Source organism: Misgurnus anguillicaudatus, chromosome 2 (assembly GCF_027580225.2).
Source record: "Misgurnus anguillicaudatus chromosome 2, ASM2758022v2, whole genome shotgun sequence".
NCBI lineage: Eukaryota > Metazoa > Chordata > Actinopteri > Cypriniformes > Cobitidae > Misgurnus > Misgurnus anguillicaudatus.
This window is the reverse complement of record NC_073338.2, coordinates 49,734,881-49,800,385: the sequence shown is the minus strand read 5'-3', so window position 1 is coordinate 49,800,385 and position 65,505 is coordinate 49,734,881. Positions and strand designations below refer to the sequence as shown.

Below are 65,505 nucleotides of genomic sequence, written 5' to 3'. Positions count from 1 at the left end.
TATATTTGGATGCAAGATGGGGAAAACGACCGTCTTTGAACCTTTAACTGTATGACATACGATGAAGAGCCACGATCACAGAAATCGCAACGATTGTTTCACGATGGCAATCTTTAGTCTGGGACAGCTAATAATCGTGCAGTGTATCCCGGGCTTTAGTGAACATAAACGGCTGTATGTTTATCAACATATTGAAGCATTGAAAATTCAACATTTTCAACAATGTGTCCACCCCGCCCCTGGAAAATTTTCATTTTTGGTTTTCTTTTTTTTTCTTTTTTTTTGCTTTAACCCCTGTATTCAACGCAATGAAATGTTAAAGTCCTTTCTCAGTTACCTGCCTGTTTGTGTGATAAACTGTACTTGTGGATGTGGTTTTTGATATTACGTTTTTATATGTTACGACATTTTGTCTGTGCAACAAAACTTAAAACCTCTGTAGCACCAGTGCTAAAATTGACAGCGTTTTGCATGTACATTGATTTTATAGGAGGATTCCACCTGTACAGCAGAGAGAGCAATATGCCCTTGGAATAGTGACTTTGTTTCCGTCATTGAAAGACCCATTTTCTAAGAAGGGATATGTGAGTTGATTATTTGTATTTTTTATGAATGATAAAAAAAATTACCCCATATCTTATTTGGCTTCAAGTAGGGCTGGGCTATTTTTTATTAATTTGAATTGACGTTTTTATGCAATTTTATTTAAATCGGGATATCGATTTTAAATGGACATTCTTTACAGTCAAAGTGAAACAGTGATGACATTCTGATTACACAGCAGGGTTTTCCTTCATTGAAAATTAAATGTCAGCCACCCAGGCAAAATTTTGGAACTTCAATACCAAGTAGGCTATATTATTTTATGCGCTTTTGTTCTGTGTACGCTGTGGGATAAGTAATGGAGATTGTCGTTATCCTTTTGTGTGCATTCCCACTCTCCCTCTTTTTTAAGCGATCTGTCCCTAAGCTCTATTCGTCAAAAAGTAGGGATGTTAACAATTAATTGATTCAAGATCATGCACTTAATGTGTGCCACAATTCTCAATATAATATTGAACCGTTCTGTACGCGCATGTGAATTGCGGTTTTTCGGTTTATCCATCCAAATCTGTCAGTTTTATATTTGTTGACAAAATTATTTATTAAAAAATGAAACAAATCATAGGAGAATGTTATGAATGGTTAAAAGAGAAATAATAGTTGAGTTTCGTTTAACGTGTTACTTAACAAGGCCTAATTTCGGCATAGATATTTAAAAAGTTATTTGAATTTATTTTATATTTATACTATGTTGATAACACTCTTTAGTGCACTTGAATTAGAACTTCAGTTTTTTTAACCAGATGAACTTCAGTTTTTTTAACCACCTTGTGAAAAGAATGTTAGTGGAATGAGAAAGTTACTGCAGTATTGTTGTAGTTATGCATTAAGTTAACTAGTAAAAAAAATAGAAAATCAGCGCTGTAAATCGGTCAAATGTTCTGAAAAAAATCTAGATTTTAAAATCGACATGAAATAAAAGTAACAAGTGTCTTATTTACCCCGTGGTGATGTATATTCGAGTGAAACCAGAGAACTGGTTGGATCTGATTGGATGATTTGAAGTTGGGTCGTGTTGCTAATTGCTGCGATCTTCTCCCGGACCCCGCCCACTTGCCATACCATATGACCGGAAGTAAAGAGAGATCATTTTGAGGAGGGGAGGAGATTTGCGTTTTTGATTAAAGATTATGAGGGCATATGAATTTTTCATAAAATAATGAAGCTCACAGATCATTTGTAAAAAATACCGCAATATTCCAAAACAAATTAAAGTTTTTCATTTTTATTTCATTGAGACTTAAATTTTTTGCCATATCTCCCAGCCCTATCTTTATGACATTCTACGTATATATGCATTCTTTTCCTTAGCCAAACATGGTCAGAGTTATATAAAATAATATACTTACTGAAGTCACATTATTATTTACTTTGCAGTCTCCCGCTAACTTATACTTTAACCAAAATAAAACCTGAAACATTCACTCATTTCACCTACTCTGATTTTTGACAATCTTATTTTTATACATATAGGAGCACTTCTATGATGCTGCAAGTGGGAGTGGATATCTTGCTTGGCGTCTAAAGACTGTCCTTAGAAACACTCGTCGCACTGAAAAAACTGCGCCTACATCTCTACAAGGTGGTCCAAAGGTCAAGAGAGCTATTAGCTTAGAACAACAACTTGATGGCGATGCTGCTTTGGAGGCCATTTCGCTTCTCGCTCATACAGGAGTTGAATCAACTATTTTTGAGAAGATGAGACAGACATTTCGTCATCGCCAGGAACTTGTTCAAAATGCAGATACAGCAACAGATGTTTTAAAAACCTTCCCAAGGTTTTTAGATACCAAAGGATTGGTAAGTAAATTTAAATTGAGTAACTGTTGCTTTAATGCAGGGGTATCTAAAGTATGTCCCGGAGGGCCGGTGTCCTGCAGAGTTTAGGTCCAACTTGACTTGACAAACCTGTCTAGAAGTTTGTAGTCTGCCTAGTGACACCTTAATTAAGTGCTTCAGGTTTGTTGTTTAGGGTTGAAGCTAAACTTTGCTGGACATTGGCCTTCCAGGACCGACTTTGGACATCCCTGCTTTAATGCATGGGTGTCTAATTCTAATGACTATTCTTTAAGGTGAATCAAGATTTTGAACTTCTCTTCAATTTGGACACATCTTCAAAGTTAATGGAAAAGTGGGACAGAACCTTAAAGCCAAAAATTATCCAGGAAGCGAAAAACTTGACTCAGACCCCTGCTGTTCAGCGTTTTCTTCTGTCAGCTGAGAAATCCTCAGAAAAAGCCAATTCAGGTGTGCTAAAATGGTTTATTTTAAATAAGTTAAAATTATTGTCATAATCATTTCACATAATATGGATTATAGGTTTTTTACTTTTTCTTTTACCACAGCCTGGGACAGTGATTTGTCTACGCTGCTGCTGCTTGTTCACCTTCTTCCACCATCTGCTGGGCGGAAGATGGCTGCAAAAATAAGTGCCACCAATGCAGCTGACAAACTTGTTCTGTTTCATAAGGTATTAAACATATTTTTTCTTATGTACCTTTTAGGGATGCACCGATAGGATTTTTTGGGCCGATTTAAACAGACAATTCTGGCCGATACCTATATCAAACACTTGTATACAATACTATACAGTTGTTCTATTAGCTAGTTTATTTCTGCATCAAATTATTTTTACTGAACATGGATTTGATCTAATTAACATTCAACTGACCAACATAGTAAGAGAGGCACAAATTAAGCTAAAACAAATATAATAAGACAACATGACAACCTTCAAAGGTGGTTTTTGCTATTCAGCATTTATTTTATTAACAACATTAACTCATTTTTTACATATAATGGATTTCTTTATGCGTATAAATTATAAACAAACGGTATCTGCCTTTATCGTGCTATTTCCGATATTACTATGGATTCAAATTCATCAAAAATCGGCCGATACATCGGTGCATCACTGGTACCTTCTTATGTCTCTTTCTATTATTCTACTCTATTGTACTATATTTTTAAATGTAACAATAATTTAAATGTGAGTCGAGGAAGTTATCTGTGCCACCCTGGTGGATAAATTAGTGTCTTTTATATTGAAACAATAGTGAGATACACTACCAGTTTTGATGGGTAACACTTTATTTCGATAGTCCACTTTAGACATTTTACTAATTATAAGTAACTTTGCAACTACTAATCAACTACAAATCTTTAGAGTATTAGTAAATGGTCTGCGTAATATCTGTTAACACTTTATTGTGATGATCCCTCAACAGACATTCAACTGTCTATAAGTATCTTTGCAGGTGCATGTCAACTTATTTCACTAACCCTAACCTCTTCCCTAATCCTTACAGTCTACTTATATTCTAATGACAGTTAGTTCACATATAGTTGCAAATGAGTAAAAGTTAGTTGCCATCTAGTTGCGAAGTTATTTGTAGCTGGTAATCTTTTTTTCCAACCCCAATTTGCAATAATTAGTTTTATTATTTTTTTAATAGAGTAGTGGTTCTCAACTCTAGTCCTCGGGGCCCCCCTCCCACAATGTTTTAGATTTCTTTTTATCAGTTTTCTATTATCATTACAAGGTCAACTCATTACCTTGCAAATTTTGCTTAAGACTGTTTGTTTTTTCCTTTGTAGTCATGTTGCAGCATTGATGAGCATCTAGGGAAAGTTCAAAGTCACCAACCATGTCTTCTAGCTGTGGGGAGGAGTCAAGATGAGATTGACAACTACTACATTGCTCTGGATAGTAAACTTATACCATGTCAAACAGCTAGTTCTCTGGGTGCTTTGGATGAGCTCTTCAAAGTGCACTATGTTTTTAACATTTCCTATGACAATGCTCTCGACAACTTCTACACATTTCTGCAGACCACTGTCTACAACATAGATGTTGGGAAAACAAAAGAGTCTCCACGAGTGAAAGAGCTGCGAGCCAAATTCCTGAATAACACCTAAACTGAAATTTAAAAGAGAATGCTGCAGTGTTTTAGATGTGAAGAATTGCATACAGATACTCATTCACTGATTTCACATTTAAGGTTTCAACATGGATTCTATCCCACCTCTAAGTGTAGACTTGTTTGTGCTCAACACGGTTGCCGAAAGCAGTTTTCAACGTACTCTGGTTTTAGGAAACATCTGGACAATATTCATGTTCCTCGTTCAGTTTTTGCAAACTTTCCTCATGCTGATTGTTTAAGTCAGTCAGATGCAGTTCAGACTGGACCATCAGATGAAGAATCTCTTCCAGAAGCTATTTGTTTTGAAAGTAGGCCAGTTCCTTCTAAAAAGGATGTGAAGGACATGTGTGTCTCAATTGTTGCAAAACTACAGGGAAGTGGTGCTTCTAATACATCAGTTTCATCAATTATATGTGACCTGGAAGAGTTTACCACAGAGTTACAATCATTAATTAAAGCTGCAAGCAGCGATGGAAGGGCCCTCGCACGGATGTGCACCGCCACCCTATGGCATTAGTTAAGCAGTGAACCAGGGGGATATGAATTAAAGTGGGTAAATATAGGTTGATATTCAAAGGACAAAAAATGTGCCACACCGCCTGTGTGCAGCAGGTGGCGCTATAACTGTACCTAATTATTGTTATATTGACGTGTTCAGGCCGGGACCCTTATCAAACGTGTGAAGTCTGGAGCAGATCGGATAATGTATGCCTGAATTACAATAGCTTCCTGTTTCATGTCAAAACATCACACTTTGCCAGGCCGCCACGGACACGCCCTTCAACGAAAAGTCAAGATCTTCGCAATTTATCACGGCAAAGGGCTTAACATCAGTCTGACCAAATATGATGATGATTTGATTAAATCTCTAAGAGCAGTAAATCACAGCGTAAAACATGGCATTTCCTGCTACCTCTAGGTGGCGCTATGACTGAAGCTGAATATTGGCATAAAATGTGTTCAGGTCGAGACTCTTATCAAACATGTGAAGCGTGGGGCAGATTGGACATTGTATGCCTGAGTTATAACAACTTCCTGTTTCATCGCGAAAATGCCTAACTTTGTCAGGCCGCCACGGACACACCCTCCAACGAAAAGTCAAGATCTCCGCAATTTAACATCGCAAAGGCCTTTAGATGAGATTGACCAAATATGATGATGATCGGATTAAATCTCTAGGAGGAGTTCGTTAAAGTACGACGCTTGGAAATGTAAAAAAATGACAGAGAAAATTCAAAATGGCTGACTTCCTGTGGGGTTTAGAGCTTAGTTCCAAGAGACTTTTTTGTAGGTCTTGGGGTGATAGATGATCCTACCAAAATTCGTATCTGTACGTTTTTCGTAGCGGGGGGGGCTGTTCTCTTGAAATTTTGCAGGTGGCGCTATCGAGCCATTTCTACACGCCCACTTCTGACGCCTATACCACATGTAAATTTTCACCACTTCTGACGCGTGTGCAAAATTTCATGAGTTTTTGAGCATGTTTAGGCCTTCAAAAATGCGATTCATTTCGGAAAATAATAATAATAATAATAATTAAAGCTGCAAGCAGCGATGGAAGGGCCCTCGCACGCATGTGCACCGCTACCCTATGGCATTAGTAAAGCAGTAAACCAGGGGGGTATAAATTAAAGTGGGTAAATACAGGTGGATATTCAAAGGGAAACTGATGTGCCACACCGCCTGTGTTACACAGGTGGCGCTATGATGGTACCTGATTATTGTTAAATTGACGTGTTCAGGCCGGGACCCTTATCAAACGTGTGAAGTCTGGAGCAGATCGGATAATGTATGCCTGAATTACAACAGCTTCCTGTTTCATGTCAAAACATCACACTTTGCCAGGCCGCCACGGACATGCCCTTCAAAGAAAAGTCAAGATCTTCGCAATTTATCACGGCAAAGGGCTTAACATCAGTCTGACCAAATATGATGATGATTTGATTAAATCTCTAAGAGCAGTAAATCACAGCGTAAAACATGGCATTTCCTGCTACCTCTAGGTGGCGCTATGACTGAAGCTGAATATTGGCATTAAAATGTGTTCAGGTGGAGACTCTCATCAAACATGTTAAGCGTGGGTCATATTGAAAATTGTATGCCTGAGTTATAAAAACTTCCTGTTTCATCGCGAAAATGCCTAACTTTGTCAGGCCGCCACGGACACACCCTCCAACGAAAAGTCAAGATCTCCGCAATTTAACATCGCAAAGAACGTTAGATGAGACTGACCAAATATGATGATGATCGGATTAAATCTCTGGGAGGAGTTCGTTAAAGTACGACGCTTGGAAATGTAAAAAAATGACAGAGAAAATTCAAAATGGCTGACTTCCTGTGGGGTTTAGAGCTTAGTTCCAAGAGACTTTTTTGTAGGTCTTGGGGTGATAGATGATCCTACCAAAATTCGTATCTGTACGTTTTTCGTAGCGGGGGGGCTGTTCTCTTGAAATTTTGCAGGTGGCGCTATCGAGCCATTTCTACACGCCCACTTCTGACGCCTATACCACATGTAAATTTTCACCACTTCTGGCGCGTGTGCAAAATTTCATGAGTTTTTGAGCATGTTTAGGCCTTCAAAAATGCGATTCATTTCGGAAAATAATAATAATAATAATAATAATAAACGAAGCAAAAACAATAGGGCTTTGCACCCACGGTGCAGGCCATTCTGGCCTGCTCCTCGGTGCTCGGGCCCTAATAATAATAATAATTAAAGCTGCAAGCAGCGATGGAAGGGCCCTCGCACGCATGTGCACGGCTACCCTATGGCATTAGTAAAGCAGTAAACCAGGGGGGTATAAATTAAAGTGGGTAAATACAGGTGGATATTCAAAGGGAAACTGATGTGCCACACCGCCTGTGTGCAGCAGGTGGCGCTATGATGGTACCTGATTGGTTATATTGACGTGTTCAGGCCGGGACCCTTATCAAACGTGTGAAGTCTGGAGCAGATCGGATAATGTATGCCTGAATTACAACAGCTTCCTGTTTCATGCCAAAACATCACACTTTGCCAGGCCGCCACGGACACGCCCTTCAACGAAAAGTCAAGATCTTCGCAATTTATCATGGCAAAGGGCTTAACATCAGTCTGACCAAATATGATGATGATTTTATTAAATCTCTAAGAGCAGTAAATCACAGCGTAAAACATGGCATTTCCTGCTACCTCTAGGTGGCGCTATGACTGAAGCTGAATATTGGCATTAAAATGTGTTCAGGTCGAGACTCTTATCAAACATGTAAAGCGTGGGGCAGATTGAACATTGTATGCCTGAGTTATAACAACTTCCTGTTTCATCGCGAAAATGCCTAACTTTGTCAGGCCGCCACGGACACACCCTCCAACGAAAAGTCAAGATCTCCGCAATTTAACATCGCAAAGAACTTTAGATGAGAGTGAGCAAATATGATGATGATCGGATTAAATCTCTAGGAGGAGTTCGTTAAAGTACGACGCTTGGAAATGTAAAAAAATGACAGAGAAAATTCAAAATGGCTGACTTCCTTTGGGGTTTAGAGCTTAGTTCCAAGAGACTTTTTTGTAGGTCTTGGGGTGATAGATGATCCTACCAAAATTCGTATCTGTACGTTTTTCGTAGCGGGGGGGCTGTTCTCTTGAAATTTTGCAGGTGGCGCTATCGAGTCATTTCTACACGCCCACTTCTGACGCCTATACCACATGTAAATTTTCACCACTTCTGACGCGTGTGCAAAATTTCATGAGTTTTTGAGCATGTTTAGGCCTTCAAAAATGCGATTCATTTCGGAAAATAATAATAATAATAATAATAAACAAAGCAAAAACAATAGGGCTTTGCACCCACGGTGCAGGCCATTCTGGCCTGCTCCTCGGTGCTCGGGCCCTAATAATAATAAACGAAGCAAAAACAATAGGGTCCTCACACTAGTGTGCTCGGGCCCTAATGAAGCAAAATTGTGTTACAGAAGACTCCTCTGAAATGTCAGCACAGTGTTTTGAAAATCCATTTACCAGTTTTAATTCTGATGCTAAACGAGCAAAGTTCTTCAGTGAAAGGTGGGGAATTGTTGAACCGTTGGAAATAGTTCTTGGTGTTCGGTATGACAGTAGACGAAACAAAAGAACTGGGACCTATGACCAGGTACCAGTTAAAGAGACTTTTGTTTACATCCCTATTTTGGATACCTTGAAGTTTATGTTTCGTAACACAGACATTTGTAAGCATTTTGAAACGGAGTTTCAAACCACTCCTGATGTATATAAAGATTTTAGTGATGGCAGTTACTGCAAGGGCCATCCATTGTTTTCACAACACAATTCTTTGAAAATCCAATTATATTATGATGATTTTGAGACAAGCAATCCACTGGGGTCAAAGCATGGAATTCACAAGATAGGTTGTTTATATTTTGTCCTCAGAAATCTTCCACCAAAGTTCAACTCTGCTGTTCTAAACATACACTTAGTTTCTCTCTTTCACTCCCAAGATGTTAAAAAGTATGGATTTGATGCAATTTTAGCACCTTTGATCAATGATGTTAAGATACTTGAAGTTGAGGGGATTGATTTGCCCATTTCATCTGAAAAGGTTTACGGTTCAATTTGTCAGATTTCTGGAGATAATTTGGGTATGAATGCTATTCTTGGTTTTACAGAGTCTTTTAACAGTAATTACTTTTGTCGCTTATGTTTAACCGAGAACTCTGATGCCCAACATGTTTACAGTGAGGATGACCCAAGGTTGTTGTTTCGTGATGAAGTCAGCTTTCAAATGCACTGCAGGGATATTCAGTCAGATCCACAGTTGAACTCAGTATATGGAGTTAAAAGGAACTGCTCTTTGAACACTTTACACTATTTCCACGTGTGTAGCAATTACTCTTTTGATATAATGCACGATATATTGGAGGGTGTTGCTCAGTATGAGATGAAACTTTTATTTGGATACCTGACTGAAAACTTGATCTCAAAAAATGATCTCCTTTTGAGGATTTATTCGTTTGACTTTGGATACACCGAGCGCAAAAATCGACCAACAAATGTCAATTTGGAACATGGTGGAAATTCTATTGGATTGAATTCAATTCAGACATTGTGTTTGGTGAGAAACACACCATTAATTTTTGGTGACCTTGTGCCTCCCGGAAATCCAAACTGGAACTTGTTGCTCATTTTACTGCAAATTATAAACATTGTCTTTTCACCTGTTGTTACCTATGGCATGACTGTTTTTTTGAAGCATTTGATCTCTGAGCATCATCAACTTTTTAAATCTGTGTACCCTCACAAAAAATTGATACCCAAGCATCATTTTATGGTGCATTATCCTTCATGCATAAGGAAAATAGGACCTCTGTTGCACTTCTGGAGTATGAGGTTTGAGGCCAAGCACAAACTTTTCAAGAATATGCTGAAAAGTTTTAAGAACATCACAAAGTCCCTTGCACGGAAACATCAAATGGCAATAGGAAGTCACTGGGAAACACTGAGTTTGCAGCGAAAAGAGTTTGGACCAATGAACTTTTTCTCTCTTAATGACTGTGATAATGGTGAAGATTTAGCCAGAGCTTTACAAGTCACAGTGCAGGCTGACATTTACTCTACCCGTTGGGTAAAACTTGATGGCACTGAATATAGACCTGGTCTGGTTATATGCACTAATATAAAAAATGAACTTCCATTTTTTAGTAAAATAACAAACATTCTTGTGTTGGGTGAAAAAGTGTATTTTTTGGTTGACAAACTTGTTACAGAGTTGTTCAGTGAGCATTATAATGCATTCAGAGTGGTTGATGGTAATGAATTTGATGCAGTTGTTCCAGTTGATGATCTTAAGCATTACAAACCCTATGATCTTCAAAGTGCATATGGACCAAATGTGAATGTTGTGCCTTTACAGAGTTTTGTAATGTTAGATGATTGAACAAATTTGAGTGTAAATAGTGCATATTTTGTTCATGTTATTAATTATACTGTTTTTATAGGCAGTGTTGACACTACTGTAAGACTAAAAAATATTGTTCCATTTGATGTTGATTTCTTGAAACCATTGAGTACATATGTACATTTGGTCCCGTTTTTAGGCAGTGTAAGTTTTAAACCATTGTAAGACTAGAACACCTTGTTCTACTTGATGCATGTCTGTTTTACTGTTTTATAGGCAGTGTATGTTTTGACAATGTATTTGCCTTTTTAATGTTTAAACTAAATTAAATGAGTTTTCAATTACAACTTTTATCTGAACTATTTGTTTGTTAGATTGAAATTAAGCTAATTTAAATCTAGGGTAGTGTTGTTTTACTCTCTAAATTTTTTTAGATATTTGATTAACTCCCATAAGAATGAAATATTGAACTCACAGTCGGTGTTAATTCATTAACACTTTTAAAAGTGTTAATATTACTATGGCCAGTGTGGATTATATATACACCAAAAAAGTGTTAAAATGACTCTCATAGAGTTAAATTAACACTGGTGATTTTTTTTTGCTGCGCCTAAAAATACTTATACTAACAATAATAATAACACTTGCAATATCATTACTACTGCTACACTGTCCCAATAAGTTGATAGTAGGGGAGAACTGGGCCGAAAGTAACAAAGCGATTTTCTCCGAGCCCTGATAACATTTGCATCCCAAACTATGACAGCATCTTTAGCGCAAAACCCTTGACAGACCTGACAATTATCGCGTTATTTACTCACCGTTTTCTGCGTGTAGATCCAGAAAGGTGTTTTAACCATAATATGTAAATTACTAAAACGGTCATTTTTTTCTTATAACGTATTGTGTTTTTCGTTTCATGTGTTACAATACTGATGATTCTACAGATGATTCTCTAACACATCCTGAAGTTTGAAGTAAAACAAGTTTAAATGTGAAGAGATCCTGTCAGGATGAAAGTAACACTTGTTACTTTTGTCCCGCTAATATTGTTGTATATGTTGAGAATTTATATTATTCTAATTTGATTTAATTTCATTTTTTTATATTGTTCAAACTGTTGAAAAAATGTTTTATTCTCAACAATTTAAGTTTGTACTGTCGGTTGCTTTGGAAACTGAATAAAACTGAAATTTAAAGTGAAAATGTAAAAAATGTTTAATTATTTTTTACAAATATTGATAAATTACAAAATATGTTTGCAGTTACATATTAACAAGCGCATAGTCAGGTATATTTACTAAGAACAAGTGTAACACAAAAATCTATCTTGTTTTGTTGTGTTACTTTTGATTCACCTGTGTGTTACTTTCGTCCCTGCTGTCAGGGTCAAAATGTTACAATGCGCTCCATATGTTCATAGTGAAATTATACTGAAGTCATTTTACATTTGTTCAAAATTCCACCTGGTGTTGAAAGAACACACTTGTGAGTTATTGACCACAGCAAAATATATCTCTTTCTTAAACATTATCTTTTAAAATCAAGTTTTTATAAAAAATGGTACTTTCGCCTCTGCTCTCTCCCCTACTCAAAACATTTGTAGAAACTAATTATGTAATAATTTTTGAGGTAAGTAAGATTTTTTTATCTTTAATCTCTGTCTGTAAAACCAGCTCATGTCTTTTTAAACATTATAGGAGATTATGTTTGTTTTAATGCATTTATTTAAAAATGTGTATAATCAATTATCTGTAGTTTAAACTTCTATTTATTTTTCTTTTCTAAATGTGAATTGTTTGTGTAAATAGTGTAAACTCACCACTAGAGGACAAACACTCACACTGACTTGGATGTTGAATCAGTTTAGTGACAAACATCAGAGAGATTTAATCTGTTATTCTCTTATTTCACCACAAAATTCACTCATATTTATGCATTTATGACAGAGCATTTTCACAAAGATTTGGCTACTCGAGACTGTGACTTTCTGTATGAGACTGACATCTAGTGGACTTGTTTATTATATGACTGACACACCTGTTTGCACACGTTTCATAAACACAACCAGGAAATACTTTGAGTTCAGAGAAAAAGTGAAACTGTTGAGCTGTTGTGTGTTTAGTTTTATTGTTTGTAAGTAAATACGGTGAAATGGCAGAAGCGAGTATTTCAGTGATTCAGGATCAGTTCATCTGTTCAATCTGTCTGGATTTACTGAAGGATCCAGTGACCATTCCCTGTGGACACAGTTACTGTATGAGCTGTATTACAAACTGCTGGAATCAAGATGATCAGAAGAGAAACTACAGCTGCCCTCAATGCAGACAGACCTTCAATACAAGACCTGATTTAAATAAAAATGTGGTGTTTGCTCAGATGGTGGAGATGCTGAAGAAGACAAAACTACAGACTGATCGATCTGCTCTCAGTTATGCTGAAGCTGGAGATGTGAAGTGTGACGTCTGTACTGAGAGAAAACACAAAGCTGTCAAGTCCTGTCTGGTGTGTCTGAACTCTTACTGTCAAACTCACTTTGAACAACATGAGAATTTATTCAAAGGCAAGAGACACAACGTGATAGACGCCACTGAACGACTTCAGCAGATGATCTGCCCTCAACATGAGAAACTTTTAGAGATTTACTGTAAAACTGATCAGCTCTGTATATGTTATCTGTGTATGGTGGATGAACACAATGAACATAAAACTGTATCAGCTGCAGCAGAGAGGACTGAGAAACAGGTGAGAGATGTGATAAATGTTTCATTATAATGACATCAAAGCTACATTACTAAACATCTTTATATCTTAATGTAACACATACATCACATTCCTTTGATTTATAAAGTTAAGGACATTGTGAATATGTCATTTTGGGCCTGCTGTATCGCCCAGGGTTTAACTTACATTTTATCTATTTAATTATTATTTCCACATCTAACAGAAAGAAGTGCAGGAGACGCAGAGAAAATATCATCAGAGAATCCAGGAGAGTCAGAAGAAGCTTCAGGAGCTGAGAGATGCTGTGGAGACTCATAAGGTGAGTTTTGATCAGAAGAACAACTGCTGTCTGCTGTTTCAGATCTGTTTCAGACTCAGTTAAGACTCTCATCCAATCAGTCAGTGAGGAGTTCAGTGCTGGATGACTTTCACTGAAGTTCACTGTGTGTAACAGACTGTGTGATGTACCAGTAAGAGCTGAATGAATGCTGCTGATTCTAATGCTCCTCGCTCTGTGTGTCCTAACAGCGCTCTGCACAGACAGCAGTGGACGACACTGAGAGGATCTTTACTCAACTGATCACATCCATTGAGAGAAGACGATCTGAGGTGACACAGCTGATCAGAGATCAGGAAAAGATTGCAGTGAGTGAAGCTGTAGGACTCTTGAAGCGACTGGAGCAGGAGATTGATGATCTGAGGAGGAGAGACACTGAGCTGGAGCAGCTTTCACACACAGATGATCACATCCATTTCCTCCAGGTAACAGAGATCAGTGATCTTTAGGAAGTGAAGAGCATATTTTACTCAGATGATATTTTCTATGAAATGTTTCAGTGTCATGAGTTTATGTTTGTGTTTGTGTAGAGTTTTCAGTCTCTCTCTGTTCCTCCTGGATCTACAGACTCACTCAGTATCATTGTCAGTCCTGTCGTCTCTTTTGATGATGTAGTAAAATCTGTGTCTCATTTAAAAGAGAAACTAAAGGATTTCTGCAGAGAAGAGATAGAGAAGATATATGATAAAGGTAAAACACATATTTTTCCTCAAACAAAGCACACATCATGTAATATTATATTTAGTAGAAATCGAGAGAATATCACTCACTGATTCTGAATGAATATTTTTTCAACACAGTTACTCCTGAGCCTGAGACCAGGGAGCAGTTCCTAAAATGTGAGTCTCAATAAACAACAAATAAACACACTGATGCTGATAAAGACATGAACAGTGATAATCTTCATTTCAGTCATTTTAAACTCCTCTATAGTGATACTCATGAATCAAACTGAATGTGTAGAATAAACAGAAAATAAATAACTGTGCTCGCCCACAATGAAACATAACTGTGAGATCAAATAGCAATAAATAAAGTTTCTCATTTAATATTTCATAAGTTTTTTAATGAACAGAAATGATCCACATTTCAATTAAATGATAACAAAATATAGTGTACAACTACAGAACAGAGGGACTTTAACAATGTTCACACATTCACAAAACTTTTAACACACATTATGATGAATATAACAGTAAAACAATCAGATTAGATTCTCTCTATACTGTAAATGATCTCTGTTCACTTCTTTGACAGTCTTCAAAAGCTAAAATAAATAAGACTTGAAGTTTATTTTAATTATTGAAATTTACAATTTTACATTTAAATGATGTTTTTGATTTGTCTTCATCAGATTATCATCACTTCACTGCAGATCCAAACACAGCATATAAATATCTCCGTCTGTCTGAGGGGAACAGAGTGATTACTTTCACTAACACAGTCCAGTATCCTGATCATTCAGACAGATTTGATGGTGTTTGTTATCAGGTGTTGTGTAGTGAGACTGTTAGTGGACGCTGTTATTGGGAGGTTGACTGGAGTGGTATAGTGTTAATATCAGTGTCATATAAGAGCATCAGCAGGAAGGGAGGTGATGAGTGTTTTTTTGGATATAATGATCAGTCCTGGAGTTTGTGCTGCTGTGACTTCAGTTGTTCATTCAGGCACAATAAGATTAAGACTGAACTCCCTGTAGTGTTCAGTTCTTCGAGAATAGGAGTTTATGTGGATCACAGTTCAGGATCTCTGTCCTTCTACAGCGTCTCTGACACAATGACCCTCATCCACAGAATCAGCACCATATTCACTAAACCTCTCTATCCTGGGTTTTGGGTTAATAGATCAGCGAAACTGTGTGATCTAACAATATAGATGATACAGAGAGTCCACAAATAATTTTGTTATATTAGAAGTCTAAACATAATGAATCAACAACAAAGAAATAATAAATCTTTCATTTACTAATTAGTCATTTTAAATAACTGATTGTAATATTATATTTTAATAATTGTATTTTGTCTTGTCAAACAGAGGTAGCTGTACAGTAGTTATTCACAGTTAATATTATTCATCTACAGCCGAGTATTCTTTTATGTCTACAAAGAGCTATAATTAAAATGTTATACAAGTCACTAAAATGTATGGGTCTGAGTTCAAAATTAATTCACATCTCACATTTAGTTTTGACATTAAGTTTGCAATAGTTTAATCCAAAATGTACAATACTAAATATACAACAGTGGATTTATAGTAAATATTTCTAACAATATGTTTAAATACCATCACTAAAGTTAATTAATGTCTGACTTACTTAAATAAAATGTCCCAGTACAATAAAACCATTAAAGGGGACATAGCATGAAATGTAGATTTTTTTCTGTGTTTAAGTGCTATAATTCAGGGCTGGACTGGGACAAAAAATCAGCCCTGGACTTCATCCAGACCGGCCCACTATGCATGTATACACACACTGTGTGTCTATACGCACATTAATCTGCATGTTAAATTACTGAATAAATTATTTGAATTTATTTACTATTAAAACCCAGAGCAGATCTATTAATATAATAAACAAAGAAAATGCTAATTATTTTATCAGGCTTTATTGTAAATATCTAAAGGTTTATGTGCTGCTTATTTTTCTAATAGAAATATTCATGCTTAGGGTACATCATTTCTGCTGTAACTATATATCATGAGGTGCAACATCACTGCCAGGACCTACAGAAGAAGCTTACTAAACAGTTCACTTTTCTCTTCAACTTTGTCAATGATTACATCAGAGTCAAGTGAGAAAAGGATGTTCGTCTCTGTTGCCATCAACACAAAAGCTTCCAACTGCTCCTGTGAGATCTTGCTTTTGAGTCTGGTTTTAATGAACTTAAGCGTTGAAAATGTGCATTCACAAGCAACCTGAGTGATTGACAGGGTGATCAGGAACTTGTGTGCCAGATCTAGGAGATTTTAGGCATTTGACATCAAACTGAACCTCCCCATAATCTGATAGCAAAAGAATGGACATTCATTACATGAGGAACACTCCTTGCATCTGATTTCAACCCCCTCATCTTCAGTCTTGTCTTCCAATGTTTTGATCTTGTACGCATATAGCAGATACATTTTCAATTTTTTTCCCACTGTAGAACTAAATTTCTTAATTCACGTTGTAAATTTTCAGCAGTTGTCAAACCTCAACAGACATTTGCTAAGCTCTTGATGGTGGAAGAGAGGACATCTTTAACTGAGTGATGTTCCTGGTGTCTAGAAATGCAAGCATAGAGTGATCCATGACCCAGAAACCTCCTGTGCAGTGTCTCAGTAACTGTGTCCATGATCTGATTATGGACTGTAACTTCATAAACCTTTTCTGGATTTGTGACAGTTTCAGCATGAGGAATCTCTTCAGGCCTGGTTGTCTTCCTCCACTTTTTGATGGTAATGCAGACTCAACTTCCAGCTCTTTCTCTTTGTCTTGTCCCCGAATTTTTCATTTGCCCACAGAACAAATTTCTCTGCGGCTGCATTGACTGAGACAAAGTCTCTTGACATGCTTTTCAGGCTTTCATGTGCTGCCATAACCATTCTATAGGCAGACAAAATATCCATCAGTTGTGTTTGGAGGTATTTGGACAGTGGTGATGTCTGTTCAAACAGGTTTGTGCTGTCAGTATCATCTCATACATAAGCAGCAGACCTTCAACAAATCCTTGTGCTTTAACATGAGCAGTTGTTTTCATGGTCATATCCTCATGTATCGCCGTCAATGCAAGGATGACATCCACATAGAGATAATTATCTGGATTTCAAATGATCCAAACACTTTCCGGAGAGCATTATCTTTGGCCAACCACCTTGTCTCGCTAATTGGTGAGAGTCGCCTCTGGTGCTTGCCCTGGCTCTCACTTTCCCACACATTCATCCTTTTGTATGCCTCGCGAAACAACACAGCAATATCATTGAGAACTGCAAACAGTGAAACACTTTCTATTACTGTTTGGGTTATGTCAGTCAAAACTAGGTTGACTACATGCGCATTATACCAAACATGAACTTCATTTGGTGCCACTTTGGACATCTGAGTAGAAATGCCTTTGTATTGGCCTTGGATATTAGATGCACCATCTGCAGCATGACTGATGCACTTGCTCAGATCCAAATTGAGCTTTTAGCAAGCTCTGAAACAAGACTGACAAAGTTTTGTCCAGTCGTTTTCTTACACTTGACAATGCTGATAACCCTTTCGTGAATTTTGTCTTTTTCCCTCTCTTCTCTGTCCTGTGTACTTTCATCTCCTCTCTCTTCTTCACATTCTTCTCTTTCCTCATGTCCTCTCTCCTCTCCACTCTCCTCTAATACAGACCTACTGGCCCTAACATGAGAATAAACACAGATGATGTCACAAACGCACAAAAAATAGACACAATATGTTCTAAACACTGCATCAAAAAAAAAGAAAGAAAATGACGGTGTTTCATGTTCTTACACAGGGCTGAAGATTCAAATTTAAGTTTATAATGGCAAAAACAAGAGTATGCAAGTAAAGAAAAAGACACAAGCACCACACAAGTGAAAATATAATAAATATGTAATATAGTGCACATATTAAGCAAAATACTCCTTTCTATGGTTATTTTTCTCAACTAACCTGCTCTGGTCTGTAAATGGCTTTCTTGAGGTAAATGCAACGTTCAGTGACATAATTGTTCATAATTGTATATGGGATATATACCTTTCGGTTAGTTGTACTATATATTTAAACAAAAAGTAACAGATGATCGGTTTACTTGAACTGAGGCGCTAAAGCGATCTGTCACATCATATTTTCTAGCACCAAAACGGTATTGTCTGAATTACGTAATAAAATGGACAAAACCTGAGAGCTGAGAATTTTAAATGCATTTATATAGATCAGTGAGTGGTGGTCTATTACAGCGGGAATATCGTAACTTTTTGAAACAAAACAATGCAGTAGCCAGCATTTTTTTTGTGTGATTTTCATAAAAGTTTCACAAAATGCTTTCCAGGAAAATTTTCTTTTAAGAATATATAAACATACAAATATATCAAATGAAAGAACAGACCCTCTGCTTTCAAACAAACAATAAATAAACAAAACAGGGAAAAACAGTTTCATCCTATCTGTATTTTTTCTCTGCTTATAAACTCTTACATATGGGTGTTTTCTCTAAAAATAAAAAAATTAGCTGAAAAAATTGCATTTTTGTGAAGGGATTTTAGAGATCAGATTCAGAGTGAATATCAAAACATACATAGATTTTAAAATTTGTAAATAACGTTTGTGTTCAGTTTTTCATAAATTGGGTAATTTAGTGGATCATCTTGTGGATAATCGCAGTATTTGCAGATTAACATAACAATTCTTCAGAAACACGTTTTATGGGGAAATGTTTTTTTTTTTTGACGAGATAACTTGTCAATGGCGGAGAGAAAATTAAAGGTCCGTTCTTTCTGTGTTTTTGAAGCTTTGATTGTGTTTACAGTGTACACTATAACTAGGGTGGCGATTTGTGCCAGTTCCGGCCGGACACGTCCCGGACATGTTTTCGAGTTCGTTCTCCGGGAAGTCGCGTTGCTCAACCACATACATCATCGAGGTTTTCACATTTCAGTTAAAATACATTCGAAAATTAAGATTTATTTCTTTTAAGACATACAATCATTGTAGTTTCATTCTTACCTTGAAATGTAACAGTTGCTTTTCTGAAATTAAACCCGAAATATTAAACCTGGATGACGTATGCGGTTGAGCAACGCGACTTCTGGAGAATGAACCCGAAAACATGTTTGTGACATGTCCGGCGGAACTGGCACGAATGACCACCCTAATTCCTGTAGGCGGAGTTTAGTCAAAAAACTGTTCTAGTGACGTCATTAAAGCAGGAAGTAGAGGGCTGTAGTCCAAACCGGCATTCTCTGTAGGCTTTAAAAGGGATATTCTGTTAAAGAAAATATAACGCCTGGCAGTGAACTTTGAGCTTTATCATTTTACAGATATTATTTATGCTATTATAGCAACATTACACACTAACTAGTGTTTGAAAAATTGGATCAGAAAGAATGTGATCTTTAAATGTCTGTCTCACCTCAACAGTCAGGCCCGCCCTGCTGACATCTTCACTTAACTCTTTTGCCGTCCTTCCAGCAAATAATTCATTTATCTTGACACATTTGGTGGCATCGGCCTCAAGTACTTGTTGTTTTCTCTCTCTCAACTTCTCGGCCCCTCCTTTACGCTTAGAGATTTTATTCTTTAACATATTGAATTTCGTTGCACATCATCACATCGCTGCAGTTGTAAAGCTAGAACTTGATTCTGATTGGCCAATGCTCAGTGAACGCGCCACCGGGCCTGACTGCGTAAGTTTGTACGTAAGTATCATAAATATTAAAAACATGTGCATTGGCATTTCTTACTCATATTAATGACATGTTTTCGGTCATATTTTCTGAATTATTAATTCAAGACAGTTTACCCATTTACTTAATGAAATGATTATGATATTCAGAGAATTTCACAATATTGAACATTAATGCACCGGCCCAACCGAACAGCGTCCCACCGTGAATCTCCCGGTTAATAAAAATTAAAGTTAGCTTTTAGAAATTATTTTATTTTTGAATTCTAATTTCTATTATAAAATATAATAAAATGATGCTATAAATAACACAAAACACTTAGATACCATGTTTTTGAGACATGTTCCCTTGTAATATCGAAATATTTTTTTAAGGAGCTACCTTGCAGTTTCATGTAAATACTGTGTATACAATGAAGGTAGGGTGATAAAGGTTCTTCTGGCTAAATGTTGATCATTTGTGTTGTTATGTTGCCCTCTTTTAATAATCTACAAACCTCCCACCTATATCACTTTGACCCGGATTCACAGACAAGACTTCAGCAAACTCCAACTTACACTGACTGATCTTAAAATATTTCACTGTCATTGTTTTGTATCGTACCGCACACCAGTAGACTCCTGTTTTTATCTGAGACACATTTAAACTAAAAGATACTTAAATGTCATCATTAACTAAAACTTATTCCTGACTTAATCTCTGTCTGTAAAACCAGCTCATGTCTTTTTAAACATTATAGGAGCTGATGTTTGTTTTAATGCATATTTTTCTTTTCTAAATGTGAATTGTTTGTGTAAATAGTGTAAACTCACCACTAGAGGACAAACACTCACACTGACTTGAATGTTGAATCAGTTTAGTGACAAACATCAGAGAGATTTGATCTGTTATTCTCTTATTTCACCACAAAATTCACTCATATTTATGCATTTATGGCAGAGCATTTTCACAAAGATGTGCTTACTCGAGACTGTGACTTTCTGTATGAGACTGACATCTAGTGGACTTGTTTATTATATGACTGACACACCTGTTTGTACACGTTTCATAAACACAACCAGGGAATTATTTGAGTTCAGAGAAACTGAAACTGTTGAGATGTTGTGTGTTTAGTTTTATTGTAATACGGTGAAATGGCAGAAGCCAGTATTTCAGTGATTCAGGATCAGTTCATCTGTTCAATCTGTCTGGATTTACTGAAGGATCCAGTGACCATTCCCTGTGGACACAGTTACTGTATGAGCTGTATTACAAACTGCTGGAATCAAGACGATCAGAAGAGAAACTACAGCTGCCCTCAATGCAGACAGACCTTCAATACAAGACCTGATTTAAATAAAAGCACCATGCTGGCTGAAGTGGTGGAGATACTGAAGAAGACTAAACGAAAAGCTGCTTGTCTTGATCACTGTTATGCTGAAGCTGGAGATGTGAAGTGTGACGTCTGTACTGAGAGAAAACACAAAGCTGTCAAGTCCTGTCTGGTGTGTCTGAACTCTTACTGCCAAACTCATCTTGAACGTCATGAAGAACTTCAGTCAGGAAAGAAACACAAAGTGATAGACGCCACTGGACGATTTCAGCAGATGTTCTGCCCTCAACATGAGAAACTTTTAGAAATTTACTGTAAAACTGATCAGCTCTGTATATGTTATCTGTGTATGGTGGATGAACACAATGAACATAAAACTGTATCAGCTGCAGCAGAGAGGACTGAGAAACAGGTAAGAGATGTGATCTGTGATAAATGTTTCATTATAATGACACCAAAGTTACATAACTAAACATCTTTATATCTTAATGTAACACATACATCACATTCCTTTGATTTATAAAGTTAAGGACATTGTGAAGATGCCATTTTGTACCTACTGTATCGCACAGGGCTGGATTTTAACTTGTAAAAAAATCACTGTAATGTACATTTGATCTGTTTAATTATTATTTCCACATCCAACAGAAAGAACTGAAGGAGACGCAGAGAAAATATCATCAGAGAATCCAGGAGAGTCAGAAGAAGCTTCAGGAGCTGAGAGATGTTGTGGAGACTCATAAGGTGAGTTTTGATCAGAAGAACAACTGCTGTCTGCTGTTTCAGATCTGTTTCAGACTCAGTTAAGACTCTCATCCAATCAGTCAGTGAGGAGTTCAGTGCTGGATGACTTTCACTGAAGTTGACTGTGTGTAACAGACTGTGTGATGTACCAGTAAGAGCTGAATGAATGCTGCTGATTCTAATGCTCCTCTCTCTGTGTGTCCTAACAGCGCTCTGCACAGACAGCAGTGGACGACACTGAGAGGATCTTTACTCAACTGATCACATCCATTGAGAGAAGACGATCTGAGGTGACACAGCTGATCAGAGATCAGGAAAAGACTGCAGTGAGTGAAGCTGAAGGACTCTTGAAGCGACTGGAGCAGGAGATTGATGATCTGAGGAGGAGAGACGCTGAGCTGGAGCAGCTTTCACACACAGATGATCACATCCATTTCCTCCAGGTAACAGAGATCAGTGATCTTTAGGAAGTGAAGAGCATGTTTTACTCAGATGATATTTTCTATGAAATGTTTCAGTGTCATGAGTTTATGTTTGTGTTTGTGTAGAGTTTTCAGTCTCTCTCTGTTCCTCCTGGATCTTCAGACTCACTCAGCATCACTGTCAGCTCTCTCATCTCTTTTGATGATGTAAGAAAATCTGTGTCTCATCTGAGAGAGAAACTGGAGGATTTCTGTAGAGAAGAGATAGAGAAGATATTTGATCAAAGTAAAGCACCTGAACCTGAGACCAGGGAGCAGTTCCTAAAATGTGAGTCTCAAAAATAAACACACTGATGCTGATAAAGACATGAACAGTGATAATCTTCATTTCAGTCATTTTAAACTCCTCTATAATGATACTCATGAATCAAACTGAATGTGCAGAATAAACAGAAAATAAATAACTGCAGTTATGTGCTCGCCCACAATGAAACATATCTGAGAGATCAAATAGCAGCTCATAAATCAATTTCTCATTTAATATTTAAATTTCATAAGCCATTAAGTTTTTTTTCTATCTGAATTAAATGATAACAAAATATATTTTAAAGTGTACAACTACAGAACAGAGAGACTTTAACAATGTTCACACATTCACAAACCTTTTATACACACATTATGATGAATATAACAGTAAAAGAATCAGATTAGATTCTGTCTATACTGTTGAAGGATCCTACCTTAGATCCTCACGTGCAGAATGTTTTATTTTAACTCTTTAGATACGTCTTTAATATGTCTTTACTTTTACCTTTATCTTGGAAACCTAAAGACCGCCCAACATACTTTTGATGTTATATTTATATTTGATGTTATATTTGCAACTGAATTTTTCTTTTTCCTCTTGTTTGATCTTAAAGTGCTCTTTCAGCTGTTGTTTTAGCTTTTTAATTATATCATCTAGCTTGATTGATTTTTAACTATAACTGACTGCTCCATTATCAAAGTAATATAATCTGACCAGTAGACAAGCTACCAACACAGTACGTACTGAATTTTCCAAAATGTCAGAACAGAACACACTCACTTTTGCTTTTGCTTAAGTGGATGAGTCAGGAGAGAGGACACCGGACCAGCCGAGGTTAATCCCCATCGTCACTCGCGGCTTGGAGTCAGAAGCCAGTGGTCTGGAAACATTTCCATCTGGATGTGCGAGACAAAATCCCGACTCCTCGTTCGGATAGAGACAACAAAAATGTTATTCTATCCTGCCGACTACGCCAAAACTGTTAGATCTGGTCTCCACACCACAGACAAATAAAAACGATCCAGCCCCGGACACCAGATCACGTCAGAAAATATAAGTTTACTTTGTTAAAGTATTTGTCAGATATAAGGCTTATCAATCGTTGCTAGAGGAGAGCATAAACAGAGTCGTAAACAGAGTCGTGAGACTGAGGTTTTAGATGATAAAATAGAACAGAGTTTTATTGATGGACAGTTAGTTTCAGTTGCATATGCCTCAATGTTCAAACCTCGTCCACCCCGTCTACCTCGTCTACCTAGGAATACAGCATGCACTTGTTATATCCAAATTTGCTCAGCTGCATCATCCCTTAGACCTTGGGCTTTCATAAACATTCTCTTTATCTATCTTGTTTACATACAGACAGAACAGTTCTATGAAACTTCCCAAATGTGAAACTGAACCACAAAGAGACATATAAAATATAGAAATACAATGAATTAATGAATGATATAATAAAATATAGAAATATAATAATGAATGAATAATGAATAAAAACAATAATGAATAAATGAATTAATAAAAATGATAATAATGAAATTGATAATGATAAAATAATATTAAATAATCAAATACAATAATTAAATGGATAATAACTAATGATTATATGATGATTGTGTAAATAAATGATTAAACATAAAAAAACACAATAATAAAAACATTCTGCACGTGAGGATCTAAGGTAGGATCCTTCACTGTAAATGATCTCTGTTCACTTCTTAACACATTGACAGTCCTCAAAAACTAAAATAAACAAGACTTGACGTTTTATTTTAATTATTGAAATGTAGAATTTTACATATAAATTATGTTTTTGTTTCATCAGATTATCATCACTTCACTGCAGATCCAAACACAGCATATAAATATCTCTGTCTGTCTGAGGGGAACAGAGTGATTACTTACACTGGCTTATACACAGTCCAGTATCCTGATCATTCAGACAGATTTGATGGTCATTTTCAGGTGTTGTGTAGTGAGAGTTTATGTGGACGCTGTTACTGGGAGGTTGAATGGAGTGATGTGGTGTATATCTCAGTGTCATATAAGAGCATCAGCAGGAAGGGAGGTGATGAGTGTGAGTTTGGATTTAATGATCAGTCCTGGAGTTTGTGCTGCTGTGACTTCAGTTATTCATTCATACACAATAAGATTGAGACTAAACTCCCTGTAGTGTCCAGATCTTCTAGAATAGGAGTTTATGTGGATCACAGTTCAGGATCTCTGTCCTTCTACAGCGTCTCTGACACAATGACCCTCATCCACAGAGTCAACACCACATTCACTAAACCTCTCTATCCTGGGTTTAGAGTTTGGAGATCAGTGAAACTGTGTGATCTAACAATATAGATGATACAGAGAGTCTAGAAATAATTTTGTCATATTAGAAGTCTGAACATGATGAATCAACAACAAAGAAATAATAAGTCTTTCATTTATTAATTAGTAATTTTAAATAACTGATTGTAATGTTATATTTTAATAATTGTATTTTGTCCTGTCAATCAGAGGTAGCTGTACAGTAGTTATTCACAGTTAATATTATTCATCTACAGCCGTGTATTCTTTTATGTCTACAAACCGCTATAAATAAAATTTTATGCAATACACTGAATTGTATGGGTCTTAATTCAAAATTAATCTCAATTTACTTATTTTTAAGACAAACATTTAATTTTGACATTAGTTTAATTAAAATTATACAATACAAGCCCGTAGGCAGGGGGGGTTCGGGTGGTTCGAACGAACCCCCCCCCTCACTGCCAAAAGGTCCAGAATTTAAGTCGTTTTTTCGCTTGATTATTGTCATCATAATTTTAATCAATGCTTGTGAAAAATATTCTGGGTTCCTGTTTCAAATTAATATGATACATTATTGAAGCTGGACGCATGATTTCGGTCATTTTCTGATGCTCGTTTTATTTGACTCAACACTCAGCGCTCGCTTGACTTCTGGCTGCGCTGCGCAGACCGATCGGCATGTGACGTCTTAGCACCGCGAGACCGATTCAATAGTAAATGACTCAGTATGCTTTTAAATAGATCTCGCGGTAGTGTGGTGTCACAAGCCAACAGGTCTGAGCTGCACCCCATTAAGTAAGATAAAGTCAAAATTATTCCGAGATGACCAATAAAATCAGACCAGGCAGACAGAGGGACAACACAGCGGTCAGATGCGCAGTTAGTGGAAGTGCAAGAAAGATGTACGGATTATCCAGAGATCCCCTGACCAACGTTACATGTTTTTAGACTTGGTTTGTTGTTATAACTGTTGACTTGGGGTGCGTTTCCCAAAACCATAGTTGCTAACCTGTTGTGTTAGCAGCTAGTTGGTTGGCAATGGAAAATAAGCAACATGGTTTGGGAAACGCACCCCTGGTTAGTTATTATTAATATGTTCGCGTATTAAATATTTTTCAGTGAGTTGTTTTAGACAGTATTTTTGACGTGAGGGGATCGTTCGGTAAACAGTTAGGTAAACGGTAATAAATTGACGGACTGTCTTTTGTCTACACAGAAATGACATCTGTCATTTTATAATATGGACCCCTTACACTCTAAATGCATTTTTAATGATTTTGTCTAAGTGACATGCTTAAAATTAAAGGCAGCTCTTGTTGTGCGTTTTTATGGTAACGTTAAAAGTAGACCTGTCAATCAAAGAGCTAGTTTAGTACAAGTGCACAGCCACTGTAGACAGTCAGACAAAGTGGTTATTAAGTAATAAAGTGATAGGAAGTAAGTGTTTTTGGACACACACCTATTCATAAAATAGAGCCTTTGTTTAACCTTTGTAATTTAAGCAAAATAAAATGTCTTTTCTGTTTTTTTCACTCAGGTAAATACGATGAAGGCATGGCTTGGTGGCCTCCAGAACCTTTTACAGCCCACGTGATCAAATAGCTTGCGCGCGCATTTCGGCCACGGAAGTGTTGTTGTTCCCCAGTGGTTCTCTAACCTGTTAGCAACTCAGAAAGTTTATTAAAACGGTTTCCCAGCATCAAAATGTCTGGTTGTTGCGTTTGGTTGCACTAATATAATATACTAATATACGTATATATGTATCTGGCCACTTTATATTTGGCCATCTGCTAATGTCTTCTATCCACTCCACTATAGTACACGGATCTGGTAGATGTGTTGAAAAAGTTGATAAGTCAACTTTTTAAAATAACTTTGTCTGTGTTACTTCACTGCTGATTCTTACCATACTTCCGTTGCCAAACTGCGTGCACCTACGTTGCCACATCATCATTGTGTACAAAGAGTAAAAGGGTCTATAAAGACTCATACAAAATACTCCAAAGTTTATTCAAGAGGACATCACCCAACCCATCTAAAGGATGGAAACAATACTCTTGTTGAATACTACATGAGACAAGTGAGAGTGGGGGGCTATGGTGTTCTGATGTTACTCATTGTACTTTCTATGTTCGATGTGATCAATATGAAAACTAATCTTTGTAAAAACTTTTCATTTACAGACCATCCTGACTTAGATAACCATCACCACCATCATCCCCTGCATCGTGCCCTTCATCAGACACCCAAAATGCACCACAAACATCACAGGCGAAAAAGAAGAAAACGCACAACAAACCTTCCAAAAAACCCTCCTCCCCCTTCCCTCCTACCTATGGCTGGAAACAACATAACAGTTGGCAAGTTGAATTAACTATTTTGACCTTAAAGGCTTATTTTTTATCTTATTCACTGTATCCCCATAGTTAGATAAGTGCATACATACTCCTTTCATCTCTGTGCGTGCCGTAACTCTGTCTGATGCACCCACCGCTAGCTTAGCTTTGCACAATGACTTGAAGTAAATGGCTCCAGCTAGCATGCTGCTCCCCATAAGTGACAAAATAATGCCAACTTTTTCCTATTTATATGTTGTGATTTGTATAGTCACAACATGTACAAATAACAAGGTCATGTGAGACACAGCCATCTATTAATCATATACATACAGGGAACTATATTCTCAGAAGGCAAAGCCCGGCTACTTGGGTGCAGTGATTTGCTAGCAGCACCTGAGAAACCCCCGGTGAGGAGCAGAGAGTTCGGTCAGAGTTGTGCGGTTACTCCCCCCAAGTAGCAAGTGCTTCACCTTCTGAGAATATAGTTCCCAGTATGTATACTGTTAAAAGATGGCTGTGTCATGACCTTGTTGTTTGTACACGGTGTGACTAAACAAATCACAACACATAAATAGGAAAATGTTGCTGTTATTTTGTCACTTATTGGGAGCAGCATGCTAGCTGGAGCCATTTACTTCAAGTCTTTATGCTCAGATAGGCTAGCGGTGGGTGCGTCAGACAGAGTTACGGCACGCACAGAGATGAAGGGGTATGTATGCACTTGTCTAGCTCTGGGGGTTACTGTGAATGAGCTAAAATCCCAAAAAGTCGGCGTGTTCCTTTAAGTTTCCATATGTCCATTAGAAAATTGGGGGGATAGTTCACCCAAAAATGAAAAATAGTGTCATTAAGGACTCACCCTCATGTCGTTCCAAACTTGTAAGACCTCCGTTTATCTTCGGAACACAGTTTAAGATGTTTTATGTTTAGTCCGAGAGCTTTCTGACCCTACATTGAAAATCTATGCACGGTATACTGTCCATGTCCAGAAAGATAATAAAAAACATCATCAAAGTTGCCATTTGACATCAATGGGTCAGTTAGAATGTGTTGAAGCATCCAAAATACATCTTGGTCCAAAAATGACAAATTTATTCAGCATTCTCTTCCATGTCTATTGTGTAGCGCATGTGTCTGACTAAAGTCTTGTGACGCAGATGGCGTGTTATCCTCAGATATGTTTGTGAATTTTTTTCACATTTACAGCATTTGTCTCCCTCAGACTGTAAACGAAGCTCGGGCGCACAAAAAAAAAGCGGGGACGCACCTAATAACACATCAGCCACGTTGTACGTCAGCTGCGTCACTGCAGTCATGTGACTTTAGTCTCGTGCGCGTTCAAAACAGAACCGGAAGAGAAGACAATGCTGAATGATGTCGTAATTTTTTAATTTTTGGACCAAAATGTATTTTCGATGCTTCAACACATTTTAACTGACCCACTGATGTCAAATGGCTACTTTGATGATGTTTTTTTATTACCTCTCTGTTCCTGGACAGTATACTGTGCATAGATTTTCAATGGAGGGTCAGAAAGCTCTCAGACTAAATCTAAAATATCTTAAACTGTGTTTCGAAGATGAACGGAGGTCTTACCCTCATGTCGTTCCAAACTCGTGAGTCATTAATTACATTATTTTCATTTTTGGGTGAACTCTCCCTTTAATTACATGCTCATACTTGTAATTATGCCTGATAAGAATTTGTAATCTTTGTGTTTAAACATTTTTCGAATTTTAATCCTTGTTTTTAAATGGCCATGACAGTGACAAAAAGGAAGCAGCCTTCTCTAGCCCACCCAAGTTTCCATCAAAGGAGCAAGCCTAGTAAGACATTTTATGTGTATAATGCTGCACTTCTCATACAGCGAATATCAGATGTAGATATCTAAGGTGCAAATCTTATGGTTGATGTGCCTTTTTGATCATCTTTCTGTTGTAACCTTTTTTAATCTTCTTGAAGTGTCAGTAAGAAGAAAGCTGGCTAACCCTCCCACCCCTTGTTTAACTCCTCCAGCCCATCCCACATCATTGTAGAGTGAAGGTAAGTGTACCCTATATAGTAAAATGCATCAGGTCCCTAAATTCAAGCAGACACAATGTACTCCACAGGTCCACAGCACATACCATAGTTTGATGTTCCAGAGATATGATTTTTGAGTTTATATTAGTAGTGTGATCAGTAAACCAAGGTTTTCTGTCTTTCCAAGAGACTGCGGTTAATATTCAGAAAGAGGCGCAGAGAACTGAAGGCTTTCCTGACTGTAAGCCATTTAAAACGCAGACCATGAAAACACTGACAAGTGTGTGTAGAAATGTGTGGCAATTACTCAGCCCACTGACATTAGTTTATCTAATTGTGATAAACTTGACTTACTGTTCACTCCAATAATTTAGTTTTTCTGTATTTTCTAGTGACACCGAATAATAACGAAGGCCTGTGTGCTTTGCAGCAGCCTCCACGTCACCCTCTTCCAGGGCTCCGTCAGAGGACTAACGATAGTAAGATATTTTACATGTAATGTATGAATCTGCACTTTTTACTCAGAACATCATACTGAGGTAGTAAAAGAATACATTTCAGAATAATTCAATAGCAAATGAATTAGGGCCAGATTTTAAAATCAAGCTGGATCTGGGCCATTTGTGTTTTTTCCATTTAAGTGATTACATCAGTGAATGAGGACCTTCTTCGTACTGAATGTAAGTTTCCGTTAAATACAGCCCACGTGATCAAATAGTTTGTGCGCGCATTTCGGCAACGGAAGTGTTGTTGTTCGCCAGTTGTTCTAACGTGTTAGCAACTCAGAAAGTTTATTAAAACGGTTTCCCAGCATCAAAATGTCTGGTTGTTGCGTTTGGTTGTACTAATATAATATACTAATATACGTATATATAAAGAGTTTGGTTCCAAATAAACGCCATTTTTGAAAAAAATGAGTTGCTGCCAGAATCAGTATTATATCAAGTCAATATTAAAAAGTAAATTCTTAATTTTAAGCAAAATCCAATATACGCCGTGTTATTCTGTCATCTTTTCTCCCTTTTTTCCCAAAATGCAATAAACGCCACTCCTCCTTTTCTACAGAATGCAATAAATCCGCTCAACAGTTTGCAGCGCACCATTGCAATGTAAACAAACAATGGCGGCGCGCTGAGTACACGGAATCCTAGTTTTCCTCATCTACTTTGTACTTCGTGATCAACAAACAACAAAATAATACTTTAATAGCATTGATAAACCTGTGATGGTTTTCTGTGACGGGAAAGAAACGTAAGCCATCAACATCTAATAATTTACGCAAGAGGCACTCGGGAGACGGGTGCTTGTTTGCCCGGGCCGACAGCATCAAGTCTCTGTCATGCTAACACATTAACCCCAGCGGATCTTATGAAAAACTTTCCATAATTTTACTCAAAGTCAACGAAAATCGAGCAGGACCAAAAACATTTTACAGCTGATCGCTGCGAAATGCGTTAAGCGACGACGTCAAGTATAACCGCATCAATGACAGTGTTCTTAATATCACAAAGTAAGTGTTTTGATTAATGCCATTAATGTTTATATTTTTAATTAGTGTGTACCACTAGTCAACTAAATGAATAACATGGCAAAGATGAATGCACATTTATAAAGGCTATTGATTCAATAGATTTATAGCATTTTGAATAAAAACTTGTCATGAATTTATTGCATTTTGTGGAAAAATAATCTGTTTTTATAATAAATCTTTGAAAATCAAGTTATGGATTTGAATTTTTTTATGTTTTTATAACCTAAAGATGCTATGTGAAAGTTTGTAACAGAAAATAGTGGTTTTCATCTTGTCACTTTCTTGGTATAGAAAACACGTTTTAACAAAATTTGTCAAAATGGATTTATTGGGTTTTGGAACCAAACTCTTCATATGTATCTGGCCACTTTATATTTGGCCATCTGCTAACGTCTTCTATCCACTCCACTATAGTACACGGATCTGGTAGCTGTGTTGAAAAAGTTGATAAGTCAACTTTTTAAAATAACTTTCTCTGTCTGTGTTACTTCACTGCTGATTCTTGCCATACTTCCGTTGCCAAACTACTCGTGCATACGTTGCCACGTCACCATTGTGTACAAACAGTAAAAGGGTCTATTGGGTCTTTAAACTTGTGGCTGTAAGCGCACTTGAAAAGTTTGAGAGCAAAAAGCCTACATACTGTTTAGCAGTTTCACAATCTAATTTTATCATTTTATAGTGACAACCGTTAATTGGCAGCAGGAAGATGAATATGAAGGGCTGGGCTCTCCTGAACATAAGCTGTTTAGCATGCAGATCAAGAACACACTGAGACAGGCACACACACACAATACACAGCACACACACAGCACAGTCCTACATAAAATGGGGAATGACAAAAATGACAGAAAAAGTTTTAGAACCACTGCTGTGGGGTCACTTATTTAGCTCTGTTAGTTGGATCTGGGTGATGCTGTTCTTTGTGTAACGGGACTTTTTCTGTATTTCCTAGTGCCACAAGATGATTGGCAGCAAGACACACCCAGTGATGAAGGGATGTGCTCTCCTTAAATCACAGCCTATTCATCAGGTGCTCCTGAGTAAGTCCTACAATGTGTTGAAACAACATGATTTTATTTTTTGCAAAATGCTCTGACTTTTCTGAATTGTCTTTTTAGAAACCATCCACGAAGATATATAGACTTTTGTGCTGTCTTATTTTTTTCTGTTGCTTATTACATTATTACATTTTTTTAGGTGCTGGGTTAAGAAATCCTGCCTACAAAGTTCCACTGAGGCTGATATAAAGATGACTGTGAGAAACTGGCTGCGGCTGTCTGAGCAGAGACAGGAATGGGGGGCGGCAAAGGCGGGACAAGCAAGCATCTTAAGTGAAATAATTGATTGGACTGATTCTGGAGTATGACTTATTCTGGAGGGAATTTCTTATTTTTGTTGCAGTTTGCTATGGGACGGTTTCAAGGACAGGGATTAGACTAGTTCTAGACTAAAATAAATGTAAGAGCTGTCCAAACTAAAAACAACTTGCACTGACATATCATAAAATACATCAGTGTCTTTTGTGATGCTTCAAAATGCACACAAGTAATGTTTTTATTAAGACATGTTATTAAAACTAGTTATATTTCAGAATTAAACTAAGGCCTAGTCCCGGTTTAAGATAATCCCTGTCCGAGAAACCACCCCAAAGTGTAATTTGTGGAGTGTTAAAATAAATGAAACTGCCTTTGCAAAAACAAAGTAAAAAAAAATTTCCAGATGCCCTTCTGTTTTGTTATTTCTCCTGGAAAACTCACTGATCCATTTTTTTCTGTTAGACTGACATTTACCAGGTTGTCATATTGTGTATGAAATACACCCTACACATAACAATCACTTACTTTCAATTTAAACTTTTTTTGTCATAAAACCTGGCAACTCAAAAGGAAGCGGCTGCTGACTGCGCAGCCCCGGACGGCGTCTTGCATGCAAGTGGGCTAGTTGCCTACTTCTCCACTAGCTCTTGTCAAATTGTTAGGGAAGAAATTTTATGATTAACACAACATAAACTGTTATTGAGGGTTGATTGTTGTTGATACACAATATGAAATGAGTTAGCCTGCAGGGGTCTCCAACATTGTGAGCAAGGGCTACAACAATGTATAAAACAATCTGGAGGGCTACTTTTTTATTTATTCTACTCAAAACTTTTTTGTTTTACTTACTGATTTTATTTTATTTTACTTTTTGATATGTTTTAGTATTGTTTAATATGTTAACATACGTAAACCAAGCCAAGTTAATATAAAACATATGTATGTAATAAATAAATATTACAATTGAGACTAATAGAATGTGCTGGCACCATGGAGACCCCTTGCCTAAACAAATCAATTATATAACGGTGGGATCCTGACGCCTCGCTCCCTTTAACACTGGAACAGCTGCTTTATAAGCATGCCTTGACGTTTACAGCGATGCAGCCGAAAATCAGCTGTGTTCAATGGGAGAGCGAAGCGGATCGCGCCGCATATAGGTCATAATAATTAGGGCGGGTTTACGTTGGCTCACGGTCGGCGATCATTCTAATGCCACCATCTTCCCGATGTCTTGCCTATGTAGCAGGATTAGGTGAGCTGTGATTGACAGCTACTGTCACCTATCAGGAAGGGGCAGTCCCTTTTTAAGCACTGATTGGCTGCTGCTCGGAATGCGTCATGTCCTGTGTTTCCCCCGGGTGTTTGTAGCAATAGCGACAGGTGAGAATTGTTAATGTGCTGTTCGTAGTTTTAATCTGTATGTTATTTAAAACTTAGTTTGTGTTGGTTTTAGCGTGTTTGTCCAGCGTACTGGTGCCCTTGTGCTGTTGGTGGCTTAAATGACTGTGCACCCTCAGTTGGCTGTGGTTGACCTGTTGTAGGTTAACCAGTGCTGTAAAAGACGTTAATGTGTCTGGGGTGATGCCACATTTGGCCTAGTGTCGGCAGGATCCTCAAATTTGGAGTGAAGAGAAGTGGGTATTGTTTTTATGTATGTGGGATTTTGTTTATGTCTTGTAGGAACCAGACAGCGGCAGTTTTCGCGTCGGAATCCCAGCACAATTTGTGGCTGGACTTGCGTGGTTCAATCGGTTGCGGTAAGTGGTTCATGGGTCTAGGAATAGAGGACGAATCGCACAGGTTAAGCAATTTTACAGGCTCCGTAGAGGTAAAATGTGTTATTGGGTTAAGAACAAAAGGGAGAATCTGAATGTATTGTTAAGTGGAGGGCCAGCTGGGTTTTTGGGCAAGGCTGTGAAAGTGGGGATGTCGGGCATGGCGTATCATTAAAGGCACCACTAAAACTGGTTGTCGTTATCCGTTCTGTATGATCTGTACACTTCTATAGTGCCTGAAGTTGGGGTATTACTGATGTAGTATTTGCCTGTAACTTTGATTTTATGGTGGGGTTAGGAGGTACTATCGGTCCCATGTCATTAGTTATTGGATGGTGTCCCTCTGAGTCTGAGGTGGAACCATCCAGTAAGGTTTATTGGTAGGAGATGTACCCCCCAGGTGAGTCATTTTCAGATGGGGTCCCTCAGAGTTTGGGGTGAAACCATCTGATGAATTTTATAGTGCAGGAGCTGTATCCCCCAGGTCAGTCATTTTTCAGATGGTGTCCCTCAGAGTTTGGGGTGAAACCATCTGAGATTTTTATTTTATCGGGAAGCTCTTGTTTTAGTTATTTGTCATTGGAGATTACGTCAGGTTAGTTCTCCAATTGATACCACTTCTTGTAATTGGCGGGCACAGCGGATGTGTCTGCAGAGTGGATTGTAGATTTGTGCCTTTTCCCGACCTTGGGGCTGAGCACCCTGAGGTGGGTTTTGTTTAGTTCACCGTCGGGGCGACGTTGCAGAAACTTGGGGTGGATTGTAGCAGGATTAGGTGAGCTGTGATTGACAGCTACTGTCACCTATCAGGAAGGGGCAGTCCCTTTTTAAGCACTGATTGGCTGCTGCTCGGAATGCGTCATGTCCTGTGTTTCCCCCGGGTGTTTGTAGCAATAGCGACAGGTGAGAATTGTTAATGTGCTGTTTGTAGTTTTAATCTGTATGTTATTTAAAACTTAGTTTGTGTTGGTTTTAGCGTGTTTGTCCAGCGTACTGGTGCCCTTGTGCTGTTGGTGGCTTAAATGACTGTGCACCCTCAGTTGGCTGTGGTTGACCTGTTGTAGGTTAACCAGTGCTGTAAAAGACGTTAATGTGTCTGGGGTGATGCCACTGTGCGGTAAGTGTCCAACCACAAATTGTAATGTTAGTGTATGATGTTTAGATGTTTAATATTATGTTTGTTTACTTTAGGGTTCTCCCTTTTGTTCTACGTGGTTTCCTCTGGTTGCTGCCTGTTTGAGTCTCGTGCTGTTTTATCGCACCACTGTAACATTACATTATTGTTACCGCTGTAAACCGGACTGTCCACTGTTTGGTTCCTGAACTTGAGTGTGTAATATCTTGAAGTGGAGGATTAGCGCATTGGAGCCGGCGTATGGACTTCGGTGTTTGCGCCATGACTTTCGTGTAGTTTCAGCTGCCAGTTTTCTTTGTTTGTTTGTTTTTGTTTTATTGTAAAATTTGTATATTATTGTTTTGAATATGTATTTTGCTTAATATACTTTCAGGAGCTGGGGTCCCCACGGGTGAGGGATCTTGTGGTGGTGGTGGTACCGCTCAACGGTTCCCGTGTTACACATTTGAAGTGTATAAGTGTGTGTACATTGAGTTCACGGTGTGGTGTGCGAAAGTGTGCTTTTGGACAACTTGTGCCAGTGATCCATCGAGTGGGTAACCTCAGCTCTGTAGGTTTGTGTATTGTTTTAATTAGTTTATTATTTGTATTCCTTTCCACGCACTGCATTGTAGCAGTGAGGACCATTAAACCTTCAATTGTTTTGTATTTTTGTGTAACTTTGTGATTGTGATGTTTTATGTCATTTGTTTTATGTATTTACTGCAGTGAGACAGATTTGTTTTGAATAATGTTGTCTTCTGTGTATTTTACATCTAGCTCATTGACATGAACACAGAATATTGTGGAATAAAAATTTATATTTTTTGTACTATACCCACGTTTTCTGCTCCCTTCACTTTTAAGAGGAACGAACCTGTGTGCCTTACCGCCTTTCTGGGTGTAAGGAATATTTCCCTGGGTGTAAGTCCCGGGGTGGCGTAGTCGGAATTTTATGCAAAGTCTTTCTTTCGTCACGAAGCTAAACTCTCACCCCCTCGTCATGCCACACCTATTAGCTACCGATCTCCATAAGACATCTCACCGAGGCACTTTATGTCGGGCAAGTACATGCGCCCCAACGTCGGTAAGAGCTAAATTGCTGTCTGGGATAAAATATACAAGAATATGTCATCATGTGCAAAACAGCATTTAAGTGCTTAATTGGAATATAGAACTTCAGTAAACATATAAACCATTCAAGTTTACAATAGTTTGAACAATATAAGGTTGAAACTCACCAAATCCGGGGGGTTTCATACACTTTTATACCCGCATTGGATTTTACAGGGGTTCTCAATCAGGAATCATCCGCGACAATATCAATAATCCCGTTCTAAAAATCACCCAATATAGTTAAATAATAGGTGTACAACATAATGTGCATCATATTATTTGAATATCAGAAAGGATTATTTAGATATTTGCCTTAGATTCACTTTGGTGTTTCTCTCGCGATCAGCAATGCGTGTCTCTCACTGCTCTGCGTCTCACGTCTATGACATCACACGCAGTCTCGGCTTAGACTGATTACATCACTTAAGCATTTAGTCATTTTTAATCAATTTATTATTTATTATTTTAAACTACAATGACTTTAATCAGCTTTTTTGTTTACTACTTTTAGCATTTTATTAGAATTAAAATTATTTGAAAATTATATTATTTTCCCTCTGTTTCATATATTGCTGAATTCTAACCCGTGTTACACTCAACCTTTCAGGATGGCTTTGATTAATGCTCGGCTGCTAGTCAATAAGACGTTCATATTAAATGACTTTTTTACTACACACGCATTGGATTTTATGTGCATCACAGAAACTTGGACCAAGGTTGGTGATCTAAGTCCTTTTGCTGAGTTGGTTCCGGCAGGCTGCACATTTTTTAATTCTCCCCGCTCTTCCGGCTGTGGTGGTGGCCTAGCGGTAATTTTTAAAAACAATTTTAGTCACTATTGTCACTCTGTATCTTCAACAATCTACAGTAGTTTTGAAGTACAGCTGCTGCGACTAGAATTTGACGATCCTGTTTTATTAGCGCTAGTGTACCGCCCCCCTCACCTAGTAAAAGACTTTATAAATAAATTTACAGCCTTTTTGGGTGATTGTATAACAAATTACAGCAAAATCATTCTGCTAGGGGACTTTAACATTCAAGGACCCCACTCATACTCATGGACATACCCTTGATTTGATCCTTTCTCATGGCATTCTAATCAGTGACATTCAGGTTTTTGACACTCTGATCTCTGACCATATGCCTGTACTGTTTTCTATGCCTTTTCCTCAGTCAATATTAGTGGTGGGCGATACTGCAAAATTTGGTATCGATCCGATACCAAATACATATAGGGTCAGTATTGCCGATTCCGATACCAATCCGATACTTTTTACTTAAAAAAAAATACTTTTGTGTAGGGGAGAGCAGTAGGCTATGTCATTATTTCTGAGGTGAATGAATTATAAATTCTTTAGGCTTTTTTAATTAAAGTATTGAAGTCCACAAAATTATTAGTTATTAGGAACTGTAGAATTAATTTATTACAACCTTTTTTTAAAAAAACAAAAAAAAAACAAAATTCTGTCCCTTTTTTCTGGTTTTAAAAGCAAATGAAATAAAGTGCACACAATTATCACTTTTTACACGTATCAAGTTACAGTATTATTATTTAGAGCCATAAAATAGCTCCACACAACGCTTCTCTTCCTCTCGGCCATCCTGATCTCTCACTCAGTTTGCTCCTCCTTGGCGCGTTGTGTCAGTGAGTCACGTGACGACACAACAACGAATCACAGCAGAGCAGAAGGAGGGGGAGGAGTAGCAAAGTGGGCCAGGATGTGAAAGAAGCGTTTGCTCAGGATTGTAGAGGTAGAAGACACAAGCAAAGTATAATAAACGTAGAGGAGGGATATTTAAATTGAAGTATCGATTCAATTACAATTGTATCGATCTGATACCAATACCAGTGTTGGCATCGATACTATCGATATTTAGATCGATCCGCCCACCCCTAGTCAATATCACTCATTACTCCTACAGCAAATTGGACTCGTGCTTTCCTCCCTGTTTCCATGTTGAATTTACAAACACAAATTGCAAATGGAAAAGCGATAAGCTACAAATATCCTATGAAATACTGTCAAACTCTCTCAGTGTTTTTCAGAAAGCTATGTCATCTGCTAAATCAAAGTACTTTTCCAATCTAATTTTGGAAAATCATCACAGCTCAAAAGCCTTATTCTCTGTTTTAAACTCTGTTTTAAATCCACCTGTAAATGTGTTTGTCAATCCCTCAGTATCACTATGTGATGGCTTCTCAAGGTTTTTTGTGAGAAGATCACTTCTCTAAGATCTCAACCATTTGCTGATGTATCACTTGAACTGTGCTGTTCTTCAGCTACATGGAGTGCTTTTGACCCAGTTTCTCTTCTGTCACTCAGAGAAATTGTTGATCATCTTGTAACAGGTCTAGCCTGTTACTAGATGTAGTTCCATTCCTTACCTGTAGGGGGCAACCTTAAGTGTGTTGAGTTTGTATAAGGTAGGGCACAGGTAGAAGAAAAAAGTATGGCTTTCACCAAAGTTTATGGTTTACCAGTGTTTGCACTGGGTTCTTTGAAAGGCCTCTTGATGGGAAACATTTGTTTCTGTTGCCATTAAGGGGCTTTTGTGTCCATCCCATTTCATGCTTAAAGCATATTACAGACAATGGATCGAAACTATGATGGATTAATTGTATTTGGAGTTGGAAGAATGTAGCTTCTTTGTTCAAGTGTTAGATGATGGAAATGCTTTAAGTACAAAGAAGAAGCCTCAACACAGATAAACTCATCATCTTTAAGAACATTAGTTCTACCAGAAAGACTCGAAGATAGGTTAAGACTTGATATATGAGTTTATTTAACAGTAGTTAGCAACCAAGGTTAGAATGTAACACAGTATAGTTCTTTGGCATAGGCCCCGACCATAGTTCAAATCCGGGGGTCACGGATTCTTGCGGTTCCTGTCTGAAGATGAAGACAGGCCAGAATATAATCCCCCTTGAGTATGGACGGAACCAACCTGGTGATGGTGGTAGGGAGGGTGGGTTTGTAAATGCTGGCATCAGTATCTGCGAACGCAAAGACAGGTGAGTACGAGGTTTATATACTCTCAGTATCAGGGGTGATTGATTGCACCTTGTGAAATGAATGACGTAACATTCGAGTTTCCTGGTAGAACTTGCGCAACGCTACGCTAAAGCTATCATTTCTACCAGAAAGACTCGAAGATAGGTTAAGACTTGATATATGAGTTCATTTAACAGTAGTTAGCAACCAAGGTTAGAATGTAACAAAGTATAGTTCTTTGGCGTAGGCCCCGACCATAGTTCAAATCCGGGGGTCACGGATTCTTGCGGTTCCTGTCTGAAGATGAAGACAGGCCAGAATCTAATCCCCAAAAATTGATCGCAATGATCGGTACCCACCAGTGTTTCTTTGAGGTTCCTGAAAGAGATAAGAGAAATTGTTATCTACTGACATTGAAGGATGCCATAAGAGGCCATGGGATTGCCGCTTAGGCCATAGAAGGCAGCGATATACCCCAGAGAGATAGGCTGGAGAGATAGGCCGCATAGGCCGTAGAAGGCAACGATATGCCTAGTGGGAAAAGCCTCATAGGCTTTAGAAGGCAACGATATGCCAGACAGAGATAGGCCGCACAGGCCACAGAAGGCAACGATATGCCTAGTGGGAAAAAGGCCGCGTAGGCCTTTGGAAGGCAACGATATGCCAGAGAAATAGGCCGCGTAGGCCATAGCAGGCAGCGATATGCCAGATAGACATAGGCCGCGTAGGCCGTAGAAGGCAACAATATGCCTAGTAGAAAAATGCCGCGTAGGCTTTTGAAGGCAACGATATGCCAGACAGAGATAGGCCGCGTAGGCCATAGAAAGCAACGATATGCCTAATGAGAAAAGGCCGCGTAGACCTTTGAAAGGCAACGATATGCCAGAGTAAGAAATGATATAAATGGCAAAGGCCATGATTTAGCAAGGTTAAATACACCACCATCACCAGTAATTTGCTTAAACATACCTTGATTATTGCTTGCCATTATTGAATTGAATGTCAGTGTTTTCCTGCATACGGTGAAATTAGGAGCGCGGCTCCCGATGAAGAGAGACAATTGATGTATACATGCTTTTATATTGTCATTATAAAAGTAGGGAGAAGATTAGATGGTTACAAACAAATCTGACTGATGCTAAAGATTGCACGGTGTCTGTCGTGTCTTGGTTTTCCCCAGTCTTGTACTCTTTATTTGAAGTTCTGTAATGTCATCCATGACTGTAGTTCTTGTAGTTATTTGGTCCTTGTTCTAGATTGTTTCCCCGGTGTGTCTTGATATCTTGTTTACCCAACGTGAATATATACAGTCCTTGTGTTTCAGTTGTCCTTTGTCGATTAAGTTAGCTGTCAATCACTTTTAAGTCCTGTATTCTGGTCTTCATTCTGGTTCTGCTTTGTGCACTTTTGGTTTTAAGAAATAACCCATTGCCTTGTCTTGCTTGCTTCGCCATGACACACAGATGATTATATACAATTCTCCGTTTACGATGTAAATTAAGACCCCCCAAAAACTGTGGCGCGGTACCAGTAGGGTTGTGCAGTTGATAGATGGACGTACTCCGAACGTAATAGCCTTCTAGATGAAAGTTTACAGCTTAAATTTTAACTAACCATAATAGCATGATTAAACGTAACAATTTTGTGCAAATAGTCTTACATGATATGCACTTAAGAAGTTCTGAATTATTTGTTGAAAGATCATCCGCCACACTGGCAATCCAGCAACGATCGAAGCCGCACCATACACGACTGCAGACGTGAAACGTGACAACCTGCGTGCACGCGGCAAGTGTGCACAGCCAAATACTAACGAAAGCTAATTTCTTGTACATGTAGCAATTATGCATGTCAAATCCTTGCAGCCGTTTGTAATAAGGGTTCCTGGAAGTCGATAAGGAGGCCTGATGGTAATGCAGGCACTGAAAATAAAGCACTTATAGAACTGCATGTCCGTAGTCTGAGTAAAAACATGTATATAGTTTTAAAATAGCTTGCCTCATGTATGCAGCCGCGCTGTTATAATGTTTTAAATCCTAGCAGCCGGTGTAATGTGTTTATATGGAAAGTTGATGCATGTTTCGCTATTTACTTGAGGATGCAGAGTAGGTGGATTGTACGCACCTAATTCCAGACAAAAGTTCCTTGTAAAGTTATCATTTAGAATCATAACTGCATGATTTTTGGCTTTCCCAGACGAAGATTTCCATCGTGAAACAGTCATCACGATTTCTATGATCGTGGCTCTTCGGTGGTAAAGTGTCGTACGGTGGGAAAAGTTCAAAGATGGACGTTTTCCTGGTCTTGTGTCCAAGATAGCCTACAATAGTTTTCTGACAGTGTCAGAAATTCAGGATGATCACCGCACAATGCATTTGCTGTTACAATCTTGTCGGAGTGCAAAAATCCTGCGGTGTATTCCAGGCTTTAAACAGAACATAGAATTAAATTAGAAACAAGTTATTTCAGATGCATTCCAATTCTCCAGTCATGTTGGACGTCATTAAAACAGCATGAGACAATTGAAATTAAATAGTAGAAACACATAAGATAATCGAACACCACCATATTCAAACATAACACCACTTGAAGAAATATTTAGACATTATTTCCATTGGGTTCCATGTTAAAACAAGAAGGAAATTATGTTAGTATTCTGGGTTTATAGCTGGTGGCACCACCATTTCGGGCGAAACATACGTTACCAACGTTCAACAGCACTTTAAATTGGGATTACGTGCTGTGATATAAAAGCTAGCAGTCACACTACATCTTCAAACCAGTGTCCAGACATCCGCTGTAGCCTACCCATGCGCATGCTCTGGGTGCCTGCATCGCAAACAAAGCACAATGCGCTTAAATGGTTCAAACTGATGCAACCTCTCGTGTTCTTAAAGCAGCAAGGCGCGCGTCAACTGTGAAGTCTACTGCATAACAAACAAACTCAACATGGTGTACAGGCTCACTTTTGTTTAGACATCCGCAGAATGCACACCGATCAAAACAACGGCAAGCCCTCAGGAATAACACAAATGCACGTTTTAATTGTATTAAATACACCACACAACCTCAGCTCCGTCTCCATATTGCCTGTAAGACATAGTCATTGCCATCTTTCGGTTGTAAAAGCATGTACTGTGCACTATTATCAGCCAATCCAGTATAATGAATAAGAGAGCTTACCGTAGGAGAAGATAATCCAGATAAATAGATGGGATGTTCAACGCGACCGAGCTCGAGCTCGTATAAGAAGTTGACTGAGATCTGGAATAAAGTCTCATTTGAAAAGTACAATTAAAAGTTGATGCATTCTCGTACTTTATACATGTGCATAAATAACTGAAGATCTTAAAGCACAAAGCTTTAGATGGAAACATTTATGCTGAACCCCGTGCTCAATAAAATTGACAATATGCATTACTGTTGCCAGACCACACACACACTTACGATTTGCTCAGCAACAAAAATGTGTGCTTAAACTTTACGCTGTATGACCAGGATTTATTCTCCAATGATATATTAATGGTGTGTCCTACCATAATATTAAAAGTTCGTAAAATAGCGTATCCCCGTATCCTTAAAGTCTATAATTAGGGTCAGGTGAGTGAAGATCTAACGTGAATATTTGCATTTGATATGAACAGTTTGCATGAATACTGTAGCATTAAGCAACTTGCATTGTAGTACCGTAGCAGGTATGACGTTGCAAGAACCTGTTACATGAATAAATAGTACCTTATATTATTGATGTTTTAGGGAAACACTGAAAGGGACAGTTCAGATGAAGCTCGTATACTTTGCGCATTCCTTATTCCAATGAAACACGCGAACATTAGACCGCGTCATTTGCCTGTTTGCAGCGTGTCATGCATTGCATACACGCCGTATTTAATGTGTGAAATTTTCGCGAGCAATAGTCGTTCATCCAAGTCGATTCCATGTCTTTGCTTCACAAAACATTCGCGTACGGTTTAAAACCAGTTATAAGCGGAGCATTTGGATATTGTAGACGAAAGACAAAGATCCTGTGATGAGGGAGATAACAAGCTTCGGCATTCTTCCAAACCCGTGCAGGTGCGGCGCTTCGCCAATCAATGATGATTAGTGACATCTGCTTGCGGGCATTCAGAGTGTGCGACAGTCAATATTAATATTACAGTTTACAGATCATCCAAGTGTTCCTGCACTGTTCATAAAAAGAAACGGCATGTGGTATCCTTCTCTGTGCACTGCAGGGTTACACACTTAATGAAGCTTGCAGACTTCCCTTTTTTAAGTCTTTAACCTTCTGTGAGAGCTCCTCGCGATGTTACAGGTGAAACGAAACGAGATGAGAAAATCCCAGGAAACCAGTTCGAATGCCCTATAAAATCACTCAACATTTAAATCGGCGTGATTCGGGTAACTAACGCCTTAGTTAGCATTAGCATATGCACTGGACATCGAGCATGTAAATGCTGGCATCAGTATCTGCGAACGCAAAGACAGGTGAGTACGAGGTTTATATACTCTCAGTATCAGGGGTGATTGATTGCACCTTGTGAAATGAATGACGTAACATTCGAGTTTCCTGGTAGAACTTGCGCAACGCTACGCTAAAGCTATCATTTGCTTTTTATCAGCATTTCTGGACTTCTTCAAAACTGGACATCTACTCTGATAAAACTGTTTTGCCAATATTTGCATTCATTTAAAATATGTTGCTTAACCCCCAGGGGTCCAAAGACATGTGTAAGATTGTAAAGCTGAGTAACACTGTGTTATGAGGGTTTAAGGTGCTTGATGTTTCATATAAATAATACTAAGCAAAGAAATTGTTCTTTTTGTTTTGGCTGCCTTAATTTACCCAGTGATCTTGTCATCATTTATGTGGAACCCCCCCTAATTCAGATATATAATTAACTTTTTTTTTTTTTAAGTTTGAACAGAGTTATTATATAGTGGCGCCCAAACAGGGACCACATTTGTGTATGAGATATTGTTTGTACTGCTGACTAAATATGGCAAGCCAAGAGAATAGTGATGAGGAAGAGCAAGGTCCCAAACTTGACTTTTCCTCTGAAGCTTTTCTGAGTACACAGCAAATTTTCTGGTGTTAAATTTCTGGTGTTATTTTTTTGGTGTTGCCCAGTGTTAAAACCGGAGTACATTTTTATCTGCAAGTGTAAAACTGCATCTAGAAAAGGAGTTCCTTTTCAGTGTTAAACTTTTAACTCTATGAGCAGCGCAATTCCCAGAATCCTTTACGGCTATTTTCAGTTGGGAAGCCACGAGGAGATGAGCGCGCTGTTCAACGGTAAGTGTTGTCTTTTAATGAGTTGTGTGGTTAAAAATTAAATAATTTTTTAACATATAATTGTTTATATATGATTATATGCAAACAATCTGAATTTGTTTTACATATTTTAATAAAGTGGCTGCTGATTCTGAGTTCGCTTGATGAATCACCACGTGCATCTCAGGTAAGCACGTGAATTTCCTTCAAACATTACATTATACATAAGTCATTATCTTTTAAATAATTGTTGTGGATGTATTAGCACTTATTTGTGATATGTTAGACATTGGTTGCAAGCATTTGGGGAAGATAGTTTTTGTAAATCACGGTATATTTGTTTAATCCAGCAGCATTTTCCCTTAATAGTTTTAATTTTATAGTTTCAGTCTCTCAGTGGGAGTTTTGTAAATGTGTTTAAACGTATCGTGGGTGACATGGCGGGGTTTTTTGTTCGAACAAGCCGCGTAGTGAAATTACGTTGTTCAAACAGAAAATCATTAACCTGTAGGTACTATGTTTAAAAGTCTGTCAAATCGCGTTAACGGCACAACAGACTTTGTTTGTATTTGCCGTGATATTTATCCGCAGTAGTTAAATTTTTCGTGCATATAAAACACACTGTTTACCTCTTGAGTTTAGTGGTGACCGCGTATCATATGCACGCCACAACTGCGTATCATGTGCACGTAAAAGGAGAGCTCTTTATTTAGATCGGTTCTCCACACTAATCCTGAGGAAAACACGTATTATTAATGTATTCATATACACGAACTTGTTTGTGTGACCACCACATGCGCAAGGTAAGCCTAAATGAATTGGCACGTGGATTAGTTTAAAATATTACATTATATTTATACACGTTTATACATGCATCAGTACTCAAATGAAACACAGGTTGCAAACATTTGCAAAGGATTGGAGTAAAGGAGTATAAGGAGTAAAGTAACTAAACCCTAAACCAACTTTTTTTTTAGTTATTGATCTGTAAGAATGGGGCTTTTTATTGATCTTAGTAAGTTTTTTTGACATTTGGATATAATGTATTTTCAATACTACTGTGTAAAACCGTCTGAGTGCTGCCCTCTTCAGGTTGAACGGTGGCTACTGCAGTTGAATTTTCCTATTGTTGGGTCCAAAAAATAACTCGTGATGTAAGCAGGTTCAAGCTCACCACGCCCTTGTTACGATCTCACCACACACTTGGCACGAGCTTAGTTTGTCCCCTCTATCTCCGTTGGAATCTGCTCACTTTTCTTGCATTTTTCAGATATTGCCAGTGGGTGGAGTCAGGCTCTGACAAGGGGTTTAGTTATGTGTTTGATCAAACGATATTACCCGTTGATACAGTTTTACTTTTACAGTTTTAGTATCACAACGGGAGTTTTGAAAAACGTATTTAAATACATTGAGGTATAGTATCATGCAGTCATTTTCAGTCTTTGGCTAAAATTACGCGCCTTCTCTGAGGTGAACAGACGTTGTTCTCACTGAAAACCTTTGCGTCTTGTAAGCATATGAATAGCTTATGGAATACATGTCAGCTTTTGTATCAAACGTTAACACTTGCTAGCCATTTTTACGAGTTTTTTCCTGCAAAACATGCTGGGGCTGGCGACTTTTTTTAATAACGCTGGCGGAGAAATAGTTAACAAAAAGTAGGCCTATTGCTTCACCAAACAAACCTTAGGAAACCATGTGTAATATATTATTTGAACCTTAAACTTTCAAATATGTTATTTTAATTTACTTTTTTGTTTTTGTTTTCAGTAACAATGCTCTTCAAAGTTTTATATGAAGGAAAGAAGAAATTGATTAAAGTTGATGGGGCAGATTACACCAGTTTAATGACTGAAGGTATTCATTTTAAATTAATTTAAATATTTTATTCTCATGGTTGTTTTGTTGCTCATTTGTCTCTCTCCTCTTATCCATAAAGTCAAGAGGAAATTTTCAATCAGTGACAAAGATCTGATACTACAAGATGATACTGGCGTGGAGGTGGAGGTGGATGAGGATGTATTCACTGACCTGCTGGAGGAGAGATCAAATAATATACTATGGAAAGTTGTTGACAAGGATTCAGGTAAGTGTGTCTGTGATATACAAACACATCCCTTAGCCATTTGATTTAATTGAGAAAAATGTTAGTTCATGGTGCATTAACTAATGTTAACAGTTTAAACATTTGATTTTAATAATATTAGTAAATTCTTAAATTAACATGAACAAAAATTAATAAATGCTGTAAAAGTATTGATCGTTGTTAGTTTATGTTAGCTTTAGCATTAGCTAATGATAACACATACAATCCTATTGTAAAGTAAATATAGTTTTGTTGTTATTAAACACAATTTAATTAACCAAACATTTTAAAATGGCTCATTAAATTTATTTAAAACTAGCATTTCATTAACTTAATGTAATTATTTTGTATATTTTTGTTGAAGTGTCAATTTATTTTGCTTCCAGAATGCCAAGTCCTCGATTCGTCCTCACAAACTGACACACTTTCACTGTCATCTGAGACTGACGACAGCGCCGGACCAAGCTCCAAGAGACCTCGTTTTGATGAGGCTTTTGAGGCAAAACAGGTAAAATTTACTAGCTAGATTGTTTAGCTTTTTTTTTTTGCATTTTTATATTATGAACACATTACAGCAAAAGTTTTTTGTTTTTTTTAGTTTATTAGAGGCATTTTAGAAGAAAATGCAGGAGGACCTGCTATTTTGGCTCAATATTCAGAACAAGGAAAATTCACAGACTCAACTCGACGGCACTTAGTCAACGTTGTGGTTGCACACATTACAGGCAAAGAAGGGTAAGTCATAATTTAAACTTTAGTGAAAAGACTGGTTTAGTAGATTGTTCAACATTTTTTTTGTTTTTTTCCAAGACGTGTCCCATCCAAAGAAACAAAAACCCGCTGTGCTTTAGGAATTGTAACACTGTTCCCATCACTAAAGGATCCATACTCAAGAACTGGATATGTAAGTACTTAAAAATCTCATGATAAAACAGTGGTGTCTAGGATCTCTCTTGTTTATAGGTTTTACTTCAATTTGTTACAGATACTTCAAGATTTTGATATCAAATTTGGAACAGAAACTGCTTCCAGACTTCTTGAACAATGGGATAGTCTAAAGCCCAAGATTATAGCTGAAGCAAAAACACTTACTTCGACCTTGCATCTGAACAGCCTGATTTCAGCTGCGGAGTGTAAAGGACAAGATGATTCCGAATGCCAAGGTAAGTTTTTTTGTAAAGATGATGACAAAACTTTGTCTGCTACTTTTACATTTTGTTAATTTCTGTTAATTCAAAAAAAATTTTTTTGCAGGATGGGACAATGACATGTCCTCTGTTTTACTCCTGGCCTACCTTTTGCCACCTTCTGCTGGTGGTAGGAACAAATCCACAAAGATAAGCACCAGAGAGGCCATGGACCATATTTCGCAGTTCCACAAGGTTGGCATGGACAGGCATGTGAACTGTTATGGATCATATGTTGTGTTATGTGTGTTCTGATTTTTTTCTCTCATTTCAGTCTTGCCGCAGTCTAACTGAACACATTAAGAAGGCTGAAGGCCTCCAACCAAATCTCCTTGCAGTTGGCTCAGCAAAGAATATCATCCATGATTGCTACATCGTTCTGGATGGAAAACTTCGTCCATGTCAGGCAAAGTCTTCCCTTTCTGCTTTTGATGAACTTTTTAAAGCCTACTTTGTCTTTGGTGTGTCATATCCCCACTGCTTGAATGCAATGTACACATTCATCCAGACAACAATCTACAAGATAGATGTTGGTACAGTTTGTGAAACCCCTAGAGTTAAGGACCTACGAGCTAAACTTTTGAACTAGTTTCTAGTTGCAAAAATGTTTCGCTGCTTTGTTTGCAAACTGGTACTGTCAAAGTCAATGACCTAATTCGTCACTTGAAATCTATTCATGCTTACTATACAGGGAAAAAACTGAACTTAAAATGTGCACAAAGCAATTGTAAATATAGCTTTATGACCTATGCTGGTTTTAGAAAACACTTCAGTAGTGTACATAGAAATGACTTTATAGACCAAATTGTTACTGAAAATTAAAGTGACAGAGATGATAAACAAATGGAGATAATGCCAGTTTTACATATTGTTTTATGTTCTTGCACTTATTGTTGATTATTCTGAAAAGTATTGAATGCAAAAATAACTTCCTTGTCTTAAATGTATTCAATACATGTCTCTGAAATGATTCCTGTTCTTTTAACAACGACAAAAACACAGAAACTTTCAGAAATAAAAAATAATTTTATATATGTTTGTTTCATCATTGTGTGCTAATCACGTAAAATTAGTACAGTAAAAGTAATCAATCACTTAATTAACACAAACAATTAATATTACTGCATGAGTAATTAATATTGCTGGTGTGTGTTTAATCTTACAAGGGTGTACATTTTAACACTAGTGGGAGAAGAAAACACTTTAATGGGATATAAATACACTACTTTTGGGTGAAAGAACTCTCACTGTTGGTGTGTATTTAATCTTAAATGGGTGTACATTTTAACACTAGTCGGAGAAGATAACACTTTAAAGGGTTATCCACAGAATGCTGTTAGATGTATAAATAAACACTCTCGGTGTACAAATTTACTCTTGGAGTAGTGTACATATTTAACACTTTCAAAAGTGTTATTTTAACTCCAAAATGGAGGGAGTCATATATACATTTTTGAAGTGTTAAATTTGACTCAATTTGAGTAAAATGTACACTGGCGTTTTTGCTGTGTAGACGAGAACCTATAAAATAACTAATTAATACCTTTAGTGATCTGTATGTTGATTCTGAAGAGGAAAACGAGAGAAGTGAAGTTGAGCAAATGTCTGAGCAACAGAATATAACATCTTTGCCACCTATACCTGTTAAAGAACAAGAAGAAGTTCAAGAAGAAGTTCAAGAAGAAGTTCAAGAAGAAGTTCAAACACCTTTTGTAACATTATTAGAACAGTTAAATGACAGAGTTAACAAACTGGAGAGTTGTTTGAGGAATGGGTTCAGAAGGGAAATTAAGGTGTTACTATAGCTGAATTGAAAACACAGTGTACGACTATTGAAGAAAGAATGATTTACCGGTCTGAAAGAGAAAGTGAAAGAATTCAAAAGAAAATGGAGCTTGAACTACAAGATCTGGGCAAATCAATGGTGGATTGTTTGAAAAGGCGGGATGTTCAAATTGAGCATAAATTGAAATCCCTAACTTCTGTAATGTCTACTCCCATACAGCATCAGCCAAAATCTTCAATGCCTGCCCCTAGATATGCAGTTGACAGTCAAACATACAATGTTTCTAACGATCCTGTGCACTGCTCAGAAGGTATGTCTGGAATGCCCCTGCCTCCTCCTGTGAAATTAGAATTCCCACACTTTAGTAATGGTGAAGAGGAAGATCCTGTTATTTTCTTAGAGAGGTGTGAAGAATATTTAGCTATACGCCCTCTCTGTGATTATGAGATTCTTGCATCCCTCACCTCTGTGTTAAAAGGTACTGCTAAAGATTGGTGGCTGGCTGAAAAGAAGAATGTAAAATCTTGGCAGCAGTTCAAAGAAGTTTTTTTGCAGTCTTTCTTGAGTGAGGACTACGAAGAAGAAGTGGCAAGAAAATTAATGAAAAGAAAGCAGGGTGCCAAAGAAAATATAAGAGACTTTGCTTATCATTACAGAGCCTTATGCCTTCGCAAAAACAAGGATATGACTGACAAAGAAATTGTTCATGCCATACTACGGAACTGCAATCCGAGACTGGCTAGTTTGCTACGAGGTAATGTAAAAGGAGTAAGGGGTTTTCACTACGGACACTGTTCGGTCCTCTTCAAGGCGTTGCTGCAAACACAGGTAGGTTAAACACTACACAGGTAGGTTACTCACAACACTTGGGTCTTTGGCTCACTCCAAGACATACGTGGAGACAGAGGTAAGGGGTTTTCACTACTGACACTGTTCGGTCCTCTTCGAGGCGTTGCTGCAAACACAGGTAGGTTACACTCTACACAGGTAGTTTACTCACAACACTTGGGCCTTTGGTTCACTCCTCCAGGCAGCGGACTCTCACCACAACGGCCGCACACTGTATGCCTTCACCCGTCGGCCAAAGCTTCGTAGGTGTCGTGGGGACTGCAAGGTCGGGCGCCGCAGAGCTGAACGCTTCCCAAGCTCCCCCTCCTTGTCACTGACAGGGGATCTTCTACTGGGGCGAACTCTCGACGAGGCTCTGCGCACACACCGAGTTCTCCTGGACAAACACAACCTCGACCTTAAATCCGTACAATGTACCTCGGCCGTTGTTCACTTTGGTGTGTAGTTGGGTTACACCGCTGCCTGCTTTCCGGGTTGACGCGAGCTCTAGCCGACACTCAGGGGGTTATGGTAGTAGTTGGTTTCTCTCATATGGCTCAGGCCTCAACGTGCTGTTACTTCGCACGATCTGCACGGGGCCAGGGCGGCTTTGGTTACTGTAAACCAAAGCACACACACAGCAAGCTTAGTGGAAACACACGATGAAAGTCACAACTCACCACCGCACTCTGCACACGCACTCCACGTGAAGTTAAGACTTGGCCGCCTAGGCCTCGGCTGCTCGAGAGACGGGTTGGGCGTTGTACTCGCCAGAGAAAGAGAAAAGAATTCACACGTGAATATGTTCAGCAACACCCCTTTATGTCTCCTGGTTACCTCTTCGGCTCACCTACGCTTCCGTTCTCCGCAGGGCAGTGGATGATGGAAAGTTTTGTCTACAGATCTCCCAGTTGGTGTTCCACAATACACGCACGGCACGCCCATGTTTCCCCTCGTAGTGGGGCGGGTAACCTTCAACACACTCACAAAATACACCGGTAACTCTTCTTCTGAATAGCGTATAGCATTTGCTTTGATTTTTACTCACGCTTTGTTGTCAAAAAATCTCCCCCATCCATACATCCAATGTCTTCGTGTGCTCTTCTCAACATCCAAATCACACAATAGCTTCCTTACCCAGACGTCTCCAACCTCTCGTCTTCCCTAAGGGATCAGTGTGAGTCAACCTAGCCGATCTCCACCGTAGCAACCAAGCACAAGCAACGTACTCACAAAGTACCAAAAAGCAGCTCCCTTCTGATGTCTTCAAAGGTCTTTTTATACTCAGCCCTCTCTCCTTATCGGCCTATCAGCAATCGCTGTGTTAATCACCCTCACCTGTACGATATCAGGCTTAATTTGGTGTTCGGGGAAACCCCGGGAATTCCGGTGTTTGGAGTCAGTCATCCGCGCGGAACCATCGCCGGGCGGAACCGATCTTGCACACTTTTGGTTCCGCCCTCACAGATCGTCACCTGGTGACAAAAGCAACTGGTCAAACTAGCCAGAAGTATCCTGGCAAAAAACACCACCTTTAAGAGAAATGCATTTTCTATAAGTTCTAAAAACCTTGATCCATCTTACCTTAGACTTTATAGAAATGAGACCTTTTTACCCATCGCACCATGACCTTTAAAATAATACTAAACATGAATATAAAACACAATTGCAATCTTAGAAAAACATAATATGTACATTACATGATACATTTCAGCAGATACCCAATGATGTAAGCCTAAAGGCTAACAGTACAAAAGTCTTTGTGATGAAGAGATTACGACATCAAAGAGTTTCATGGCTGGAAACAGTTTCACCTACGGGTCAACTTTGGGTTACCAATACCACCTGAGGTTTAATTGTTTTATATTGTCTTTTCATTAATAAACTTAAAGTTTATTATATCCCAGCGGTACTACAATAGGGACATTAACAATCATGTTATCCAGTACATACCTGTCAAGTTTTGGATTTGAAAATAAGGGAAATTTTCCGTCGCCCACCGCGAACAGTCCCACCACCAACCCAAACAAGCTCCAGTATTCCTTACATTTTAAGACTGGTGAGTGACGGATAATATTTTTTAAACCAATGCTGATAATTGTGTTAAAATTAACTAAACAAACTAATTCATTAGCAAGAAAACTAGTGAAACACACAGCTCTGTGAAAACTACATTTCATAAGTCACACTCAAACTGTACATACTGTACACACAAATTTGCATCTGTACAAAACCCACTGGCCTTAGGTTGAAAAGCCTTATTTTAACTTCTTTTGCATTATACCTTAATGCCAAAATTATTTATAAAAATTCACTTTTCTTTGTAATGAGAACTGTCATTTAGAAAATGAAAATGCTAGATGGGGCAGTGGCCCAAACCAAAAAGGGCACTACGGGGGGTGGTACTATTAGTATGGTTTTAATAAAGAATTATAAATAAATGATGTGTTACTATATTACTAGCATCAACTTAGACAAGTGATTACAAGTGATTATAATGGGAAAATATAATAACAAGAATTAAAGTGTGACAATAGATATTCAATAATTTACCTGCTGGCTTGATGGAGCTTTGAATCCATGTTTGCAATGTTGAACTGCCTTTACCAGCCTCCCTTTCCGTTCTCTCTCTTTATTTTGTGAAGCCATTGGTGTTTTTTGTATTTTTTGTCTACAAAGTGTGCCAACAACAGCAAATTTAGTGTTTATGTTAACTTAGATCTGACCGGGAATATTTAATTAATTAGACAAGCATTGTAACGATAATAATGTGGATATGTTGTTGCTGTTTGCTTGCTAACTTGTTAGCACTTTTAGAACACCGACAGCAAATCATTAACCGAAGAAATACATAAACAAACTTCCAAATTAGTAATTCTGCGGTTTAACAACTGATATAATGTAATAAATCTACCTGTTGATGCAACAAACTTCAGACAGAAACTGTCGTCTTCGTTCGCTCTCCAGGCAGAGAGTGCACACAGAGATGCTGCGGAGCGGGTGGGAAAACACGAAGTGGATTAGCGGAATCAGTGGACCTTTAGCGATCTGGGATTGGGAATGTTTTTTTATTACTCCGCCCGGACATTATTATTTTTGTAATAACGCAGGTTAAAATACGGGAGATTTACGGGAAAATACTAATACAGGAGGACGGCGGGAAAGAAGGGTAAAATACGGGACTTTCCCTGCCAAAACGGGATACTTGACAGGTATGATCCAGTATGTCTTTCGGAATTTTGAAAAATTCTATTAAGGTTCTGAGCCTGTGGATCGCCAACTTGTAGTGAAATCATCACAGATCCATTGATTTTGGTTGGATTTTTATAATTTTTTCTGTGGAATAAGTATACTGTTTGGTGAAAAGAATGGTATATTGACTGATGTCAACTTGGGGGAATAGTTGATTGTTTCGTCCCGAATGGAAATAATTAGCTGTGTTTAACAGTCGTGAGAGGTCTACAGACACTCAAGTTTTATACTCTCTTTTTCAGAGTACTTACATTTTAATTATGCATTTGTATATAAAGACAGTTTAAACAAATGTGTAAAAAAGTTTTTTTGATAATTCCTGCCTACCCTGCCTTTAACAGAAAAAGAAACTTTCAGTTTATCAAACAGTGAATGAATAAATCAACTCACCAGATGACGATCTTAAGCATCACCACCGCTGTCATTGTTACATTTTTGGCTGCTTTTTACCACAATAAATGTTTTAAACACAAAGTTGTAGCATCCAGAGGAAAATCTAACAAACTCAGAGTCAAGAGTCCAACTAAAACAGACATTGATCACTATAATTGTGACTTTCAATGAAAAAACAACAACATCTAAATCTAATAAGTGGATTGTGTTTTCTACAGCAATATTTACAGAACATTTAGAAATAATGTTTTATAACTGTTAGAAAAAAAACTAAGATTCCTCTAACATTCACACAACCAACAAACATTCTTAAAACAATAAAAAAACTGGACTAGAAATACATTTGATGGACTTTCTTCAACAAAAAATGATACCTTTTGACAGGTTTTCATAGATGTAAAAAAATTTTTTCATTGGCTCAATATAAAATCTAGATGTGAACCATTAACCTAAAATTCTTATTTGGATGAAGGAAAATATTTCTTTAGTGACCACATTTTTAATGTAGTTGAGACAGTAAAACTTTTTTAGGTTTTAAGACTGAACAAATTCAGAAATTGCAAGTTGACATAATTGAAAAATTCAGTTGAAACAACAACACCACAAAATCTTTTTTACAGTGTAGTCCGACTTTCAAATGTTAAACTGCATAATGACATCCATGATTCGATGTCTAAATAGCGCACCTAGTTTGCATGTCATGTAGACATCCAAAATTTGTCTTAGACTGACGGACGTAATATAGACATGACCTGCATATCCATCAGATGTTTTGTGGGTAGCTTTCAGATATTGTAAGTGTCATTATGAATTAGTGATGCGCGGGTCGGCGTTTTTTCCAACCCGCGGGTCCCGCTTTTATGAAATATTTGGCCCGCCCCAACCCGCACCGCAACACTGTATCTATTTTTACAACCCGCACCGCCCCGCGCCCGCGACCATTAAAATAGACATATTAGGCATTTTTAATGTAAATAAAAAGAGGCTTTATTTCAGCCGCTTGGAAACAGCCATTAGATTACATCGCCCTGTAAACTGGCAACAACATACACCAATGAGCCATAGAAACCAGCATGGTCATATTAATATAGAGATGGGATAATGATAAACCAGGGGTGTCCAATACATCGATTGCAAAGGCAATGCCGGTAGATTGCACGTAAGTTAACTGTGTATTCTCATGCTGCTCCATGCCTCCACGGGAAAATTGGCATTATGAGTAATTGTGAAACACTTAAGTCTTTTTGAGTTGCTGTGCCTTTCTTCTCATATGTGTTTTTATAAATCTTATGCCTGCCGCTGCAGCTCAGTCGTGTAAATTTACAAGCATGCAATTGCATCGCATTCTTCTTGCTTTCATGCACGTGCACGAGCTGAAGCACGCGAGAGCGAGCGAACGAGGGAGAGAGAGAGAGAGAGGCAGCGTTGTGATGATATATGCTTCAAATACTATTGTAATTTTCTTTCAAGTTTGTTTCACTACATCTCCGCTATTTTAAACCGTAGGCCTACTCGACATGTGCTCCAGGATTTTTTTTAACTCCTCAATAAAATAGAGTAATGGTGACATCCCTAAATCCAATGTAGAGATATATGCAGTATAGTCCACGCATTTAAAGTGTTTTAGCATGTAGAACTTGTCGGCTTTATCATTTTAAAAGTAGATCACCACACAAAAAAGCAGCATTTGTATTATCTATTCACAAATTCCCTACCTTAATTTCTCCTGCAGATCGTCTTTCATCTTTTAATTCTCCGTTTGTTTTGTTGTTGTGGCTGGCAGCCAGCGGAGCTACTTGGCGCTTCCGTGACGTCAAAGGTTTGGGGATATCAAGTTACGTTGCGCAAGTTACGTTGCGGAAGTTACGTTGCCACATAGGCCTACGTAATTTAACCTTATTAAAGAACGTAATTAAATGTAAAAATATATATTCCCAAATATTTAATATATATGCTACAGGGAATTAGACGCAACATATCAGTTTTTTAATTTTGTTTTTAATGACCCGCCCCAACCCGCCCCGCATTAAAGTTACAATTTCTTTACCTGCCCCAACCCGACCCGCGGGTTACCCGCGGGGCCCGCGGGTTACCCGCGGGGCCCGCGGGTTACGAGACGACCCGCGCATCACTATTATGAATATAAGAATGTTGTTCTGTAGTCTTTCAAATATGACCACATTAACTACAGAAACAACAATGCCAGTTTAGTGACACACATCAGAGGGATTTGATCTGTTATTCTCTTATTTCACCACAAAATTCACTCATATTTATGCATTTATGACAGAGCATTTTCACAAAGATTTGCCTACTCGAGACTGTGACTTTCTAGGAGACTGGTTGGACTTGTTTATCATATGACTGACACACCTGTTTGTACACGTTTCATAAACACAACCAGGAAATACTTTGAGTTCAGAGAAACTGAAACTGTTGGGCTGTTGTGTGTTTAGTTTTATTTCTGTAAGTAAATACGGTGAAATGGCAGAAGCCAGTATTTCAGTGATTCAGGATCAGTTCATCTGTTCAATCTGTCTGGATCTACTGAAGGATCCAGTGACCATTCCCTGTGGACACAGTTACTGTATGAGCTGTATTACAGACTGCTGGAATCAAGATGATCAGAAGAGAAACTACAGCTGCCCTCAATGCAGACAGACCTTCAATACAAGACCTGTTTTAAATAAAAATGTGGTGTTTGCTCAGATGGTGGAGATGCTGAAGAAGACAAAACTACAAGCTGCTTGTCCTGATCACAGTTATGCTGAAGCTGGAGATGTGAAGTGTGACGTCTGTACTGAGAGAAAACACAAAGCTGTCAAGTCCTGTCTGGTGTGTCTGAACTCTTACTGTCAAACTCACTTTGAACGTCACGAAGAACTTCAGTCAGGAAAGAGACACAAAGTGATAGACGCCACTGAACGATTTCAGCAGATGATCTGCCCTCAACATGAGAAACTTTTAGAGATTTACTGTAAAACTGATCAGCTCTGTATATGTTATCTGTGTATGGTGGATGAACACAATGAACATAAAACTGTATCAGCTGCAGCAGAGAGGACTGAGAAACAGGTAAGGATGTGATAATGTAATCAGTTCTGAGTTTAATTGGTAAAAAAATCAGTTTATCTGATTAATTATTATTTCCACATCCAACAGAAAGATCTGAAGGAGACGCAGAGAAAATATCATCAGAGAATCCAGGAGAGTCAGAAGAAGCTTCAGGAGCTGAGAGATGCTGTGGAGACTCATAAGGTGAGTTTTGATCAGAAGAACAACTGCTGTCTGCTGTTTCAGATCTGTTTCAGACTCAGTTAAGACTCTCATCCAATCAGTCAGTGAGGAGTTCAGTGCTGGATGACTTTCACTGAAGTTCACTGTGTGTAACAGACTGTGTGATGTACCAGTAAGAGCTGAATGAATGCTGCTGATTCTAATGCTCCTCTCTCTGTGTGTCCTAACAGCGCTCTGCACAGACAGCAGTGGACGACACTGAGAGGATCTTTACTCAACTGATCCGATCCATTGAGAGAAGGAGATCTGAGGTGACACAGCTGATCAGAGATCAGGAAAAGACTGCAGTGAGTGAAGCTGAAGGACTCTTGAAGCGACTGGAGCAGGAGATTGATGATCTGAGGAGGAGAGACGCTGAGCTGGAGCAGCTTTCACACACAGATGATCACATCCATTTCCTCCAGGTAACAGAGATCAGTGATCTTTAGGAAGTGAAGAGCATGTTTTACTCAGATGATATTTTCTATGAAATGTTTCAGTTTCATGAGTTTATGTTTGTGTTTGTGTAGAGTTTCCAGTCTCTCTCTGTTCCTCCTGGATCTACAGACTCACTCAGCATCACTGTCAGCTCTCTCATCTCTTTTGATGATGTAGGAAAATCTGTGTCTCATCTGAGAGAGAAACTGGAGGATTTCTGTAGAGAAGAGATAGAGAAGATATATGATAAATATAAAGCACCTGAGACCAGGGAGCAGTTCCTAAAATGTGAGTATATAAACAAATAAACACACTGATGCTGATAAAAACATGAACAGTGATAATCTGTATTTCAGTGATTTTAATCTCCTCTATAATGATATTCATGAATCAAACTGAATGTGCAGAATAAACAGAAAATAAATAACTGTGCTCGCCCACAATGAAACATAACTGTGAGATCAAATAGCAGTTCATAAATCAAGTTTCTTATTTGATACTCAAATTTCATAAGCTATAAACAAAAAATGTGTACACTTAAATGATAACAAAATATATTTTAAAGTGGACAACTACAGAACGTCTCGGTTACGTATGTAACCCTCGTTCCCTGAAGGAGGGAACGGAGACGTCACGTCGTGACCGACGAATTGGGAACTCGCTTAGAGAGACCAATCTGCTTCGAATACTACTAAAACGCCAATGAACTTGGCATTGAGATATTTGCATAATGCTGGCGCCGCCCCGCCAGGTGCGTATATAAGCCACAGGTGCAAATGTAGAAATCAGCTTCTTTTTCGCTGAGAAAGCCGGAAAGTGTGACCGGCCGATAAACAGCAGGGAGCAGCCCTGTGGCGACGGGACGTGACGTCTCCGTTCCCTCCTTCAGGGAACGAGGGTTACATACGTAACCGAGACGTTCCCTTTGAGAATCCCTACCAAAACGCCACTGAGGGCTGACCTCTTCCAGTGTCTGCGTAAAGCCCTCCGGTTCCACTTAAGGATAACGAGAATTAGGTTTTAAGGCAGAAGGCCGGGCACTAGATGTTCCTTTAACCCACAGTAGTGCCAGCGACTGGGAAGCGCCCTATCTGAGCGGTATAGGGACGCTGCGGAAGCCACCGCCCCGTTAAGGGCTATTGGTGGGCAAAAGTCAACCGTAGTTGAGGTATAAATGACAGCCGTGGCTGTGTAAGCAAAGCAGTGCTCTGCTGAGGGAAACGTGGGCTAGTAGGATTAACCCCACGGAAAAATACTCACAAAGGAACCCGGTGGGACGCAATGTGGATGCCCGAGCCAAACACAGGTTCGCGAGGATGCAGCTAGTGAAAGGCTGGCAGCGGATGCTCCGCAACATCAGGCTGCCAAGGCAGCGGAGGAAGGCAAAACAAATTATTACGCATTTTTGCCTCGATGGCCTTCCATACTGAGCTCAGTTTGGAGCAGCAGTCGGAGGCTGCAAGCCGACCTGCGAGCCTGTTCCCTGTGCTTCCCCTAACGAGGAAAGGACACGAGAGGAGACAGGCTCGACACGAACACTGTAAAATCTAATGAACGTATTAGGTGTCGCCCAACCAGCAGCTCTGCAGATGTCTGTTAGCGAGGAACCACGAGCGAGTGCCCAAGATGAGGCAACACTCCGTGTGGAGTGCGCTCTCAAATTAAATGGACAAGGAATGCCCTGCAGATTATAAGCAAGGGCGATAGTATCAACTATCCAATGAGACATCCTCTGCTTAGTGACAGCTTTCCCTCTCTGCTGACCACCGTAACAAACAAAGAGCTGATCTGAGGTCCTAAGGCTTTGTGTGCGATCCACGTAGATGCGTAACGCTCGTACGGGGCATAATAAAGCCATGGTTGGGTCTGCCGCCTCCGCGGGCAAAGCTTGCAAGCTCACCACCTGATCTCTGAAGGGAGTGGTGGGAACTTTGGGCACGTAGCCTGGTCTGGGTCTCAGTGAGACAGCAGGACCAAACTGAAGGCACGAATCGTCAACAGAGAATGCATATAAATCCCTTACTCTCTTCACGGAGGCCAATGCTAGCAGGGTCAGAGTTTTCATTGACAAAAGCTTCAGACTCGTAGACTGCAAAGGCTCGAATGCGGTACCTGTAGTAGGGCTTCAGCACCATGGACAGGTCTCGGAGGAATAGAGGGAGGGCGCGAGGGGTTTAGCCTGCGAGCGCCTCTTAAAATCTAATAACCAAATCATGCTGGCCAACTGATCTGCCGTTAATAAGTGAGTGATGAGCAGAAATAGCGGCGATATCAACTTTAATGGTGGAGGGTGACAGCCTACCATCTAACCTATGTTGAAGATATATAAAAGCACAATGTTAAGCATTCTCTGGGGTCCTCGCGTTGCGAAAAGCACCAGGTGACGAAAAGGGTTTCATTTAAGCGCGTAAGCCCGTCTTGTGGACGGTGCTCGTACCGCGTCGATGGTGTTAGATACCGCTTGCGATAAATCACCTAAACCTTGCGCGCACTCAACGACCATACATGGAAATCCCACAGGTCGGGGCGCGGGTGCCAAATGTGCCCCTTCCTTGAGAAAGAAAGTCCTTCCTCCGGGGAATTCGCCAGGGAGGGGCTGTCGCGAGGAGCATTAACTCTGAAAACCAATTCCTGGTCGTCCAGTACGGGGCGACTAATAAAAGGCTCTACTCGTCCTGCCTGTCTTTGCACAGTGTCTGTGCGATTAAGCTCACTGGAGTGAATGCGTATTTGCGCGTCCCCCGCGGCCAGCTGTGTGCCAATGCATCCCCGCCGAGGCTGCCCTCGGTTAGTGAATAAAACAGGCGACAGTGGGTATCGTCCGGTGACGCAAATAGATATATCTGCGCACGACCGAACTTCTTCCAAATTAGCTGAACCGTCTGGGGGTGGAGTCGCCATTCGCCGGTGCCCGCAGCTCGGGAAAGCGCGTCAGCCGCTGTATTGAGCGTACCCGGGATGTGAATGGCACGAAGGGACCTCAGATGCTTCTGACTCCAAAGGAGGAGATGACGAGCGAGATGCGACAGGTGACGAGAGCGCAAAAACCACCTTAACGGTAAATAACGCAACAGTCGCAATGTTGTCGGTGTCGGCTAATACATCCTTCCCTCACATCTCCATAGCGGAGCGTACAAGTCCCAGATATACAGCGCACCGCTCGCGGCAGTTGGGGTGCTATGCACACCCCTGAGACTGCAAGCCCGTCATACGTGGCTGCTCATCCCGTGCTGGGGGCATCGTATGTGCTACAGAATGCCAGGAGACCCGACTCAGGGGCATATCTTGCTATAAGAAATGCTGGGTCTGCCACGGGGTAAAATTGAAATGACACGCAGGTGTAATGGTTACACAGTGTATGCCGTTGCGCCACGCTCTCCTCGAGACTCGATCGTAAAACCAATGCTGAAGCGGTCTCATATGAAGCAGCTCGAGCAGTCACAGCCGCAGCATGCTGTCATATGTCCAGGAGCTTCTGAAATTGTTTCAGAGGGACCGCGTACTTCCCTCGAATTAAACCGAGGCAAGTCAGAACTGACTGGTTGCGCGCTCTTGTAAAACACGCCAATAAATCGACTGAGTCTATTTCCATACTGAGAAAAAGATCCTCTGCACGGGGCAAAGTTGCTCCTTTCCCAGCTGACCTGATGACTTAAACAAGCGAGATGCTGAAGCATTAAATCTCTGTGTTCGCGCACGTCTGCCAAGAACGAGCCATTATAGTTGACGTAAATATAAGCAGAATGCGAACAAAGCTCTCTCGCGGAGATTTTAATGCCGTGACTAGCACTTTCATGGAGACACGGGGAGAGAGAGACAGCTCGAATGGTGTACTTGGTATTAATATGCCCACCCCATGATGCAGAGCGAATAAACGGTCTAAGGCGAGGGGAGATGGACACATGAAGTACACGTCTACAGGTCTAAGGCTGCAAACCGATCTGAATATTGAAATACGAGCCTCGGCGTATCATCCTAAAGGATCACATTTGTAGAGCCGGTGCATAAATAAATCGGTCGTAACCCACCGCGTATTTTGGGTAATATGAGATAAGGCTGGAAAAACCATATCATCATTCTCGGTAAGAGGGTCCGGCTCGAAATGTCCTTCGCCAGCAGGACATCGACTTTTGCACGCTGTACATGTGCATCGGACGCTTTCACTATAGTGAAACGAATGCCCGAGAATTTGGGGGAGTGCCGGTAATTGTATTTCGTAACCGAGGCGGATAGTGCGTAAAACCCAACGAGACGGGCTGGGAACTGAAGCAAAGCATCCAGAGACTGTACGAGGAGAATTAAAGACACTACCGAAGTACCCGCGGTGGGGCAGCGAAGCGAGACAGGTGAAACTGCCGGTGCGTCTGCTGACAGCATAAACATCTACAGTATGTGTGTGTGTGACACTGACCTGAGCCCGCTGAGGGTAACGGTCGTCTGGTCTCCTGCGCGGAGAGCGCAGACTCCGGAAAAACACCCGCTGGCGATAGAGGAGAGATAGGGTGAGCTGGTGTGCCCGCTCACGGCTCTTTCGATCCTCTGGAGACCTGGAGAGGGAAGAGGAATGCACTCTTGTGTGGTTAAGGGGGTACCGGCTGGACAGCCGGTGGAACAGATGCAAACCAAGAATTTTCCACCCGACCCTCTACCGGGGGAAGGAGCGAATCACCGTCTCCTGAAGAGTGATCCTCTGCCAATCCGGGTCGCCCATTACTGGCCACTTAAACTCCCGATTTTCACGGGAAGCGGCTAAGCGGGCAGGGCGAGCTGCTGACGACCGGTTTCCATGCGCTGCCGAGATGGGGTCTGAGGAGGGGAACAGAGGTGGCCGCCGCAGGACGCTGACAGTGAGAGGCAGACTGAGGAGCCGGCGTGGTGGACCAAGGGCAGCTCTCTTTTGCCGGGGCATGACCTAGGAGATCGCCTCAGTCTGCGCAGCGGAGCTGTACGACTCCACGGGCTCGCCGAAGAGGCCGGTCTGTGAGACAGGGGCATTCAAGAAGTTGTTCTCGTCTGCGTCCGTCATGTAAGCCAGACATAGCCAAAGGTGGCGATCTTGAACACTGTGGTGGACATCGCACGACTGAAGGTCGCGGCTTCCCTCGTAAATCTCTAAAGCCTTCGCTTGGTGAACCTGCAGTAACATTATTGCGTGCAGGGTTGAAGCCGCGTCTCCGCATGCCTGATGGGCAGCGCCCGTAACCGGACGACTGTCTATACAAACACGGGAGGGAAGGGTTGGGTGGTCCCTCCAGGAACGCAGCTGCATCGCAACCCCCCGCTCTACTGAAGGGATCCCCGTCCTTAGCGGCTCCGTTGGTGAGGGAGGTGAGGGGTGAAAGCTGAACGGCCGAGACGGCCGCAAATCACGTCAGCTCTTCGTGCCATCGGGAAAGGCAGGAGGTGAGGACCGTAGAGGCCCGGGCAGCTCCGAAATACCAATCATATGGGCGGGACGGTTCGGGCGGAGAGGGATTAACCCCTCCAACTCTAAATGGTAAATGGACAGCATTTATATAGCGCTTTTAACAGACCTATGGCCATCCAAAGCGCTTTACAAGTTTGCCTCACATTCACCCATTCACGCACACATTCATACACCGACGGCGGTGTCAGCCATGCAAGGCGCCATCCAGCTCGTCGGGAGCAGCTGGGGTTAGGTGTCTTGCTCAAGGACACCTCGACACTTGGTCCGGTGGAGCCGGGGATTGAACCACCAACCTTCCGGTTTGTAGACAACCTACATGAACCACTGAGCCACTGCCGCCCTCCAACTCTACCGTTTCCGCCGCTCGAGCGGGCACGGCCGCCATCTCCGGGACGACTCCGCCTCGGAGGGAAAAGATGGGCACCCCTCTGATGCTGCAGAAGTGACGGGACCAGAAGGAGGTCCAATGGATTCGGCAGAAATCACAGAACACAACTCTGCAGTCTCCACCGGATCCTCAACCGGCTGAGGATGAGAAGGCCGGTAGGTGAAGGACGCATCCTCCGTCCTACTCAGCGTAGTGATGCGAAGAGCGTCCTGCGAGCGCTTGACAGCCGCACCATGGCGGCGTTCAGCACTGCAAAGGCGCGGACGTCGTTCCCATAGAAACGACAGTCGGCTCCGCAATCCAAGAGAGTTATGCTCTCACAGAGAGAACAAAAGCTCTCCACGAACGCAGCCTCGGAGTGCTCGATGCGCAAGCACGAAGACAGCGCTCGTGACCGTCACTGGAATCCCTGTACTTCTCGCACCCAAGATCGCACGGAGGAAAAGCTATCCTGAAAAGGACGCTGATCTCCGAATATACGAGAGAGTGGCTGTCTTTAAAAAGACACAGAGCTCTCACGTATCACTCTTTAGGGAAATCACTCTTTTGGTGCTCAGCTGATGATGCGCACAGGGAAAGGCAATGCACACACTAAACTCAAAACAAAAAATATGCAGAGCAGTGGAATACTGCGAGCGTCTGCCGTGTCAGTACTGCTTGTCAATCAACTTCAGCAACCGTTCCCAGAAGAGCAGAAAGTAGCTTCTTCAGTAGCAGATACTGCCGGCTTTCGAAGCGATAAAAAGCTGATTTCTACATTTGCACCTGTGGCTTATATACGCACCTGGCAGGGCGGCGCCAGCATTATGCAAATATCTCAATGCCAAGTTCATTGGCGTTTTAGTAGTATTCGAAGCAGATTGGTCTCTCTAAGCGAGTTCCCAATTCGTCGGTCACGACGTGACGTCGTAGTGACCGACTGAAAGGGAACAGAGGGACTTTAACAATGTTCACACATTCACAAACCTTTTACACACACAGGATTACATAACAGTAAAACAGTCAGATTAGATTCTGTCTATACTGTAAATGATCTCTGTTCACTTCTTAACACATTGACAGTCCTCAAAAACTAAAATAAATAACACTTGAGGTTTTATTTTAATTATTGAAATGTACAATTTTACATTTAAATGATGTTTTTGATTTGTCTCCATCAGATTATCATCACTTCACTGCAGATCCAAACACAGCAAATAAACGTCTCTGTCTGTCTGAGGGGAACAGAGTGATTACTAAAACTAACACAGTCCAGCAGTATCCTGATCATCCAGACAGATTTGATAAAATTGTTATCAGGTGTTGTGTAGTGAGAGTTTATGTGGACGCTGTTACTGGGAGGTTGAGTGGAGTAGTGAGGTGTTTATATCAGTGTCATATAAGAGCATCAGCAGGAAGGGAGGTGATGAGTGTTTGTTTGGATTTAATGATCAGTCCTGGTGTTTGGTCTGCTATGGCTCCAGTTGTTCATTCTGGCACAATAAGATTGAGACTAAACTCCCTGAAATGTCCATATCTTCTAGAATAGGAGTTTATGTGGATCACAGTTCAGGATCTCTGTCCTTCTACAGCGTCTCTGACACAATGACCCTCATCCACAGAGTCAACACCACATTCACTAAACCTCTCTATCCTGGGTTTATTGTTTATGGATCATTGAAACTGTGTGATATAACAATATAGATGATACAGAGTGACACATCATTTTGTCATATTAGAAGTCTGAACATTTACTAATCAGCAATTTTAAATAACTGATTGTAATGTTATATTTTAATAATTGTAGTTTGTCCTGTCAAACAGAGGTGGCTGTACAGTAGTTATTCACAGTTAAAGGGATAGTTCACCAAAATATTTACTCCCCCTTATGTTGTTACAAACCTGTATAAATTTCTTTGTTCTGATGAACACAAAGGAAGATATTTTGAGAAATGTTTCTAACCAAACAGTTCGTGGACCCTGTAGTGCCTTCCAGTAAGTCACTTCAGACACCTCGGGGGTTTCAATAGATTCTTGTTTTATTCCAGTAAAA

General features: G+C 39.5%; 4 protein-coding genes, 1 long non-coding RNA gene and 1 pseudogene across 11 annotated transcripts in view; all 6 read left to right on the top strand.

The window, feature by feature from the left end:
* The window catches only part of LOC129427372 (uncharacterized), a 14,907-nt gene extending 9,931 nt beyond the window's left edge, over nucleotides 1-4,976 (top strand). For 4 of the 5 annotated variants that reach the window (XM_055183811.2, XM_055183806.2, XM_055183807.2 and 1 more), the window contains 5 exons: nucleotides 491-584; nucleotides 2,077-2,403; nucleotides 2,676-2,850; nucleotides 2,949-3,073; nucleotides 4,201-4,976. In XM_055183811.2, coding sequence (XP_055039786.2) covers nucleotides 491-584; nucleotides 2,077-2,403; nucleotides 2,676-2,850; nucleotides 2,949-3,073; nucleotides 4,201-4,521 — 1,042 coding nt within the window. In that variant the 3' untranslated portion in view covers nucleotides 4,522-4,976. The remainder of the gene's footprint in view (nucleotides 1-490; nucleotides 585-2,076; nucleotides 2,404-2,675; nucleotides 2,851-2,948; nucleotides 3,074-4,200) is intronic. The other variant, XM_055183812.2, reaches the window with a different exon arrangement.
* Nucleotides 4,977-12,083: 7,107 nt separating this feature from the next.
* On the top strand, nucleotides 12,084-15,728 carry LOC141351066 (tripartite motif-containing protein 16-like). Its single transcript, XM_073857233.1, has 6 exons — nucleotides 12,084-13,141; nucleotides 13,344-13,439; nucleotides 13,649-13,882; nucleotides 13,988-14,147; nucleotides 14,258-14,296; nucleotides 14,812-15,728. The coding sequence occupies exons 1-6, from the start codon at nucleotides 12,551-12,553 to the stop codon at nucleotides 15,330-15,332; spliced, it is 1,641 nt and encodes a 546-aa protein (XP_073713334.1). The 5' UTR covers nucleotides 12,084-12,550; the 3' UTR covers nucleotides 15,333-15,728.
* Nucleotides 15,729-19,476: 3,748 nt separating this feature from the next.
* On the top strand, nucleotides 19,477-25,230 carry LOC141351060 (tripartite motif-containing protein 16-like). The gene is made up of 5 exons (XM_073857228.1): nucleotides 19,477-21,562; nucleotides 21,799-21,894; nucleotides 22,104-22,337; nucleotides 22,443-22,644; nucleotides 24,449-25,230. The coding sequence occupies exons 1-5, from the start codon at nucleotides 20,972-20,974 to the stop codon at nucleotides 24,970-24,972; spliced, it is 1,647 nt and encodes a 548-aa protein (XP_073713329.1). The 5' UTR covers nucleotides 19,477-20,971; the 3' UTR covers nucleotides 24,973-25,230.
* A 1,189-nt stretch (nucleotides 25,231-26,419) lies between these two features.
* Nucleotides 26,420-32,709, top strand: LOC129438041 (uncharacterized). 3 transcript variants are annotated; one of them, XR_012359196.1, is made up of 9 exons: nucleotides 26,420-27,004; nucleotides 27,108-27,284; nucleotides 29,030-29,089; nucleotides 29,226-29,306; nucleotides 29,473-29,526; nucleotides 29,678-29,764; nucleotides 29,927-29,965; nucleotides 31,772-31,849; nucleotides 32,017-32,709. It is a non-coding gene; the product is annotated as an uncharacterized lncRNA (long non-coding RNA). The 3 variants fall into 3 exon arrangements; XR_012359194.1 differs by lacking the exon at nucleotides 29,927-29,965 and having other exon boundaries at nucleotides 26,424-27,004; XR_012359195.1 differs by lacking the exon at nucleotides 29,927-29,965 and having other exon boundaries at nucleotides 26,424-27,004; nucleotides 31,772-31,859.
* An 11,505-nt stretch (nucleotides 32,710-44,214) lies between these two features.
* On the top strand, nucleotides 44,215-48,691 carry LOC129414502 (uncharacterized). The gene is made up of 10 exons (XM_073871467.1): nucleotides 44,215-44,432; nucleotides 44,551-44,598; nucleotides 46,182-46,268; nucleotides 46,351-46,497; nucleotides 46,884-47,005; nucleotides 47,096-47,232; nucleotides 47,308-47,401; nucleotides 47,483-47,660; nucleotides 47,752-47,879; nucleotides 47,959-48,691. The coding sequence occupies exons 3-10, from the start codon at nucleotides 46,187-46,189 to the stop codon at nucleotides 48,271-48,273; spliced, it is 1,203 nt and encodes a 400-aa protein (XP_073727568.1). The 5' UTR covers nucleotides 44,215-44,432; nucleotides 44,551-44,598; nucleotides 46,182-46,186; the 3' UTR covers nucleotides 48,274-48,691.
* Nucleotides 48,692-56,082: 7,391 nt separating this feature from the next.
* Nucleotides 56,083-65,301, top strand: LOC129443116 (E3 ubiquitin/ISG15 ligase TRIM25-like; annotated as a pseudogene).
* The last annotated feature ends 204 nt before the right edge of the window (nucleotides 65,302-65,505 follow it).

What these genes read in the sequence shown, in the direction of transcription:
- LOC141351066 (XM_073857233.1), top strand. Translation starts at nt 12,551, where the DNA reads ATGGCAGAAGCGAGTATTTCAGTGATTCAGGATCAGTTCATCTGTTCA. An exon ending in CAGAGAGGACTGAGAAACAG is followed by an intron (nt 13,142 to 13,343) that starts GTGAGAGATGTG and finishes CACATCTAACAG; the next exon opens with AAAGAAGTGCAGGAGACGCA. An exon ending in CAGGGAGCAGTTCCTAAAAT is followed by an intron (nt 14,297 to 14,811) that starts GTGAGTCTCAAT and finishes TGTCTTCATCAG; the next exon opens with ATTATCATCACTTCACTGCA.
- LOC141351060 (XM_073857228.1), top strand. Translation starts at nt 20,972, where the DNA reads ATGGCAGAAGCCAGTATTTCAGTGATTCAGGATCAGTTCATCTGTTCA. An exon ending in ATGTTGTGGAGACTCATAAG is followed by an intron (nt 21,895 to 22,103) that starts GTGAGTTTTGAT and finishes GTGTCCTAACAG; the next exon opens with CGCTCTGCACAGACAGCAGT. An exon ending in CAGGGAGCAGTTCCTAAAAT is followed by an intron (nt 22,645 to 24,448) that starts GTGAGTCTCAAA and finishes TTGTTTCATCAG; the next exon opens with ATTATCATCACTTCACTGCA.
- LOC129414502 (XM_073871467.1), top strand. Translation starts at nt 46,187, where the DNA reads ATGCTCTTCAAAGTTTTATATGAAGGAAAGAAGAAATTGATTAAAGTT. An exon ending in AGTTGTTGACAAGGATTCAG is followed by an intron (nt 46,498 to 46,883) that starts GTAAGTGTGTCT and finishes TTTTGCTTCCAG; the next exon opens with AATGCCAAGTCCTCGATTCG. An exon ending in CATACTCAAGAACTGGATAT is followed by an intron (nt 47,402 to 47,482) that starts GTAAGTACTTAA and finishes AATTTGTTACAG; the next exon opens with ATACTTCAAGATTTTGATAT.